Consider the following 72,089-nt stretch of genomic DNA (forward strand, 5'->3'; position numbering starts at 1 on the left):
CATGTGTCTACACAGTCATTCCGGATTCCTATGAATGAAATCAAGATATATAGACTGAATTATAGAGAATTATAAATATACACCAGACAGAATCTGCGGAGAGTATGAATTAAAAATTCTCTAACCTGTATGACAATATTGTTATATATATATATATATATATATATATATATATATATATATATATATATATATATATATATATATATATATATATATCTTGGCATCCGTCCGTCTACGAGAGACGATGGCATAGCTCCAAAGTACGCTTTTGCTTATCCTTCTTTTTAGCTCTCTTTTCAGCTTGCTTTATTCTTCTCTTTTCCTCTGCGTTTTGAACTCCCTGCCTGACAGCTAGACGCCAGCTGGAACGGTTGTTTGCACAGCTCTCCCAGTCGTTGACATTGATGTTTGCTGTCTTCATATCCTTCTTGCAAACATCTTTGTAGCGCAGATGTGGTCGTCCAGTTGGTCGTGCACCTTCTGCTAACTCCCCATATATATATATATATATATATATATATATATATATATATATATATATATATATATATATATATATATATATATATATATATATATATATATATATATATATATATAATCCTGAAAAGACGTTAGTACACTACTATTATTCGATCAAATCTTCTAGATATTTTTTACATTTGATTGAATCGTTTAAACAACATTGACAATCCAGCAATGTCATACATATTATTATATAAATTATACGCTTTTGGAGAATATGTCATTTAGCTTGATACCAGTTGTGTATATGTGCTTACGCTTATCTCAGTTGGTGGCATCTTATTTCTACTCTTTGTTTTCAACAAATATTGCAGCAGTTTCATAATTTATGTACAGATGCACACTAACAATTAAATACGTGTTACGTAGTTTGGAAAGTAGTTGGAAAAGAGGGAATAAACGATTGACCCATTTGTCGCTTAAACCTCTCTTTTCAACGTGGTGGAAAGTTTATAATCCGTACAAACTGCAATAGTTATTTTTTATTTTAGCAAATCATTATCTGAATGTACATTACATTGTTTACGGTTTAGTCTCTGGGAAGGTGAAATCGACGTGAACCTGGTTACTTTAAAGGGACCTGTGACTAACTAAAGTATAAATTCAGTAGAAATTAATCATTCACTCACTATGTCTTGCAGGTAATGAATACAACTAAGGTTATTTTATTTCTGCTCTGGAAAGGTCCTCAAGTCCCTACACATCAGATATTCATTATTTCATGTCACTATCTGCAATGGGAGATACATAACTTTGTAGATTATGTGCATATGAGGTACTGAAATGGTATTTAATGTCTAATGATGACAGTAAGCAACCTAAAAGATTAAGAGCTTGTTTTCTTAAAAACGTTTCAAACTAACACTTTAGAAATAATACGTTTTGAAAAGTGATTTTAACTCTTTCAGACAGAATACCAGCATTTTTCTTAGCAACTCTTATCTCTTGATGAATACTGAGTTCGACTATCCAGAAATGTAAAATCCTGAAAGCAAATATTTCGGTAAGCGTTTTATCTCGTATTTTCGAACTTGAAACTACATACTAAGCAACATAATTCGACAAGGAAAGGTTCGGAAAATATTTTCATCAAATTCGCCAATGCTGCTACTAGACGAAAAAGCAGTCAAGCAAACAAGGGTACAGATAAATGTCTTTTTTAAAAATCTGCTTCTGCATGTAAAGAATAATTATTTATGTTACTGTTTAGGAATCGACCGCTACAGCATACGAGTTAGTAACTGACTTTGAACTTGTCTGCACAAGAAAGTCCCTTACCATGCGTATTTTACCGTGCCTGTTAAAGCAATCATGACCTCAGTTTTCTTATACTCCACGAATCACAGCAGCAAATTAACATTCTAGAATCAATAATTCAGCCAAATGTTACTCCTTAGTCCAAACATTATGTCGAAAACGAATCGATGTCATTTGTTTCTGACTAATAAGACGAAATAGTACTTCACAACACTATAGAAGAACATGCAATGGGTCTATACGGCCTCCCACTGAACTAGTATAAAACGGATTTATAAAATCATGCTAACTATACTGATTGATCCAGTGTCAGCGATTAAATCGAAGACAGAAATCATGGGTCTTGTAGGTTATTTACCCTTTGCTTACTTCGTCTTCTTCACGGTAGGTAGAAAATACCTCTATTGTATTCTTGCAAATTTGTTTGCTACTGAAAGTAATAGAGCATTAACAAAGAAATTGAAAGCGTTTTCTTTTTAAAAAAGAAATGAATTAACTCAGTCACATTTGAAGTTTTCTTTATTTATCAAGATCGTTGAAGCAATATTGTGGACATATTGAAGCTTTTTTTCCTAATCATTTACTCACAGGTTGACGAAAATATAGCCTTCAAAACCTTATAAAGACAATGCGGAATCATTTTTCTGTTACTGAACAAAATATTAATACCAAGATGCGCGTGTAGCCGCAATGTTCAATAATACAATATATGTCTCTGTCTTGGTGGTCTCTCAGGCCGAGGAAGACAAGTTGTGCGATTTCATTGACGGTGGACGCGCATGTGGCTCCGGAGTCCAAATTCCGATACACACAGGCGGTTGCAGGTGGGGCATGGGACACCGGTGGTTGGGGGTGGCTGTGAAACAGCTCTGTGACGTATCTCACGAGCTGCAGCAAAACACTGGCCTCGATGGTAGAACTGGCTTTTCTGGTCAGGGCTCACCAGTGACTTCTCTCTGATGCAACGAGCTCGAGTTGGTAGGGTTGCATTTGTATAAATGAAATTACTCAACTACCCAAAGTGCATGCAATATTCAAAGCTAAAATTATGACCCGTAATATGCATAAGGTCATCTTAACATGAAATAAAATCATTGTTTCGTAAAAAAAAGTATGTGTCTTTCCTACGAAAATTGTAAACGCGATAGTTAAATCATTAGATTTACATATTCGTATTATATAATATTATCTACAACAGTCCGATAAAACAGTGAAAACAATTAATGTAATTCGCAAGATACTTCTACGCATGTTCTGAACATTTGGTGACAACTAAATAAGAAATGTTGGATTTATAGAGATTCAAATTTGTTGATGTCATGCATAAGTAATCGGTTTGGCTCCTCAACAAACATTTGAATCGACCCAGAACATCAAGTAGATTCAGTGAGATAAACAACAAAGTTGTTTCAGAAGATTGGACTGGGTTTCTGTTTTGGCGACTAGAAACTGATTCACCTTTAATTTGATGGTCGGCTGTGTTGAGGGCTTTGGCAATGATAATTGGAAAATGACGCAAGTAGAAGGCCACTAAATCATCGGAGTGATCATATAAGGCGGGCCATATTTCTAGTAGCATGGGACAACGTACACTTTTACACTTTTGGCCAGCGAATCATTGAAGTTTCTGGCATACGATAGTGCGATGGCAGGCTGCCCACCAGGCGGAGGTTTCATTGTGCTGAGATATGCTGAATCATGTTCCACTGCGTACTATTTTAGCTACTGGTTTTGCAATGGATTGGCTGACTATATATTATATACTGATTGAATATATTATGAATGTAGCCTTAAGAACGCAATACAAATGATAAAATGTTTTGGTTTTTATTTGTTGCAAATTTTTTCCATGCGGAAAAAAATCCATCAATATGAAATACCTTATATTCTCGGACCTCTATATTTGATCAGGGTGTTTTGCACAAATACTCATATTTTTGGTATTTCCAATGGACACAATGAGTGCTTGGACGTTATGCAAAATATGCTTTTATCTATAATTTTACAAAACGTATGAAAGCCACGCTATTCGGGAGACAAGGAAATTATTTTCAGAATAAAGCTACATCTTCGAATTCTATTTCAGGTCAGATGCAGCGAAGGTAAGATTTGATTTTGTTTCTTTCAGTTAAGTTTTACCAACAAAAACAAAGTGTTCACCACTGTCATGCAAATAATATAACTACTTCCATACAGTTTTAAGTAGTGAAATAGAATGACACAAAGGCAAAGAAATACATACATTCGTATGTTCCTTTTCATTCATAACAAATTGCTCTACTCGACAGATCCATCTTTGCGATTGCACAGGAAATCATTTTATTCAAACGTAAAACCATTGTATACAATGTAATCTGAAGTACAGTGAAAGCCTTTTATATCAAATGTTCCCTCGTCCATGTCCCACACCATTTGATGTAACGGAAACTGTATTATCCATCAGCAAAGAAATGTAAAGATGGAAGTCTTAGGAGAAAAAACCAATGTACATCAAAACAATTTGAAATCACTTACACGGTATTATGATTCTATCCTTGGCTAACAATTATTTATACACATTTTCAGTATGCTTAAGCAGGTAAAAGACGGTAGATTTGTAGATATATAAATATTCTCTACCTAACATCAATTAAATGTTCCATATTATGGACGGATCAGTACTATTACATGGCACTATTTCATTCATGGATAGGAAAAAGCCCATATCTTAGCCAAGACTTATCGCTGTTAGAATATCAGCAAAGGAAATATAATTGGTCTAAATAATAAAACTTAAAGGAACATTATCATGATACCATTGAAATAAAATGAAAGAATAGGTAAACTAATACTTCAATACAGCATAGGACTCGGCAATGACAAATTACTCGAATGTGATCAATATTTTAGAAATCGATCAGATGTATCGCGACGGTTTTTGAAGTCTTTCTAAAATGGACACAGATAATAAAATTTATTTGCTTTTATGTGCTTAAATAAATGATCCCATATGTAAAATAATGACAATAATGACAAGTGATCGATAGTTGATAATAAAAATATATACGTACAGCAGCAACATTCAACTCTATTTCGATCTCTGTGGACGTTTGGATGGTGGGAAGATATATAATGATATCATTTGCGTCATAATTCTAACTTACAGATAATCACATATGTGTACCTACAAACTCCACTTTCTCTATTGATTAAACAAGCAATATAATTACTGTAATATAATATTGTGATAGCAATAAACTATGTGAAATTTGACACGAGGTAACTACATTATCTCTGCCCTCTCCATGTATTTTACTTTATCAAAAGTGAATATTTAAATTTCTTGTCATGTAAAACCAACTGATACAGCCTTCACCACTTTTCTTTCTATTTTTTTTCCTTTCTTCGGAGTAAAGACAAATTTCGAAGGTTCAAAGGTATTAGCGTTAAAATGTTAGCTTTTTTAACATCAGCGGCCAACAGTTTGAGAGTTGCTTAGATGTGGAAGATATGACGTAATGCATTATTTTGGTAGGTAAAAGACATAATATGAAATGAGTACAATGTTTATTTTTGTGTTGAAGAAGCTTAGAAGATTTCAAGAAGTATACGTGTTTAGGTGATATATTTGGCTTGAAAGTTAAATATCATGACACTTGGAAATTGTCTATTAAATTTTTTTTGCTGTTAAGAAAACATATTGTTCCGATACTCGTGTCTTGAGTGAGATATGGTCTAGTTAAAAACATTCTTAAAATAAGAGGTGAACTAGTCTACATTTCTGATACTCTTTGAAACAGTATGTTAGTTTGATGTTACATGTTCAGTTATGGAAATATATTATTTCTTCATATTCCGATGCATGTAGCGAAGTTATTGCAGGGACATCAGTTTGATACTATCTAGGTATGACTACACTTTTAAATCTGAGAAACGTTTGTATCACAGATATATCATAAATTATATTTTGCAGAGCATGTACATTTGCGTAATCTATTCACTAAAGTGAGGTATTCGATTACTATGCAAGCATCCTGTGTGATATAGGTAAAATAAGACACCTTTCAGTAGAACATGACTACTACATGAATCCAGAGACATTTCACCAATTCAGTTTTGTGTTACTCTAAAGTTTCCAACTAAATATAAAAGATGAAATAATTGGCATAATACTCAACTAAAGATACACTCACGTGTACTAAAAATATCACTCTCTTTCTTAACCAAATCTTCACTTTCCCCTTTCTCTCTACATTGGACAACCGTTTTGATTCATTGAAACATATTTTATTTTCATTTGATTCGAGTCGACGAGGATCACGATAGTCATTTGGGAGTTGGAGGGACTGATTCTGTTGTGTGCGTGCGAAGGTGGGTGATGAGGTTAATCCTTGCATGGAATGTTCGTTTGCATAAGGGACGAGGGATGAGTGGGACATCTCCAGGTGGGTTCATGGCACGCGCTTTTCTGGCCTGCCTTTTCATCTCTACAGCTGCTGTCCTGCTAGATTAGCACAACCTGGAGCCTTTGTGCACGAAGGAGCACCAAGTGACTCGATCGGTTGATGTTTACTCCCAGGAATCAGGGTTTATGTTGGACGTTTTCAATGCCACTTTTAAATTGTCTTTGAAGCGTTTCTTCTGACCTCCATGGGATCGCTATCCTTGTTGTAGCTCGCCATAGAAGAGTCTCTTAGGTAGCCGGTGGTCTGGCATGCGTACAACATGTCTCGCCCCGCGTAGCTGGGACTGGATCAGGATGGTGTGGATGCTCGGGAGACCTGCTTGGGCGAGTACCTCAGTCTCTGGAACCTTGTCCTGCCACTTGAACTTGAGGATTTGCCTGAGACTTGTGGTGTGAAAGTCGTTAAGCGTCCTGGCGTGGAGTACTTCGCATGCGTAAAGTAGTGTGGATCTTTAGTTTGGTCTGGGTGATGATGCCTCTTCTATTCCAGACGTTGGCATTCAGTACGCCGAAAGTTGCGCTGGCTCTGACAATGCTGAAGTTCACCTCTTCATCAGTATTGACGCTATGTGACAGTGTTCTGCCAAGGTAGGTGACGCGGTTCACTACGTAGAATTTTTGGCCGTTAACGGTGATGCTGGGCTCAACATAAGGCTTTCCAGGGGCTGGCTGATGATGGAATTCACTGCTCTTGGTACTAATGGTGAGACCGAAGGTTGTGCAGGAGCTGAAGAACTTGTCAATGGTGCGTTGCAAGTCGGCTTCTGAGTCAGCGTTGAGGGCGTAGTCACGAGCAAATAAGAATTCGCTGATGGTGTCTGTCATAACCTAGGTTTTCGCTTGAAGCCTTCTGGGGTCGAACAATTTTCCATCTGTACGATACCTGATGCCGACTCCATTATGTCCGACTCTGAAAGCATTAGTTAGCATGGCGGAGAACAATATACTGAAAAGTGTCGGAGTCAGATTACAACCCTGCTTGACGCTATTAGTTACTAGGAATTGCTCAGATGTCTCTCCATTGTCCTGGACTCGTGCTTGCATGCCGTTGTTGAAATGCTGCACCATGGATATAAACTTACTCGGGCATTCGTACGTGGCCATTACCTTCCACAAACCTTCTCTGCTGACAGTATCAAAAGCCTTTGTCAAGTCGACGTAGATGGAGAAAAGTCGGCGTTTTGCTCTTGACATTTCTATTGTAGCTGCCTCGCAGCAAACACCATGTCAATGGTCTCACGTTCTTTCCGGAATCTACACTGGCTTTCTGGCAGGAGTCCCTGGTCAATGTGGGTATTGAGGTGGTTCAGTAGGATTCTGGCGAGTATCTTTCCTGCGATTGAGAGCAAGAATATACGCCGGTGGTTGTCTTAGACCTGCGCTTATACAGGTGGATTATGGAAGCGTCTTTCCTGAGGGATCGTCTCTTGCTGTCACATGAGTAAAAACAGTTGGTGAGCCTTTTTATCAAGGCTGTGACCCCTTAGTCACACGCACATCCTGCCTGTCCCTCTTCCTGTTAATGACGTAGTCGATGAGATGTCAGTACTTAGAGCGAGGATGTATCCATGACGTCCGGTTACGGGTAGGGAGGTGGAAGACTGTAATGGTGATCAACAGTTCGTGCCCGGTGCAAGTCGTGCATTAAAGTCGCCAAGAATGACGAGCTTATCTGCCATTGGAACGTCAGCAATAACGGAGTGAAGATTCTCTTAGAACTTGACCTTCACTTCATCCGGGTTTGGCATGGTTGGAGCATAGCAACATATGATGGTAAGGTGCTCTCTTCCAGACAAAAGGGGGAGTTTCATGGTCACGAGTCTCTCGTTTACTCCTTTGGGCGGTCCAGCCGATTTGCCAATCAGTGTTGCCGTCACTGCAAAGCCGACACCAACCTCACGGTGCTCTTCACTTCCTCGGTCGCTCCAAAAGTTAGTGTATCTAGAGCCCCTATCACAGATTTCGCCTCCTCCTGCAATCCGGGTCATGCTGAAGGCAGCAATGCCTACGTTGTATCTATTAGGGCGGTTCTCCTATGCGGTCTTTCCCCATCGTCTCTCTCCAGTAAGGTGCGTACATTCCATGCGTCAAGTGTGAGAGGAACAATCCGCGCTAAGCTCACTAAGGAGGTTTAGAGCAGGCATTGTTTAAGGCACCTTTTACAGCCCCTTCCTCATGCCAAGGAGGTGAGCAGTGCATTCCTGAAGAGGGCTGCTTAATCACTCAGGGGGTTACCGGACTCCACTTCTGCTCAGTGTCAGTGGTGAACGACCTTAATTGCCTGAGCCGCCTGCATACAGGTTTGCGGCTACGGCTGCCAGTGTACCCACACCTGCCGCTTCGTCTCTCGCCTGTCGTCATAGGACTTTAGTGGGCAATGTAATTGGATGTGTTTATGACAAGAGTGACTTGCGCGGTGACTTTGTTTTAAGTGAGGAAGAGTTGCGCAGTTCGTCGACCTCCCTCTATCGCCCAAAACCATCTGAGTGCAGCAGCATGACAAAGTCAAAACGGCTGGAGACGAAGTTGAGTGCAATAGATGACCAGGACGTTATACGTGTCGCGTCGAGCTCTTAGCACTCCACGGCGCTTTGTTGAGAATCGCCTTTCTGCCCGTTGACCAGCTGATGGTTCTTCCTCGCAGGCTGCCAAATCCAGTCTTCACATGCTAGGTAGACATATCCTAACTCACCGAGAATTTTGAACGGTCGGCTACCCTCAGCCGGGTTTAGTCGGCCGGTCGAGGCCGTTTATGGGGATGTGGCCGCTGCGCATGGCACAGCTTCTTGGAGCAGAGTGCCAAGTGGGGACCAAAGGTGGGCGAGCTTCCCCCGAAGGCTACGACTGCTTCCCCCAACCAGAGATGCTACCCCTCCCGGACAGTCCATACATCCAGCTAACTTACATAGGTTATCTACTAAAACCTACTTTTTAAGATATCATCAGTGAATGTCTTGAAATATCTTTTAATGAAAAGCACTTGAAACAGCTTCCTTTCTTTTCCAAACCAAATGTGTATTTAAAAGTTTAACACGTTGGTATTATTGTAAGATATAAATCTTGTAAAAACCAAATATGGAATATAATAATTAAGAACAGATGCGTGATTTAAAAAATATTTTAAAGACTTTTGAATTCATTAAAGATACGGACATATGCGTAAATCCATATCTAATAAAATTAAGAAGAAATTATATTCTTCTGTTAATCTAAATTGTGATCAGTACATCACATGTATTTATATTTATTAAACTCCTAAACGCCAATTGAAATTGTTAAATCAACGGCCTTTGTGAAAACTGCTGGTGAGTTCTATTCCCGCTGTTAATGTTTTAAGAAGACGAACAACTTGGTCAAAATCTAAGAGCCGATATTTCTAAAACGTATTGTCTTAAGAGTTTTCTTTTCAGGTGGGAAATACAGTCATCCTAATTAGAGAATGAGACAACTATCACTAGATCGTCTACATTTTTAATTGATGATTAAAACAATTATTTTGCACATATGGTTGCTTCCTCCACACAAAGTGGAGAAAGCACAAAATACCAAAATGTGTTTCTTCAAAAATATTTAGCGTGATTAGGGGTATTAAATCACATTTATGGTTACTAATTTATTTATGCATTTATGTAATTATTATTTATTAAGCCCTAAGTACGACGGTATGTCCTACCTTTGCGTGCGCAAACTGTGCTGACGGTCAACGAGCAGGATACAGGTTAGTATATTGACTAAGAAAATACTCTAAATTAAACCTGAAAAGATTTTGCAATAGGATCCAAAATTCGGACGAATCGATCTTAAGCACTTTGCCACCGATTTAAGAACCCTTCTGTTAAAAAGATCTACTGTATAATTCCTATGTTTCACCTATTCGAAACGCATTAAACAAAACGCAAGGGTTAATCAACAATGCAAAGTATTAGCTCGTCCTCAGAACGATATAACCCTTTTAATCTGAGTATTTGCTAATAACAAATTGTTAACCTATTAATTTATATAAATCAAAATAGCCTTTCTGAGACAGCGTTTGTATAACATAATTTTATTTCTACTGCTATTCGAATCAAAGCAAATGTAGATTTTCTAAAACTTTTTTCTTGGCCTATATTGTATTAGTAACACCGCTATAGCAAAATAGATTGAGTAATTACTCTCTATCGCTCTCTCTCAATCCATCTATCTCTAGTAAAACAGCCACAAACTGTGACGCAAGTCAGTAAAGTTGGCAAAATTACCGATATAAAAGAAATAAATTCGACCTTGCTGTACGTTATTTCACAACGTTTAAAATATTGTAAAATGAATCATTATCAGTCTGTTAGCTTCAGCTTTCCTCAATCTATCTATCTATCTATCCATCTATATATCTATCTATCTATCTATCTATCTATCTATATATATATATATATATATATATATATATATATATATATATATATATATATATATATATATATATATATATATATATATATATATATATATATATATATATATTGAAATTAAAGCTACGTACGATCCTTCGACGAATCAAGAATGGTATGCTATGAGTCATTAACGACCAAGTTGAAGCATGTGGTCCGACACAGGGACGAATCAGTTGAAACTGACAAATTTGTCGCTGTTGTTTCATTTAAGGATTTTTTTTTATTACTAAAATAAAAGATGGCTAGACCGCGTCCCATCTTACCATCTCAAATTCTGCAACTGTTATATGCAGGTATTACATATGTCATGCATATATTTAATGTAGGTTTCGTACTACTCGTTACAGCCACACTTGCAACAAATTACAATAGATTTTGGATTCTCACATTTTATTATAAAACCGTAATGCAAACAATGTCAGCATCTATGATACATATATCGTCTTTTTTACGCTTAACGCTATCTTTTTAAAATTATTTTGTTTATTAAGTATCACACGCAAGGAAGTGATTTGCGAATGAGTATATTTAAATACGATCCTTGTTGCCATTAGTCTATTTGTATTATTTGTTTGCTAGTGCGTTTTAAATTTAAGTGAAATTTATTTTGTGTAGGCTCGCATTGTACCATTTCCTTATTTCTATTCTTTCACTGAGTCTCAAAATAAGTGTTCTACACCGTTAAATCACGCGTGGATACTTATTTTGGTATGCCGCTTATCATGTGGAAAGTTAGCTATGATCTGTCTTGTCGGTGGATGACTTTTTTATAATGTTGGTTGGAGCTGAAACGTCATTCTATAAAACGTAAGCATGTATGTATGCATTAAGTGGATTATATTATTGTGTTTGCATTTATTCTTGATTATGAACGTGCTCTTCAGGTACGATTGGAGAGGTTGTCAGGAATGTTATTGTGAGCCGCATTCAACTGATACCAGGATTTCAGGTACTAAAAGAGCACTTATAGATGCACTCATCATCGTCTTTCTAGTATATTTTGTCAAAAATATATTTATCATACAAATTCCTTTTAGATCTGTTGAGATTGAATAAAATACCTTCAAGACCCATCCGGTGGCATGTTTCTAACGTCTCAGTACAAGCACATTATTCCAGATTTATAATAATGTAAAATATAAAAGTGATTTACGCTATATCTAACTTAATTATTCCTTTTCGAATACGACATACAACTGGACAAATTCGTAGGTAGATCAGCAAGATGCCATTCGTAATTCATATTTGATGCTCCCTAAACTGATAATGTAAGAGCTTTCAAAGATGCGCTGTATTTCTTAACGTACACAAGATCACCTTTAATACTATGAAACAAAAGCGGAATATTGCCGAAATGTAATCTGTAATCACTTGTGTGTATCAAATTTGTTTCTGACATCTTGATTCCGTAAAATTGGTGTAAATAATTCAACTTCACAGGACAGAGCCCTCAAACTATTGAATTAATTGGACAACGGAACTTAAATTTAACATACTGAGAGTGGAGGTGGGTCACAAATATTGGAACATATCGTAACAATCGGCACAAGTTCACAAGATATGTGAGAAAAGAAAAACGCTAGAATATCTCCAGGAGCATAATAACAAGTGATAAGAGCATAATGCAAGTGATATATGAGTTTTTCTTGCACAGTATCCGTTGATATCTTCATATGGATCAGTGTGAAGTGGCAAATTTTATGTCGATCTAACAAGAATACATTAGCTGAGACCAGACAACCATTAATTAGATTTATGGAGACAAGCGCGTATTATATCGCCATACTACCGTGTACGGTAATGTCCTTTAGAGGGAGAATTCTGTTCCTAATTAAACATTTGTTTATACAGCAGCCAGGCGGACAATTTAGGACGAGGAAAACTTCATTTTCATGGTAAAGTTGTCACAATTGAGAGAATGCAGAAACTCTGTTACTCAAACTACCAGGGTCAAGTTGACCCTGACTTTGGCGCCTCTGGAAAAAAAGGCGGCAGAGATATTTTATTCTGATTGGTACGTTAAATGAGAGGGCGTGTTCCAACACAAAATTTCATAGGTTTTAATATCGCCCGCATCGAATTTTAATCAGTCTAAGCTTTTCCTACAAGAGGAGATCCAAAGGTTATGACTCCGGAAATTTGCAAGAAATTTCCGTAAAACTGTTGTCCAAAAAGGGGACAATTGTCGAAAGGAACCGACGAACTAACCTACCGATTAGAGGGAGGAAACGTTGACGGCAAAGGTAGTGTGACAATTCCATGTAATTTGTTGATGCCATATATAATGCTTTGCTGAAGTTATTTATTTGTATCTGCATGAATCTTTTTTCTACATTCGTGTAATAATTTGCTTTATGAAGTATAACTGTGTTGAGTTTATGCATAGGAAGTTGTACATTAATCTTCTTTAGATAAGTTTGACGAATTGTTTGAATTTGTCGTCTTGTTTGCATAAGAATTATGTTCTAAGAATTTAATGCATTACATTAGTTAATATGATTTCAAGAATCCTTGTGAATTCGCCGAATTTAGAAGATTTCACGTATGATTAAGAATAAGTGTGTATTGACGGAAATGATCTAGTAATTGATTGACGTGATGTATCCTATTTATTCGCTGTGTATGTGGTAATGTGTAAGGTCAAGGCGTAACGAATTAGCCATTTGACTAACTAGGGTCATTATAGGACATGTGGAGTCGATTGATAGCCTTAGCGTCTGTTTAGCACTGATAGTGAAATCTGATAACGAGGGAGAATAATGAAGAATTAACCGTTTCATAAATAACGGGAAATTTAGGTTGTCTCTATTTATATTTATTTAAAAGGGAGAAAATAGCTCCAGAGACGTATGAACGAATGAGTGATGTTATTCTGAGACCTATACGGAGAAGCATAGAGAAGAGTGCAGTGAGACATATAATCCTGTGACGCAACCCTGCGACGTGTTAATCTCTGAAGAAGTATTTTGAGAGTGTCCTGAGACGGGTGGTAGAAAGTATCATCCCGAGATCCAAGGGGTCTGAACAGCGACAGAGGAAGCAAAAACAGACTGAGGACGAGCAGGTTATGAAATCATACAAGACGTTGACTTCGATTGTTCACTCGATCTTATGATGAACTAAATCTATCAGTAACAGATTGGCTATCTTATTTAGATCTATTTGCGTTTTCTTTGTATTTCGGTGAAAGTTAAATTTTTAAAAGCAGAGTACACACCTGATGTAATGAATTTTCACAGTGTTTGTATGTAATTGATTAAATTGTTTGTTTATATGTACGGGGGCTCGTGTTGGTTGTTCTATATACCTGCTCAGATCTCTATCTATTCCACCTATAAGTTTCACCACTTATATTTCTATTTACTCGAACCGGGCAATAACATCGAAGGCGGTCAACCCCTAGATAACGAAAACCAAATACGGAGGGACATTCACTCCCCCCGTGTAACAAATTTTGGGAGCTTTCGTCCGGGATATCAGAACATTTTCATTCGAGTAAAAGAGTCTGAGCAAATATTGAACAAAATCAGTATCTGTATAGTAATAATTCCATTATTACTATAAGAAATAAGGATCAGAGTGAATCGAGTCATTGTCTGCTATTTTGTTATATATATATATTGTGCATGCTAATTTCTTGCCATTTCTTTTCATATTGTGATGAGAATATTGTAAGAATTGAGACACATACCTTTGCTATCAGGTCGTATTCTAAATTTGTGGGGTAAAGTGGAAAATTTCCTTTGTATTCTCTTGTAAGAAGAGATATTTAGGCAAATCCCGCAGTAATAAATTACGCCTTTTTAGTGGTTAAGCGCTGCACTAATTTGGGGAGGCATTCCAGCTGCGTACTGGCCGTTTATTTATTGATTGATTGGTACAGGGACCGTCTGGTTTAACTGAGTCAGGCATACGATAAATACGTGAGGGGCTATTTTCAAATAGGGCAGTAAAACTTAAGTTATAGGTAAAAGACTTAATTCTTGTGTCACCTTACAAGTAGACCAGGATGGCGACAGACAGACAATTAGTTAGGGAATTTAAGTCAATAGGAAAAGAGGAATTAGGTTACGACGGAACTCAGTTAGCTGAATTTGTCGAACGAAGTGTTAGGGAACACAAGGAGCAATTAGCCGCGGAACGAGAGAAGGACAGACAAGCAGCTGAGCGTGAGCGAGAGCTCGAATTAGCCAGATTGCGGGCCGAGGAAAGGGAACGAGAGAAAGACAGACAAGCAGCTGAACGAGAGCTCGAACTAGCCAGATTGCAGGCCGAGGAGAAATCTAAAGAACGCGAACATATGTTAGCCATGGAGAGACTGAGGATCGAAGCCGAGTTCAGGAGGGGTGAAGATCTGAACGAACGTCCAGGGTCCACAAGTAGACGATCTGAAGACAGACGACCAATACAGATCACCATGCCCATGTTCAATGACAAGGACGAAATTGTTGACAACTTTTTGACACAGTTCGAAAAGTTGGCACTGGTTCATCAGCTACCCAGAGACCAGTGGGCTATCAATGTTTCAGCATTCTTACAGGGAGCCGCGAAAGACGTCTACCACAATATGACACCGGAGGAGATAGACGACTACGACGCTCTGAAGAAAGCGCTACTACGGCACTATAAGCTGTCGGCAGAAACGTTCCGGAAACTCTTTAGAGAATCGTCGAAAAAAGCTACCGAAACGCACGCGTAATTCCATAGCCGAGTACGCGTAATTTTTGATAAATGGATGAAAATGTCTGGCACCGCGCTAACGTATGAAGGCATACGCGAAGAAATTTTGAAAGAGCACGTCTTAAGTACGTACAGGAAAGATTTAATAGTATTTTTAGCGGAGCTTGAGTTCTCGACCTTGGATGACATAAGCGTGATGGTCGAGCGCTATGAGAGCGCGCACTCGCGTCCAACCACCTGGGGTGGCAGGGACCGACCTGGAATCGGCGAGCATAGAAAGACCACTGAGGTGGCACCCCAAAGACGGAATGGACAGAATGGTGGGAGGCCAGGGACCGGAAATCTCAGCCGAGAACATTTCCGTGGGTCGGGGAAGACTCAGGGGGTAGAGAAAGATGCCACGGGGAGGAAAGGTGACCCGGTGTGTTACGGCTGCAACAGACCAGGCCATGTCGTTAAGGATTGTAGGAAGTATCGTCCGACAACGATTAATTCGGTAACTCCGAATACTGTTAAGAGACAAGAAACAGTGGAGTTGACTAATACAGCAGTAGCTACGGTTAACGGTGAGAGGGCAACCGTTCTGTATGATACTGGCTGCAGTTATCCTGCCTTGGTGGATAGTAAGTATGTCAAGCCTGGGGATTATACAGGCGAGACGGTTGAAGTCCAGTTTGCTAACCGGACGAAGGATTCGCTTCCGGTCGTTAGCATTGATCTTGATTCGCCGTATGTAAAGGGACGAATTCAAGCAGCGTGTTTGTCGGGACTGTCTCATGATGTAATATTAGGGTGTAGGTATGTGTTGCCGCAACCTAACCCTATGGCGTGTACACCTGTATACGTCGGGTCTGTTGAGACGAGGGCTATGAAGCGAAGGTCAGGGTCAAAGCCGCTACGACCCACGACTTCGCCCATAGACAATTTGCTACCTGGCGAGTTGAGGAAACTTCAAGAGGAAGATTTGTCTCTCAACAAGGTACGCAGGTACGCAAAAGATGGGTCTGTATGGAGAATGCCAGACGGCGAGGTAAAGTTCGCGACGAAACGCGGTATTTTGTATCGGTACGCCAAGAAAGGGACCGATACGTTCAAGCAAGTTGTTGTGCCCAGAGCGAAGCGAGCAGAAGTGCTTAGGCTGGCACATGAGGGTCTACTTGGAAGCCACATGGGCGTGGCGAAGACCAGAGATAGGTTAGTGAGGGAGTTCTACTGGCCAGGTGTGTATGGGGATGTTCGGAGGTATTGTTTGTCGTGCGACAAGTGTCAGCGGGTGGCACCCAAGACCTCCCATCGCCCGGTGCCACTAGGAACCACCCCACTGATTGACGAACCTTTTTCGAGGGTGGCGATGGACTTGGTAGGTCCGATAAAGCCGGCGGCAGAAAGCGGTAATCGTTATATATTAAGGATAGTAGATTACGCCACTCGGTACCCAGAGGCAGTGGCCTTGAAGAATATTGACTCAGTCACGGTGGCTGAGGCCTTGTTAGGAGTTTGGTCTAGAGTTGGTGTCCCTGAGGAGATACTGACTGACCAGGGGACGCAGTTCGTGAGCCAGGTGATGGAAGAAGTAAATAGATTACTATCTATTAGACACCTGACGACTACCAGTGTAATGGTTTGGTGGAGCGTTTCAATGGGACATTGACACAGGCTCTGAAGAAGCTATGTGAAGGTCGACCTAGGGATTGGGATCGATACCTTCCCGCGATACTGTTTGCGTATCGAGAAGTGCCACAGGCAAGTTTAGGTTTTTCACCTTTTGAATTAGTATATGGAAGGACAGTCAGGGGACCCATGGCTGTGTTAAAACAATTATGGACGGATGAGAAAGCATCGGAGGAAGTGCGAACAACATACCAATATGTTGTTGATCTCCGCAACAAGCTGGAAGAGGTTTCGAAATTGGCTCAGGAGAATCTCTGTGACGCAAGGGGACGTCAAGCCAAATACTACAACAAAAGGACGAAGGAACGTCACTTCGAGGTGGGTGACAAGGTGTTGTTGCTACCGTTAGAACACAACAAACTTCAAGTCTCATGGAGGGGACCATTCGTGGTAACGGAGAGAAAAGGTGGACAGAACTACCGTATCCGGGTAGGAGACAAGGAGAAGTTGTACCACGTAAATCTCCTGAAACGTTACCGTGAAAGAGAAACACCCACAGAGTTCGTGGTAGCTACAGTTGTAACAGAAGAAGTCGACGACAACGGAGGAGAGGCGGAAGTACTCCCTAGTTGTCCTTTGACGAGGGAAGAAACCTATGTCGACGTTGTGTTTGACGGGACGTTAACGTCAGAGCGACGTAAGGAAGTGGAGTCGTTACTCCAAGATTATTCAAGCGTCTTGACAGAACGACCTGGCAAGACGGAGTTGGAGGAGTTCACCCTGAAATTACTGGATGAGAAACCAGTGAAGTTAAAGCCATATCCGCTACCCTATGCAAAATTAGAAACTGTCCGAAATGAAATTCAAGCTATGATAGACCTGAGAGTTATGATGACTGACTTAACTCGAGAAAAAGTTCCTACGAAAGTTGTATGGACAGACGCATGTGAACGAGCATTTCAGACGTTAAAGGACAGACTGACGTCAGACGCAGTAGTGAAATTGCCTGATGTGACCCGAGATTTTGTCTTACGTACTGACGCGTGTGATAGAGGTTTAGGGGCAGTGTTATTACAAGAGCATGACGGAAGCTTATTCCCAGTTGCTTACAGTAGCAGGAAATTGTCGACTGCAGAACGTAATTATTCGGTATCTGAGAAAGAATGCTTGGCAATTATCTTTGGGATAACTAAATTTCAACGTTACTTGTATGGACGAAAATTTATTTTGGAAACTGACCACCAACCACTAGCTTATTTAGCTCAAGTTAAGTTGACAAATGGACGACTAATGAGATGGTCATTATTTCTACAGCAGTACCAAGTCCAGGTACGATACATTAAAGGCAGCGAGAATGTAGGAGCTGAATGCTTAAGTAGACTAGGGACGTCTGAGGTGAAGGGTTCACCTGAGGTCGTATAACTGAATAAGATTAGATCTCCAAAAATTTGGAGATCAAAATCCCTGATTTTACTCTTCAAGGAGGGGCCTATGTGAAGTGGCAAATTTTATGTCGATCTAACAAGAATACATTAGCTGAGACCAGACAACCATTAATTAGATTTATGGAGACAAGCGCGTATTATATCGCCATACTACCGTGTACGGTAATGTCCTTTAGAGGGAGAATTCTGTTCCTAATTAAACATTTGTTTATACAGCAGCCAGGCGGACAATTTAGGACGAGGAAAACTTCATTTTCATGGTAAAGTTGTCACAATTGAGAGAATGCAGAAACTCTGTTACTCAAACTACCAGGGTCAAGTTGACCCTGACTTTGGCGCCTCTGGAAAAAAAGGCGGCAGAGATATTTTATTCTGATTGGTACGTTAAATGAGAGGGCGTGTTCCAACACAAAATTTCATAGGTTTTAATATCGCCCGCATCGAATTTTAATCAGTCTAAGCTTTTCCTACAAGAGGAGATCCAAAGGTTATGACTCCGGAAATTTGCAAGAAATTTCCGTAAAACTGTTGTCCAAAAAGGGGACAATTGTCGAAAGGAACCGACGAACTAACCTACCGATTAGAGGGAGGAAACGTTGACGGCAAAGGTAGTGTGACAATTCCATGTAATTTGTTGATGCCATATATAATGCTTTGCTGAAGTTATTTATTTGTATCTGCATGAATCTTTTTTCTACATTCGTGTAATAATTTGCTTTATGAAGTATAACTGTGTTGAGTTTATGCATAGGAAGTTGTACATTAATCTTCTTTAGATAAGTTTGACGAATTGTTTGAATTTTGTCGTCTTGTTTGCATAAGAATTATGTTCTAAGAATTTAATGCATTACATTAGTTAATATGATTTCAAGAATCCGTGTGAATTCGCCGAATTTAGAAGATTTCACGTATGATTAAGAATAAGTGTGTATTGACGGAAATGATCTAGTAATTGATTGACGTGATGTATCCTATTTATTCGCTGTGTATGTGGTAATGTGTAAGGTCAAGGCGTAACGAATTAGCCATTTGACTAACTAGGGTCATTATAGGACATGTGGAGTCGATTGATAGCCTTAGCGTCTGTTTAGCACTGATAGTGAAATCTGATAACGAGGGAGAATAATGAAGAATTAACCGTTTCATAAATAACGGGAAATTTAGGTTGTCTCTATTTATATTTATTTAAAAGGGAGAAAATAGCTCCAGAGACGTATGCACGAATGAGTGATGTTATTCTGAGACCTATACGGAGAAGCATAGAGAAGAGTGCAGTGAGACATAATCCTGTGACGCAACCCTGCGACGTGTTAATCTCTGAAGAAGTATTTTGAGAGTGTCCTGAGACGGGTGGTAGAAAGTATCATCCCGAGATCCAAGGGGTCTGAACAGCGACAGAGGAAGCAAAAACAGACTGAGGACGAGCAGGTTATGAAATCATACAAGACGATTACTTCGATTGTTCACTCGATCTTATGATGAACTAAATCTATCAGTAACAGATTGGCTATCTTATTTAGATCTATTTGCGTTTTCTTTGTATTTCGGTGAAAGTTAAATTTCTAAAAGCAGAGTACACTCCTGATGTAATGAATTTTCACAGTGTTTGTATGTAATTGATTAAATTGTTTGTTTATATGTACGGGGGCTCGTGTTGGTTGTTCTATATACCTGCTCAGATCTCTATCTATTCCACCTATAAGTTTCACCACTTATATTTCTATTTACTCGAACCGGGCAATAACATCGAAGACGGTCAACCCCTAGATAACGAAAACCAAATAAGGAGGGACATTCACTCCCCCCGTGTAACAATCAGTTAGAAACATTACCACAAAGGAAGTTGACTAGTTAAAATGTTGCTGCTTCGGTGGCGGTAGTGGTTAGAGCGTCCGCCTCAGATGCGGGAGGCCGCGTGTTCGAACTCCGGCCGAGTTTTACCAACGACATACAAATTGTAGTTAAGCTGCCTCGCTTGGCGCTCACCTTTAAGAGGTTAACGTTAGGACTGCTTGACCTGGTGTCAGGATAACATGACTGGGTGGGACATGCTGCTACATTAAATGTTGTGCTATTCCAAGGAATACAATTAAGCAAGACCATGAATGGAATATTGGAGGACAGATACGTGATTTTAAAAGGATTTTAAAGTTAAGACTTATTGTTAGAACCGTACTAGGAATTGCAGAGAAAGTTTCAAATGTCATGTGCTATTAGATTTTTTAAAGGGGAGAAACTGAATATATACATATGTAATACAATTAGAGAAAAACTTCACTCGTTATCGAAATATAAATTGTGCACAGAATATTTTAATTACTATATAAATTCATAACAGTTATGAAACTTCTAAAACAACAATGAAAAATGCGAATTCTAGAAATCGCCAAATTGCTGACAATTTCTAATCTATAAGTTGATGTTTTAAGAAACAACTGACAGAAAACTTGGTCCGAATTTAAGAGCAAAGATGTCTGAACCAGGCTATCTTAATAATTCACTTTCAAGAGAAACAGATAGTATCAGTATATAGATAATATAGAAAATTATCTACGGATCGTCTAAAGTTTTAAAAATCACGCACTGAAGATTAAACAAATTATTTTCACATAGGTCGGTTTTATCCACAATAAATGGAATACAAAATGCTCTAAGTTTTGCCTGGAAAATGTTTAGAGGACTTTAAAACAAAATAATTGATATATCTATTTATTTTATTTTTGTTTATTTAGCCTCAACGACGACCGTATGCCCTACTTTTGCGTGCCCCATGTGTACCTACGGTCAGCGCGGAGGTTACAGGTGAGTGTATTGACTAAGAAAATACACAAGTTAAATTTCTTACATTTTGAAAAGAAAAGCAATAAACACGCCATCAAGTAACAGATCTTAAACATATTGTGAGACAATAGTGTTTTTCTACTTTTTTCGAATTAAAACAAATCTAGATTTTGTAATTGTTTTATTTGCCTTGACTTATATTCCGTTACTGGCACCTTTATAACATAGATGGTTCAATAACACACTCTCTCTCTCTCTCTCTCTCGTCTCTCTCATTCTTTGTATACCTATCTCAAGAAAACAGCCACAAACGGATGCAATGTTATGAAGGCTGGCAAAATCATCTGTTATAATGCAAGAAAGAAGTTTCTTAATCGTGTAATTATCTTGCATCCTTTTCCAATATTACACAATGAATCTTTATTACTCCACCGGCTTCATACAGCATTGTTCTAAGGTCAAACCCAGTTCATCCATTCAAATGCTGAGGCAAATATACTATAGTAAAATCGATGGCCTTGCCCCCCTCCACTTCCAGCCCTTCTTGCATGAGGATCATTAAAGAACTACAACGCACCACAAAATCCGCTATTGCAACATGCAAGTATTTTAAAGTAACGTATGTTCAATAAAACTATAAAATGCTTACGATTTTCTAAATTTTAGTAACAAATGCATTGGTTCTTTGACACTCATTAAAAGCGATAGGGAGGCAAGGAATTACGAGATGTATGTGGAAAATGTGTCAACAAAACTGACATTCGGTTAGATTGACAATGTTATCAATAGTTTCTAGATAACTTCGATACCGTTAAACCCGCGGCTGTGTTTTATCTAAGAACTTGTAATTTAAAGCGTTAGTGTTATGCATGCAATAATTAGTTTCTGTTTGTTTATTACAATCAAACACATAGTTCGTAACGTAAAGGTAAATTTCGACTATTTCCTATATGCAGAAAAGAATAAACTTGATTCAATACACAGTTTGAAACGTACATTAGACCATATTTTATTTCATCATATGCAATAGGTGCTCTTAAGAATAGTCAGAGAAAATCAGGAGAAAAAAAAAACTTCGCTCTGAAAAAAAATATAATTGTGTCTCGACTAGCCAAAATTACTATTACACAAATGCTGGGTTTTGTTTCTTTTATAAGGAAAGGATATGCCCGTGATATGTACAGTAAAGAAAACAAAACACAATCAAAACTGTAAGAAACAATAATTAAACTGTTGGTTACTATTTCTCTGACATATTGAAATTATCTTATTTTATCACTAGTAAAGTACCTATTAATAATTATGTTTTAGTATGAATCATAGACGTAGGCAACACTAAGAATTATTTAACGAAACTTTGTATAAAAATATTAAATATCCCACCCATTTATGTAAGATGAGGGATAAATTAATCCACGTTAAAAATACACAATGATGTTGGGATCACACGTCTGTATCACAATTTATCCAACCTTTCATAAACAGTTTTATATATTTGCCTGTTGTTATAAAGAATCACTCTGTTGACTCAAAGAAGCATTTGTTGAAAAACAAACGTTTAATAGATTTGATTGACTGATTGGATTTACATCGCGTGCGCCCGGACGATCCTTGTTTCATATGTGACTCAGATAAAGAAAATAGTATGTTACATATTATTTGCAATATTATGTCGGAGGACAAAGATGCAATATTCTATATGCAGTAGATGGGTTCAATAAGAATCAGAAAACTGAATATTTAAAGTTAAGCACTAACCCCACATACGCAGATAAATTTATGCTACAAGATTCCTATATACTGTTTGCTTCTTTATACAAAAAGAATTTTAAAGAAACGGATGATCATTATATATTTATAAACAATTAGAATATCTACATGACGTCATTAAGTGATGTGCATTATCAGTGCAATCTAATTTGTATAACTCTATCAGATATATAAGTAAATGTCAATTAAAACAACAACTTAAGTCATGAAATAGAGACAAACAGCCATATATATAATTATATATTTCTGACTGATATTCAAAGGTGTCTCTTTACCAAGCGACTCCAACACTCGCATACTTGAAGTCACATGTTTTCCCTTTTGTCCAAGGAATTCTCATCAACAGTAGTTTCCTAGTGAAGTTTTAATAACACGCCAAGGCTATACAATAATTTTCCTCTAACTAATGAATGACAACAAAATACTCCAACTTCACACTTACGTCAGATCTTCACATTTGCATAGCAACCTCACAAGTTCACCTTGTTAGATTTCCGCAACGTAGTGCCAGTACCGGGAACTATTCTACTACTCTATCCCTGGGTAAGTTTTAATCACGGTTATAAACCTGACTTCATCTGTATCACTTCACCATATTTACAATCAGAGCAACAATAGAAGGCGTTTCCAGACAAAGGAATATAGATATTTCACACCAAGATACCGAATCAATCAACGCCTTTACATTTACACAGGAATTACTTGGCTACGTGCCCTTTTAATCTGGCTTTGGCCTCAACTCAAACTCTAATAAATCTATAAAATTAATACGTACATACAAATGGCGCATACCCTAGATTTACTACAATATATTGTATACAAGATGTCAATTTTTTCATTCAAATTCTGCATAATAATATATAATGTATGGCCCTTTTGTAGACAACTAATCTAAACGATTAATACAGTAACTTTGTTTAATATGTCTGCACGACTGCAAAATTGGATAAAGACTAATTATTTGTGCTCGAGTTTACGAAAGATAGATTTCTAGGGACATGTGTTATTAAAAGCACGGCTGAAAAAATGCAGTACATACTATTTAGTTATGCTTTCACAGGATACCTGTTCTTAAAATCCCGAGTAACTAAAGACACTTACAAAAATTCAAAACGTACACGACATAATGATAATTTTAAATTACAAAACATTCACTCTAACCGACTCATGAAACGTGACCTAAAGGTTTTGCGTGTATTTCATCCATGTCTCTTTCCCATTGCACTGTCTGATGTTATAGGGCGCAGAGAATTAATTAAAGGTCCCATATACATTTATGTTACTGTCTGGCAAATTACCATATTATTGTAGTAAGATCTGCAAAATACGCCTATATCCTATGAATGATATAACCAAGAAAAGAAACAATGAAAATAATCCTCTGCAAGTCTTGTTTTGGAGGAAAATGCCCTTGTAGATAAGAATTGATATAATCTCTCTATTTACATGCAATATAACCTGTTTTACAACTTCGATACAATTGAATAGTTTAAGGTTCGAATCAAGTATTGACTACAATCTACCGATACATCAGCTTGCTCCAAATTATAATGTTAGTTGCCATTATTTACTTTGAAATATATGGTATTTGATATGCTACCACACATAGGCTTGTTTCACAGCTAATCAAATAAATAGTAGCCTGTTAAAGAAAAATCAAATTATATTTATACAATAATAACTCATAGTCATAATTAGGTTTCCTTGAAACCGCCCGCAAAAACGCAGATGTCTCAAAAGTACCCTTTTATGGACATTGAGCGATTTATTTCAATATGTGTACCCACCGCATTGACAATGTGGGCTAATTACGAATGATAATGTTGGCAAAACACGCTTATATTCAATAAACGATCTATCCAAAATGAGACTTTTCAAAAATAAAAATGACATGCTAAGCGCGTCGTTTTTGAGAGAAATGTCATTGTAGTCGCCCACTATAAAACATGCTCTTAAATATTAATAGTTTTCATATTAATAGTGTAATAAATGCAAAACCATGTTCAACCGTTCGAGTGTAAGAGATGTACGTTATCTCAGTGTACAAATGTTATAGAAAGTGTTATTTTGATATTTTGTATCCAATACAATATAACACTGACTGCATATCGATTGATGTAATCATTGTATAACCTATAAAAATAACAAAAACTATATATATATATATATATATATATATATATATATATATATATATATATATATATATATATATATATATTTGGTTGCTTGACAATATTCTTGCAATTACCCTTATAACAAAATATACAATATATATTTCATTTCTTTTCAAGCAAAGGGGGTAAAAATAATTCCATAATTTAATGTGCTAGTTAACAGCAATACAACTGGTACTTTTATGCTTCTAATGCTGTATTAGTACTAACGTTACTACCCATGTTTCACTTCTTGTCGTTAGATTTAAGTCTCACAATTCTTTATATCGAAATAATTAAATTAATATTAGCACTTCTTTTAAATGTTTAATTTTTTGTTTTAAGTTTGGCGTTATGTTTCTCAGATCCGCTTTGTTTACGAAGTATAACACATAAATAGCTGATCTACGGATGAATATACAATTATGTAACCTTGGAATCATTTTTTCTCATCCTTGGTTTAGTTGTTCCTCTTTTTCATTCTGAATATAATTAAATATACTGTTTTGTATATTCTCAGCGTATGTTTTCATATCTTTAATTTCGTCAACTTAGACTGAAAATATTTTGTATTCTTTTTGTTTATTTTTTTCCTAAGGTATTTTATGGATCATGTTGCTTCTTTCCTCTTGCTGTATGATAGATTGAGTATGATCTTTATGGGTGGCGGGTGGGTGGAATGACTCTATACAGTCTTGGGATACCTTCTTACCCGATGTCATTTATTTGCTAAAATTGGACGAGGTGAAAGTGGTACAAACTAGTTTGATAGGTGGGTCATAATACTGTACCTCAAATGCAAGGACACTCGCCTGAAATCACCTGAACAGCGTAACATTCTTCACCAACATGTATGTATGTATGTATGTATGTATGTATGTATTTATGTATGTATGTATGTATGAAAAGACTATATTTTGTTATTGTCTATGTAAAATATTTTCGTATATGTCTTCTTTAGGTACGATTAAAGGGGTTGTCAGGAATGCTACTGTGATTGGATATCTACCACGACCACTGCTCCTGTGGTTACTACAGGTACTTAAATAACACACTGCCATATACTCGAAATCTTTTACTTTTTATCTTTAAAAAAAATAAATAGTATTAATGTTAATTAACCTCGGTCTTCTCGCAACTGAGTACAGTGTACAGTGTCATCATGCCTCATCCATCGGTTTGGCGATTTCTGACAAATATTTGACCACAATTCACGCACATTATTACAGTTTTACTTTTATTCAAAAATACTCGAAAAGTACATTTTGCATCAGTAAAAACAGCAATATGGAATAAAATAGTCAGTACGTTATAGACATATTAGAATATTTCTCTTGTCCCTGAATGGCTACTTATTCAGTAAATCATTGCATTTTATCCAACTTATACATTTCCTTTTATGACAGACAATTACGTCAAATAATTTAACACGCAATATGAAAATTAGGCCCAACATGTGTGTACATTATTTCGAAACATTAACCTTGTCAACCTATATTCAAAGAGGTGGACAGAAAGAATTTATCCGACAAAATTGACGATGTTTATTTCATCGAAATGTATAATTTTCGAAAACTTTATAAACTTTCCTGAATATCATCTGCAGCTTTAGCTTTAAAATATTTTGATTGACGTAACATATCTATACAACCGACAGGTATTTCTAGGAAATCAGTATATGAAATATTAACAATTAGGTCATAAACAATTACCAGATGTCATTGAAGAATACACTTTTCAATATCGTTCAGAAATTCTTCTTTTTAACGTCATTAATTAAACAAAAGACGCTGTAATTCAAGACGTGCGTACTATCATCAATTATTACGAGCATGCGTAATAATCTTACAACGCAAAATCTTCCGTCCGTAGAGACACAACAATACTACATGATAGAGTCTCGTTTACCAAACCTATCTTGGAAATATTTCGATGTCGTGCTACATTAATTTATTAAATATGATCTACGACGATTTTTGTTTCTTTAAATATATCTAGAAGCAAGCTTGGAACCTCATCCAGCAAACTACTGGAGTAAGTAAATGAATTGACTCTTGTCCTTTTCTTCCTTTTTCTTTCTTTCTGTTGATTATTAATGAACAGGATAAGAAAATCAACGCAACATTGACCACAATGTTGGCATCCAAAATGGTATACTTGTTGATGATATAGCCGTGTTGTAAGGATTTGGTCTCAACATATTATTTATCTGTTGTAAAGTGAATTGTCTGTAAGCATCTTAACTGACTTGCACGAAATACTTCTGACATTTCCATAGCGATATTCACATATTGTCCTAGATATGACCCCCGTCCAAATTTAGCGTCGGTTTGTGGGCACTGATGTAGATCGAACTAGGTTTGTTCTCAGTCTAGGAGTTGTATGGATTTCCAAATTACAGTATGGTCAGGGCAAAGTTTGGGGATGGGCCGTGAATCTCCAGACGAGCTTGAGCTTGATCGTGTATGTTCATTAAATCTTACTTTCAATGTATCGCTTTAATTTGGGACGTTACAATCTGCCGCAAATTTGGTTAAAGATTATACCCTCAACGTATCGTATTCAATGGGGCCGTTACAACCTGTCGCATATCTGGTCAAAGATTATACCTTCAATGTATCGCTTTCAATGAGGCCATTACACCCTGCTGCATATCTGGTCAAAGATTATACCTTCAATGTATCCCTTTCAATGGGGCTGTTACAATCAGCCGCATATCTGGTTAAAGATTATACCGTGAATGTATCGCTTTCAATGTGGCTGTTACAACCTGCCGAATATTTGGTTAAAGATTATACCTTCAATGTATCGCTTTCCATCAGGCTGTTACAACCAACCACCTATCTGGTTAAAGATTATACTTTCAATGTATCACTTTCAATGGTGGCCTTTACAACCTGATGCATATCGGGTTAAAGATTATACCCTTAATGTATCGCTTTCAATAGGGTCTTTTCAACCTGTCGCATATCTGGTTAAAGATTATACCCTCAATGTATCGTTTTCCATGGGTCGTTACAACCTGCTGCATATCTGGCTAAAGATTATACCTTTAATGTATTACTCTCAACGGGGCCGTTACAACCTACCGCATCTGGTTAAAAAGTATACCCTCAATGTATCGCTTTCAACGGGGCCGTTACACCCTGCCACATATCTGGTTAAAGATTATACCATTAATGCGAATGTGGTTACACAATGTTTATACAATCAAACATATCAGTCCATGCAAAAGGCGAAAAGTGGCATTTGTGCACATATTACAATTGTAAGCAAGGTTTACCTTTGAAAATAGCTTTTTGAACAAATAGCCTGCACGAACTCTCATTATTGCTATTAGAAGTAGTGGTATTAGTGGTGTCGGTAGTAGTTGCAGTAGTAGTAGTAGTAGTACGTTATCAAGAGTGGTTTATTTGCAATTTCATTCAGATAAAAATAAATACGCTAATATCTTGTTCTTTTTCAAAAATATATTCCACAGACGATTACTTTATCCTACTCACTTTAACCCATCCTATAAATCAAATCATCACTGACTTAAAATAACCACCGATATTAGTTTCTTTAGCGCACAATGACATAACAATAATTTCACTACTGATGAACAGGTTACAGATGACTGGTTCTCTTCTCGGTTAAATTTGTATACTTTCCGCTTGGAAACTGCTACTCACGCGTTAACAATACCATTATCCAGTTGGACAACTTGCAGGGTCGCCTAATGTATGAAGCCTGTGATGAACTGGAAATCAAACGAAGGCGTATATGGCTATTCCTTGTGACCCATGAACCGAGCGTTTACATTTATTTAGATTTAGCTTTAAAACTTGAGAGACACTTGCCCCTAATAAATAGGGATTTAACTCGTATCTTGTTACTTCAGAGATAGCTTCAATTAACAGGTCAATAGATGAAGATATCAAAATGAAACTGTCACACTGGCACTAAAACGACTTTCATTTCTACTGAGATAATACGACTAATTTTCCACACTTCAGGACAGAATGGCCATAGTTGATAGGTGAGTTCTTCGTAAAGAAGGTCAGGTTTCAATTTTCATGTTTGATTAACGAGAGATACAATAGAACGAACGAATATAGTTGTGTCTTGCTTATCCTGCTAGGGATCACATTAAACCAGTAGTAATCTCTTGTTTTACGAGAATACCTAAAGTGACTCAATCAACACAAAAAATTCCAATCGCAAGAATCTCTCTCTCTATATATATATCTATCTATCTATCTATCTATCTATCTATCTATCTATCTATCTATATATATATATATATATATATATATATATATATATATATATATATATATATATATATATATATATATATATATATATGGAGGCAAGTGAAGATGCAAAGCAATAAAACACAAACGGGCATTACAATTGCTGAAATACAGAGGTAGCATATAATATAATTGAAGGGGCTAAGCACTCAAAATGCGCAAGTTGTTGATGTCTCTTGTATAATTTGGAGGTATATCAAGGAGTAGCCTGTTGTCCATTCTCCGTAATGTAAAACAAGAAGCACAGAGTCTGGTTGACACCGCCAAGAACACATATGACCACATCCTCCACAGTGTGATTGTGAATGACATAAGATAGCGACGTACAGTTGCCGAAGAAGGTAACTCTTTTTCGTCTCTTCTTTTCTCAAGATAAAGTGTTGTTGATAAACTGCTGAAATATATTCCATACGGTTCGTTATATCGGTGAGTAGTTGTTGATCGAAGTGCTTTATTCTGCAAAAAATGCAAAAGATCGCTTCCATTAGCCATTAAAATAACTACCTGCCATCTCCCTCCAAACATTACGCTTACATCCTATGAACCATCTCGTTTGCTGTAAAAATAGTCCTTGTAAGTGCCCACTATAACAGTTCATCGCCGTAAGATCTTGCCATTAACGTTCAGTGGTAACCCTGATTCAACAGTAATAAAATTGAAATGGATTAAGATTTAAGCAGATTATTACCCGAAAAACTAACTTTCAGTCAATCAGTGATGTTCCTTGTTTGAAATACGGTATTTAATACACCACCAATCATAAAATGGTCTTGTAGCACATATTGCATAATAGATTTTCAAAATCAACAACAGTTTTCCATTGTAAACTACTTTAAAACCAGTGTTATACTGCAATTACCGCTTTAAATACATCTAGGCAGCTATTTCAGTAGGAAGTCTGCTAAACGTATAATTAGATAGCATTCTCCACAAAAAATGGACTGAGATTTTGGTTCTTGTGTGAGCTCGTTATAAAAATCTTTCGCTAAATTAAGTTGGACGCAAACATGTAGCAAAACCAGCATAAAGGGAGATAATATGGGATTATTACACGAGCTCCAATTCAATATAAAATGTTCAACATCTCTGCGTTCTCAAATAATTGCTCAATGTCATTGAATGTAGTTATTTTTATTTTATGAATATAGTGTGTGTACAGTGATTGCCAGATAGAAAGGAAGAAAAGCTTGGAACGCATTTCCCCTCAAAAGTTAGATTTTTCACGTATTTTAGAGAATAATCGATCACTTTATGTCTTAATGAAATCACAAGTTAAAGATTTTATTACTTATTAAATAAAGATGTTCCTCTATAATTTGCGTCACTGTACGAGAGAGATACACGCGTAATAAAATCAGTAAAACAGTTAGAAACTATATTAAAACTGTGGACCGATTTGACAATCTAACTGAAATGCTGAGTTGCAGAAGCAAGATATCAAACACAGCAAGTAATAATTTAATTTAAAGGTCGCGTTTCGTAAGAGTACATATAGCTGGTTTGATAAAATACTAGAAAATGTAATATTTTTATTCCAACTATAATATAAAAACTGTAAATGGTTTCACCCTAAACTTGTACAACTGCAGTCATCTAGTTTCTCAATTTAAAGTAAAGAATCCTTGAGCATGAAAGTATGTGCTCGAATTTATGACATAGATTTTAGTGGACATGCTTTTATAATAACGCTTATGATAAAAAACAAGTGTTGGTAAAATAAATTCTCACTAATAATCATGCAATCATCTAAACCGTACACAACGGACTATTAGTCCTAAAAATGCAAACAAACGGATTGATGTTATGTTAAATCATAACATATTACACAATATTGTGAACCACTTTACTCTTTCCGTCAATTGACGTCGTTATATAGCTGAGAGCAACGGAAACTCACGATTACTGTAAATGAAATGCGGGCGACATTAAAAATATCACTATATTCTACTGATTTTCGTTCATGAACCCATGACACGTTCTATTACTTTAGCAAGGTCTTCCATTAGCAATTACCGTTGGTTCCAATATTCTGTAGTAATTATTAGTCACATAGTTGTATGTATGCATAGAGTTTGAGGCAGATCACCACATATATGCCTTTATATTGTCGAGTAAACGAAGCGCTGTTAAGTTGCAAAGGCACAAAATAACCAAACTTTAGACCAAACAAAGAGAAATATAACTTTCCAAATAAAACTATGGACTCAATTTAAAATATAAAAGATGTCAAATTAAACGTATTTAAAGTAACAAAAATAATGTATGGTTCTTAAATATATATAAAATTATTGATATAAAAAAGATTCTTTAAAAACTCATAGACTGTTTGTGATGATATATCATCGAAAAGTTTCTCAATCCAGCTAACATTAAAAAATGAATTAAGCATCAAAAGGTCCAAGACGATGCGCTAGTCGCATGCTTATATCTTTCAGCGGTCAACATTTATGATTAAAACTGTTCGCCGGGACTATTGTTAGAAATGAGCTCACTGGCTCAAATTCAAGAGGAATATCGATTTGCTGTGATTTCTAATGTTGTATCCATCTGAAATTTTCTTGTCTTCTTTTTCAGAAGAAAGCGAAAAATAACTGGACAACAAGTCGATCATGTTTGCAATAAAAGATACTGTCTCAAAACAAGACAACATATCGAAATACCCCAATACTACCTAAAGCTGAAAAATATACAAACAAACAAGGAACCTATCGATTACTTCGTTTTCACTTTGTAGTCTTCATGAACAATAAATATCTGAAAATATTACTTTAATTTCTGTTCTTCTTCGAGGTTTTTTTTTCTTTTTTTTTTTTAATCCATCAAATACTCGAGTTTAATTATCCCATATAGTTAAAGTGATGTACTTTCTTCCCTTTGTCCAGGCTGACAGTGGGCCTGATTTCCATCGGATTTAAGGTTGTCCTATTATCCCAAGGGCTATTACAACCCCGGGCTAATTTCCTTCCCTTAATTTGTTGTTTGTTGGTTAGGAGTGACTTTGCCAGAGTCAATTATCCGTATGAAAGTTGATATAATGTTATTTTTGTTGTTGTTTTTGTATTATATCGGACGGCTTATTTAGGTCATATCGTTAGAGTTTCAATTCCTTCTTAATGATTCCCAAAAATAATAAGTGTCTATTGTAGTTTAGTTTTTATTTGAATGTATGTTTTTTTCTTGTTTTTTTGTTTTGTTTATATATATATATATATATATATATATATATATATATATATATATATATATATATATATATATATATATATATATATATATATATAAGGGGACGTCAATGAAATTCCCTTGTATTTTTTTGTTTTTTTTCCCCGTCACTCCCGTCCGATAGCATTAATGGGTCCACAGTCTTTAATCGTCTCTGTTATAAAGTTAGTAATCTGGTATAATATTTTTTTCCCGTAATTCCCGTCTAGATATAAGATTGTCTGTGTTTTGTATGTTTCTGTTTTCTTTATTTCTGCTATTATTTGCTGTCGTTGGTCCTTTTTCAATTCACAGTGTATTATTGTATGTTCTTTTGTAAAGGTCGTTTTCTTACACAGTGGGTATAGCGGCGGTACTCTGACCATATGCCGCCTCACTGCTACCTCTCCTGTCAACCATGCATCATGCATGTATTTGAAGCTGAGGCTTTGTATTTTTAGGGAACCTAGTTGGACCCAGTTTCCCCACGCCTTTTCCCAATTTACGTATGATTTTTCCTTCTCTACTTTTGATTTAGTTCTACAAGTGATGTCTTCTCTAATCCAATTGTTGGTTTCACCCCCCCCCCATCCAATTCCCATAGCTCTTTTTTTCTGTATTTGACTAAAAGGTTTTTGATATATCGAAATTTTCTGGGCGTTTCTAATAATTTGGCTAATTTGTTGTTATGGTATATCTCTTTTACTTGCTTCATGGAAAACCCAAACCAATAAATATATAGCCCCTCCAATGGCAGTTTTGGATCATCATTTAATTATTTGATCCTATTAATAATATTACTACATTTGATTATAAGTGGACTAGGTATGGCTAGGCCTCCTCTTTCCCTCGCTCTATATATTGTATCTTTATTTACATAGTTGGTTTTAAAATCCCAAATATAGTCACAATTCGTCTACCTATTTGTTGTAATCTTTCATTTTTAATATGAATTAAATTCATTATATAGTTAATATTAGGATACATATAGGTTTTAGCCACTTGGGCTCGTTCCATGAGGCATAACGGCGTTAGTGCAAAGATATTCATATTTTCATTGATTTTGATTTCCATTTGGTTATAGTTTTCCTTCTCTTCATTTTTCCTAGAAAAAATCCCTAAGGCTTTAACCTTCTCCTTAATCATTTGTGGTGATAAACCGTAGCGGTTCCCTTGCCAGTCCCCTATTCGTAAAATTTCAGTTTTGTCATGGTTTATTTTGGATCCCGATGCTTCACCAAATTCTTCAAATTCCTTCACAAGTTATTTAACGGTTCGACATTCTTTTTCCGGTATCCATGGAAAGTATTTTTATCCTGGCTTACACTTGTATTTTTTTAACTTTCCTTCTCCTGCAAGGCAATGTATTAAGTTGGAGCAGGAAAGAGTTAAAATGTTAATGATAATTGCATGAGCATTTGAAGTACCAAAACATTCTAAATTTTCCATCTATTACCTTTGATGATGTATAAATACTATCCAAGAACAAATCGATGATGAAGGTGAGGCTAACGTTTTAGAGTAATGCGTGAGTTCCGGCCTTGAGATTATAGCATGTCTCATTCGGGCCTTGTCGTCTTAACAAGTCTCATTAGGGCCCTGACATTATAACAATTCTCATTCGGACCATAAAAGTATATTCTCATTCAGTTACTGAAGCTGTATCAAGCCTGATATGGGTCATGAAGCTAACAAGTCTGTTGCGGGACATGATGCTATAACAGATCTCATTTGGGTCCTAATGTAATAAAAAAATACTTGATTCTAGAGATAATGTTACAATAAATCTGATCTTGGCCCTGTGGTTATAACAAGTATGATACCCTAACTCGTGTACTAAACATTTCATAGTGAACTTACTAATCACGTCATGAGTTCCCAGAAAGTTCTATTTTTTTATTCTGCTTGGGAGTGATTTTTTTTAATAGAAGTGACTCATTTTGTCAACCAACACCTGAGTCGATAAGGCAAGAACATCAGTCTTCAAACTCTGAGCAGATATCAGAACTATCAGATATCAGATATCAGGGTCAGATGTCAGAACTTTGAAATGAATATCAATTTATTGAATTTCTGGCGGTATACGTAAATTTGGTACTATTTGTGTATAGAACACGCTCTTCCATGAAATGAGTCAAGAAGCAAGTAATTACTTATGAACAACGTGACGTGGTAAGATTTTTCATCCTCCTGTTTATAGACAGATAAATAAAATGAGAATCTCAATACCAAATATAGTACAACTTTCTTTAAGAAAATATAGGAAATATGCACTGGTCACGTTTTTTTATGCTTAAATAGTTCGGGTAATAAGCCCCATCAAACTAAAACAAAACGGGAATTATCAATGAAAGAACTTTCGGAAACGCTTGATTTCGGACACGTATTGTTGCACCTAGGTACAGATAATGTTGATGTGTTCCTACAACATGTAAAGCGACGCATGATCCAAGGCAAGCATGTGTCGGATGTTTCCCATGTGTCATTGGAAATATATTTGGCTTCCATAGTGCGTTAAAAATGATGTTTAATAGCCATTCCTCACCTCACCCTCCTGACCCCAAACAAAATAAGTTAAGAGACTAAATATTCATATTTCATACAGCTTAACATATTAAGAATATGTTACTTTTGCTACTATTAAACGTTTGACAATAGTAATAAGTACAATAGGCGACTCGAAGGTGGGACGAGCGAAGGAGTGCAAAACAAGCGGAACGTTTTCTAAAGTAAGCTTTCTTTACAGTTAGATATTTTAATCCTGCCATGGAAACGCTTACATTTTAGTAGCTTCTCAAGGGAGCTTCACTCCAATCAATGTTCCCTTGTATATGTGTTTACTACCCCATAAGCAATACTCCTGGACACGCCCCTGTTGATTTCGTATTTTCATTTACGATTGTTGTTCACAAGATTTTTGAAGAAGTCTTAGAATAACCCTAAATTCGTTTTCGAGAAGAACTATAAGGCCCGAATACTGTAAACTGCTGAATACGGACTATAGACGGATCCGGTTTAGAATTAGAGAGAACATTCCCATAGTTATAGCCTACGCATTTATTAATGTGGTGCGTGCGCATAAATGTGTACGACTGTACCTCGAGTTGTAAACAGGACGCACATGCGGCAGGGACTCACTCGATAACACGCAAACAGGTTACGGGGATTAAGTCCTCCTCATCTTGTCTTAGAAAGAGTAGAAAGTCTAAATCCTAGTTAAGAGCCGTAGATCTAAGACCTGGATATATCTACATCGTCTAATATGTAATGCGAAACAAATAATAAGAACAAGGAGAGGATACGGAAAGGGTTGTTCTAACATGTATATCCCCTACCAGTGCAAACATGAGCGGGGATTCCATTGCACAGACCATTCTACTACTTGTTTAAACCCGCACTCCCAAACGATATTACTAGACACGAATCTGAAATTACGACCATTGTCTCTGCAGCATGTCGAAACAGGTAAATGCGCATGCTGTTATCATATGAAAACAGGTCATGTCATTTTTGTAATATGATAAATGAATTTCGTTTTGTATCAGACTGTCAACGTTATATAAGATATTGATGGAATTACACACCTAAATATTATTTCAGGACTTAGAATTTATAGATATACTTTGATATAATATCAGAAGAATATACGAAAGTTAAACAATTTTATTTTAAAGTCTTTTACACTTCGCATTCAAGTATTGAAGTAAGCGTAAGCTTTTAGTAAATGTACTGAACATTACGTGATCAATCATCCTCAGCCAACTATTGTACAAGACCGTAGTTACACATCTTTGTATTTGTTTCTTTAAGTGCCTATTTCGCTAATTATATACTACTTTAACGTTTTCTTTTTAAGTGGTATTGTTTTATGTACTATTTATTTCTGAACTTTTTTCTGTCTTCTATGTTTGTTGGTCGTAATCAATGATGATTCAAAATTTTATGACAATTCATATTTTAGCGCACATATCTAAAGTTTTGAATATAATTCGTAACCATGACGCATGCGTGTAAAATTATTGTTGCCTAATCGTAGGTTGCCACTTCTTTCAGCAAAGCTTGTTAAAGTATATATTGCCACACCCGTGTGATTCCATCCATACTACTATGCATATTGTCATGCCTCAAACAAATGCTCTACTTTAAATTATCGAAACTTAATTCCTCTAAGTGCGACCTGACCGACCCGGTCCATTGGGAAACAATCTCAAACTCGTAGACAGCCTTTATTATTAATATTATTAATGGTCGTAAACACCAACGTCAACACCTATTTATAGATCATACGCTAACTACACTCATATTATCTTAAAATAGCATTGTATACCCTTGAATACAAATTAACCAATACCTTGACTATAGATAATCAGTACAACATATATTCTTGAACAAAAACTACTCACAATATAGACACAATCCTGTACCAAGAGTTAGAAAAAATATATATATATATATATATATATATATATATATATATATATATATATATATATATATATATATATATATATATATATATATATATACATAACACAATAGAGAAGCAAAAATAGTAAAAATCAATCAAGCAAAAATGCTCTTATCTGATTTCTGTTAATTTGTTATCCAGTGGTACAAAACATTTGATATTGTAAACCACTAATGAAAAAATTGTTTAACAATAACACTTTTGGTGAGAAAAGCGGCACTGTTATTATCAGCAACAACTTTATCCATCACGTTTAAAGGGAAGAGGGCGATCGCGATAAAGGGTAGTCCAGCAGAGGTCATGAAGCTCCAAACAGCACATGGTCGAATCAGTTCCCATGTTACCGGCTTAGAGGCTGCACTTTCGTCAGATGTTTATCAATTTACATATAATGATAAATCGGAACACTTTCTCATAGGACTGAGTCATTGTTTCCTAAACATTAATCTTTTGGTGATGTCTATTTTAAATTTCAAACTATGAATCCGTGATAAGTCGTAACTTTGCCATATAATGTAAATATTGCACACAAAGCCTCCATAAACAATTGTTTCTATCAAACACTTAATTCGTTTAGCTAAAATATCAAACCAGTGTTTTATTTAAACATTAGTCTGCATTCGCAACGTTACAATCTGAACGGCAAACGCTAGTCACAGAAGTAGAGATGTAATACGTATGCATACCCACATTGTTATATAATATCATGCATAGTATTGCGCCTACATTTCGAAAGAGGGGGTACTTCTCAAGCAATACTTGATGACTAATATGGAGTTCACTCCCTTGTCTGATATTGCTGGTGTCATAAATAGACCCAGTTTATGAAACACCTAAGTGTGTTAAAAGGGCAAATTATTAAGTATAAATCAGACATGCGTTTTAAGGTAAAGTTTGTGACCACCGTGGATGGAAGAGCTTCCGAGTCAAATATGATTTTATTTTGCAGAAGGTAATGACGAATGTTTACGTTCGTCACAAAAAAGAAGCAGAAAACAGTTTTGAGAGGTACCTAAAAGAGAAACTTTAGGGCACACGGTACTAATTATATGGAACAATGGGAACCAGCTTTGAAATGGGTGAACATAACATACAATATATATGGATTTGGGTGGCCAGGATTGGTTGATAATGAAAGTTATCTTGTAGGAAATATATTCTTTTGAGAACTTATTCCAGTTGTAACTGAAACAAATAGAGAAATTGTTTTCTTGATGGAATTACAGTATTTTAACTGTCTTGAGCTTGAAACACTCATTGCACCTGATTCTTTTGTGAGGAATTGAAAACATATGTATCAAACACATGTAGGTCCAGAAAATGCCGGCGCTCATATCATTTTCTCTACATAGAGGCTGTCATCAGGATTTAATGTTTACTGATAAAAATAGTTTTGATCATGAGCTCTCAGAAATTTAAAGTTATTGAAGTTTTATTTTCATGTTTGCATTCGTTTACTATGGGAACTGAATTAATATCGTGAGTCCTTCAATCCCGAACGGAAGCGTAAACTCAACTTCGAATGCAACTTGACAATTAATCCAGTGTTAGAGGGAGACCAATCTTGATGGGCTATCAGCTAGTTGTGTTGGTATTGCAGTTAGGATTGAGGAATTTGGTAGATATCTGAAGTAGTACTCGAACTCCTAATGTGTTATTAACAGGTAATTTATCGAGGAAGAAAACAGTCTCATGTTCTGAACCTAAATCAATACCATATATACACCGTCATTCCTTCTGCAACTCAATTACCCAGTGAAAAATGAGAATAAAATGCTTAATATGGATGGATGTGTGATAGGGAAATTTCACAAATGGGAATGTCTAGTTCTTGCAAAGTCCCTATCTCATACTAATGCGTATGACGAATTCTTAAATTCTCTCTCTCTCTTTCTCATATTAACAACACCAATGAAACAATTATGTAAATATCTTGACTACATTTTGCTGTCATGACACAAATAACATTGTTGTAGGGAAGAAAGCATTAAATCCGGGCTGTATGGGAGATGTGGCTGCTGTGCTCCTCCAGAGTTTTTGCGACAACGGTGGAAATATGTGTTGTTTTGTAGTCATGGCATCGATAAATACATCGGGAACTAAACGAGGATGGGTGGTTAAAAATGCGCCACAAATGCCTGGCAACACTTTCAATGCATAAAAATATCCAGTAACACAAGCAGAGTCAGACACATGCACCTGGACAGCGGATAAATTTGCATAGACAGAAAAGGATGGTCCGATTGATGGTTTCTGCTCGTTTTCTCTGATCCAACATGTATTACCTCGTCAAAGGTCGGGTTCAACCCTGTAATTCCATGTTTCTTCAAATGTGACAGGCTACATAATGTAGTCACTTTTCATATTTAGCGATTTCAACCAAAGCCTTTTTTGAACAGCACTCAGCAACAAAAACTGGATCCATCTTGCACAACCATTTCTCAGCTTCATAAATGATTTATCAGTATATTTAAAACAGCTGATGAACACATGCATGTTATAATAGAAACATCTTCGAGGGCATATCGAGCATCTTTGTCAGTTGCCCCCTTCAAAGCTAGCTCTTTCCGGTCACAAATCGCAGAGAGTGTTTCCATCTTCCATTAATTCGCGACCATCTTTACAACAATGGAACCACCTTCGAACCATAGGATATGACAATGAATTACAGCAGATAACACTTGTATGGAAAACTTTAAATACTCTCTCTATCTATCTCTCCTTAAGAATGTGCCTGCACTTTGTTTAAAACATTAATAATACAACATGAAACAGAAAAAGGCATCTCAGTTAACCTAATCTTTACCATCACCATCATGAAGTAACTAGGGACTGTGTCGAATATCTGAACTTGGACCAAGATTTAAATTTGTAGTGATAGTAACAATTGTTTTGGAACATATAATTCTGTCATATAAAACCTAGTTTAAGTTTACAAGAATACTGTCCAACAATGTCAAAATAAAAAACACTTATATTTTAATTTCGACTCACACCTAATCTCTCAACCATAGTGCTTATTATCTACATTATCAACATCAGTTGACTATCATCAACGAGTGTGACAGACGGGTAATGAATTCAATAAATTCAGCATAACGGAGCAAATATATGAGCCTTGTTCTGTCATTATCTTGTTTACATGAACCAGGGTCCCAATCACCACAGTGTACTTGATCGCCTGTTGTCAGTGTAACTCCACTTAATAAAATATATTGCTAGCCTTTACTTGTCGAAAAGTATAAAGTAAACTACTAGCCCCAATGTTTAAGTCACGATAAAACTCTTACAGTCAAAGACAAGAAAATACGCTTCACGTATTGTCAGAAATGTACTTTGTTGTCGGAGAGGCCAGACGCAGACATTTCTGTGCAAATTATAATTTGCTTAGGAACTGTATCTTCCTTAGGATTTTATAATTTACCAATTCGTCTATCGAAGTTTTTAAAAAATATATATTGTTTTTTCATACTGCATATATATGCCATTGCGCCTTTTATATATATATATATATATATATATATATATATATATATATATATATATATATATATATATATATATATATATATATATATACACATCTTGTCGGTGCGTCGTTTGTCTGTATATTCTTTGCTTCAGTATTCTAGTCCACACAAAACGTTATTTTGTATCAGCCTTTTGGTTTTCAAATCTGGAAACATCAAATGTCATTCCTAGAAATACGGCAAATTTGTCCATCGCCTAATCAAAAAGTAATATGATATTGCTTGGAATGTAGAAGGTTTTATTTTCAAATTATCATTGTTGCTTGGTGATCAGCACATTTTGCCACTACTACACAACCAATGACAACCAATATATGTTATGATACAAAATATATCGTTGTATAAACACCATATTTGCATAGCAATGTTGCCTTACAAGTTATTCTCAATTACCAAAAAGTGTTTAAAATCTCATATGAGCCCTTGTCTGATCATAGTTCCATTTTCATAGACAAAGCATCAAACATATATCAATTATCTTTGTGTTTAATACAATCACTATAATAGTATATAGGTAACGTTTCATCAACTGTGCTTGTGCAGTTTGAACAGTCTGGGTAACAATCTTCACATATTTTGAGGGTTGAAATGGTTGGCATCTGTTTGTGGATACACCTACTAAGAAAGCAAACCAAGCTTTACTTCCATATAAATAAGGATAATAGTGTACACAATTTCATTTGACATCGTTACGTTTGTTTTTTAAAACACTGCATATCTAGTACTTACAATAAACCCTAACTTGTTTAATAGAATTAGCGAGATGCATCCTTAAACATTTTTTTAAAATAATTGTAAACTTACTTGACGACGAAAACCGTTAATAACATATTTTAGAGGAGTTATACCAGTTGATTATCTATCCGCCATACTTTGGTTTCTTCAATGGTTTGTTTGATTTCAACCCAATTATGCATGTATTTCTTTCTTATGACATATAATTAGTTTTCACATCTTTTACAGGAGTTAAGAACCCGACTGTTATGTACTTCAGGCTTTCATTACATTAATTACTACACTGCGTAATGTTGGATTTCAAACACCATATTGTTAAGCACAATGAACATATTGTTTGGTGCCTAAATTAACCTTAATTAGAGATTCTGCTTTCTTCAATTTTATATTAAGAAGTGTCTATGACACCTAACAAGTTAAAGTTATTATTCATTACTTGTCAAATGAAATGTTGGTGATAGAAGATGTCTGGATCCTGAGGTTAAATGTGGGTCCTGTCGGACTGTACACTGACACTAGCTTCAATTAATATAACGAAATAATATAAAATTTGCAGAATATAATTATAACAGTTCTAAACAAAGACCAAATAAACAATTTCAAATTCAACACAAAAACGTTAACCGTAAAGAGGAAAAGACGAAGGTTATCTTAATAGGAGAAAGTTTCTCTTCAAATCGGGAAATATTCTTCATTGCAAGTTGGAAAATCATAGAGTGATATCTTTAAAAATATTTTATAAAAGACTTTCAGAGAAAAAGAACAATCTTGTCAAAGAGGTCAAGTTCAGACTCTAAAGAAGGAACGCTTCAGTGGAATAAAAATATATATTAGCCAGTTTGCTTGCCTATGACTCCGAACCAAAAGAGGTCAATACAAATCTCATTAATCAATGCAACAAAAACAAAGGTATTGCCAGTCAATTTGGTTTCCTATTTTTCATTCCATTATTCACGGAGAAAGGTAATGTAATGAAGAACTATAACAAAGATTAACAGGTACAATTTCAGTGAAACGTGCAGCAGAAAAAAATATGGGCACATATACCACTTTATTCTGAAAGACAATCCCCATCGCATAATTCGTAACTGTAATATATCTAAGTAAAAGTACCATTTTAGTGTTGAAGTTAAAATTTGTTACCTTAATACGTGTTAGCTCATTGCCAAACAATGAACTAAGGGAGATAACCAATTCAAAGAAATTACTATATTGACAAAGAAAGTTGTAAATAAGAAATAAATACATTTAGAAAGGAACTTCGCAAGATAAAATATGGCAAACGAAAGCTTTTACTCGACAAAGATAATAATATATTCATAATTTTCGTAGCAGGTCTGGTTTTATATTCGCTGTTATTTTTCACTTTTTAGCTCTTGGCTTGTCAGTCGGTAAAGACAAGCCACCTCTGAATTTGGTTATGGTAAACTGTATGTTAGAATGATCAGCTCATTAGAAAACTGATACTCTTTGATAAGAATTGTCGAGACTATATATTGAAGAAATCGATTATTCAGTAGAGAGAAAATAGTGAAAGTCGAAAAAAGGAACATAACCGGAAACCCATTGTACACTGCTGCCATCCATCAGCAAGTAATGAATATGCATTAAACGAACATAATTGTATTTATCTCAGTTGATATGTGTAGTATTGATATGATCTTGGACATATATTTCGGTTAGTTTACTGTTTTATTGATTTCCGTTTTTAACAGACATATATGTAACATTCATGCATGAAATTTTGTGGCAGGCGTGTGATATATTACTTTTGATGTCAGATTTACGGTAGAGTAATGACGGTTGAAAGCAAGTAGGTGTCTAAATGTCTTCTTCATACATGGTCTGCAAGGTGCTATATCCGTCACTATTTGCACGATTGTTCCATTGGTGATACTCTCCAACGAAAACGTGTCTATGAATGATTTCTTCGAAGTGAGTCTGCTACTGCAGAGTTTAATTTCTGCAGACTTATTGTGTAATGTTCTTTCTTATTGCCCTAGTGATGCTGATATCAGCAGCAAAGGGGGGATGCTAATGAACACTTTTCAGTTAAATGGGAGTGAGCAAAGTTCCTTGAACACAAATTAGGCCTTCTTGAAAAATGTATATGCTGCTGATGCATGATATCAGTCTAATAATAGTTCGCCTTTGACATTGGCTATTTCAACCCGAATGGCAACACATTCCATATGATTTATCCACAACATTATTTTTGGACTCGCAATCACTCACAAGTGACCTCAGCAATTGTAGAGGTTTAGAGAATGATAGGAAATAGCAAGAAAAGCTGCAAAGAAAAATATTAAGAAGGGAAAAACTCAGTTCAAGAAGGAATGTGGACGAACTCCCTTGTTTCCTAAAAGAATTTACCATAAAACACAATTCTTGATGAAAACAATTCTCTTATGGGCAAGGACCAGTTTGGATATCTGGATGTGGTTCGTTCTTGTGCTTGCATCAGTATGACTGGTTCAATTAATCCTAATCTTTTATCCCAGAAAGTAAAACCTGCAAAGGAAACACAGGTGACATTGGTACTCTTATAGTAATCAGTTAAAATACGACGGTTTCATAGGAAAATGTATTATGGGAAAAAGGTTGTTGTTTGTTTTAAATCTCAGTTTAGTTTTCTTGACCTGTTCAACGTTGATGATTATCTACATAAAAGAGAAGCTTGCATCTACTTTTAATTAGGAACGCAATATCACTTTAATATATACCCACTACATTTGTACATTTTTGCAGTTAATTGGCTGCTATAAGGTGATATATTTTCATGATTTCTACTGCTACCGCATGATAAGAAAATAACATTTTCATTAGTTTCTTACAAGCAAAGTAGAGAAATGAGGTCATGTCATGTACGACATGAGATATTTCTTTATTTATAAAGCTATAAGTACCTAATTAGAGCATTGTTACATATACTTCGCTGAAACATTTTCAATTTATAATTGTCATTAAACCCATTCAGAGACCTGATTACAAATGTGCAATGATTTGAAGATTTTGGAATTGTACGATAACGTGATTTGCAATTAAGAAACACAACCAATGTTCGTGTTCCCAAAGTCATCAGTAAGAAAAACATGCATGGTTGTTTTTATATCTCTAGCGCAAACATCCATATTTTCATAACACTTTCATCTTGAATATTGGGCGGAACAACCGCAAAGATATACACTATAACTTATTGTGTAGGACAAGGAAAATATTATGGTTACTGAGTGTCTCCTGATCACTTTTAAGTAGGCTTATCAATAAGACATATCACAGGTATACACTTTGTGTTTTCAACCAAACTGCAGTGTTTATAACTAAATTGGAAATACTAAGTTCATGGGGAATAGCTTAGACAAAAACTGTGGTGGTTGAAAACTGACCTTGCATATACAATCTCCAAGATATAGTGTATTTTCCATGATTGAACTTATAAACTGAAATTAAAAGCCGTTGCTATTGCATTTAGTCTACTGGCATTTAATAATTCTTTCACTGCTGAATAACTTTTCATTTCTGTATGGAAATCTACCTTTGTAAACAATCCTTAAACGATGTTACAGATGTATGACACACATATGATAATTTCAAGACAGAACTCTTTCAATGCATATACTGGTCATAATGTTTACTTCTCTTTAGAAAGTGAATGGGTTATGTGGCCACGATGTGTGATACAATTTATAATTGATATTATTATGAAGAAAGTAATGCACATTGTAGAGGAATGTTATAGTGTGATATCATATTTATCTCATAATAGGGAAAGTTTGTCTTAATCATAAGGGATTAATATGCTTTGGATAAGAGGGCGACATAAGGAATTATGCATATGTGAGAGAATATGCTTTCCCAACCTAAGGGATTATTGTTGCGAATACTTTTAATAAATGTATTTTATCGTATATGTTTCATGAGGGTAGGGAAAACAGATACACGAAAAGCTTTGTATGTAGTCATGTAGGAAGAATGAATAGCAAATGATCAATATATTCAAACATGTATAAAAAATATAAAATTTTACATGAATAATATTACATTAAACAAATGCACCAATAATAACAGCAAACACAAAAAGCAAACGTGCCAATGATATCACATATGTAACTACAAGAAAGCAATTGCTAGTACTTTAGCTCTAGAGTATGTTCGTGGCAAATAAACCGGCTATGTGTTTAATGAATACATTATAAATATGAACATGTACCTTTACAGATATATATAATTTGTATGTATGGATGGATGAAGGATGGGTTGATGGATGGGTCGATGGATGCAGATAAATAATTGCAATCTGAAATCAATTTGTGCTACTACTAATTCTAGTAGTACTATCTTCTACTTATTATTTGACTGTAGTATTAGTAGTTGTTATAATAATAGTAGCCGTAGTAGTAACTGTGTTATTTTTATTCTTAGTACCGTAGTTGTTCCTGCTATGTGGCTACGCTTAGACTACACAGCAACTCTAGTTTATTATATGGCAGTTTTCGGCACGAGTCGAATGATCATACTTTGATGCATAGATATTTCTTAAAGGTTTTGTTTCCTTAGCTCATATATTTAGAAGTGCTTATGAAATCGAACAAAAAAGTTCACTTCATTATCATTACTTGTCAAAATGGAGGAATTGATAGGAGAGGTATGGAACCTCAGGCCAGACCATAAACTGATACTGGCTTCTACTGATGCGAAGAAATAATATAAAAATGCAGAATTTAATTTTAAGAGTCCTAAGCAAATATAAAGTTTACAGTTAAAACTCATGGAATGAACAGTTCCAATACTATGTAATAATGACAACAGAAAGAGAAAAAAGAACAAAGATTTTCTTAAGCGGAGACATTTTCACTTCAAACCAGGAAATATTCCTCATAATGAGGGTGTAACAAATGAGAATGTGTAGAGAGTGATGCAGCAAAAATAATATTAATGACTTTCAAAGGAAACGAACAATCCTGTCAGATAAAAACCCAGTCAAGACCCTAATACTGACATAAAGGAAGCTTCTGTGCAATACATTGATGTATTCGCTTGTCTGCATGATGGTGATTCCAAAATAAAAGACATAAATATAAATTCATCATTACTCAAAGCAACAAAATCAAACGCACTAGCAATCCATTTGGTTTCCTATATCCGACACCACAATTAACGGGGCAAGGTAGTTTAAACAAACACTATATCAAAGATTAATAGGAAACATTTCATTGAAACATGTAACAGAGAAAATATGGGCCAGCCTACCATTTTATTCTGAAGGGAATGTATTTTCGCATAGTTCGTAATTGCAATTTAATTTTAAAAAAGTACGATTATAGTGTTAAATCTATGATTTGTTTCTTGATATGTGGTAGTTCATTCGCAAACAATGGACATAGGGAGGTAACCTATTCAGTAAACCTAATACCTTGACACTAAGTATTGTAAAAATGAACTTAATACATTGAGAAAGCAACCTTGTAGTATGCAATATGGTAAATATATCATTCTATGAGACAGAGACAAAATAGAGTAACACATTCATTGATTTCATGTCAGGTCTTGTAGAAAGAATATACACAGGCTGGTACAAATCAAGGGAATTGACGTTACTTTTAATGCGGTGTTCACCAAAATAACAGATGAAATATTGCATGTGGAATGGGAGTCTTGAATGGAAGTTGTAAACTGAAACCGATTGTGGTCAGGTATGACGATATAGGGAGAAATGCAAAATATGTGTCTACTGGTGAATGGTTTCTATGTATGAGGAGACACCCGGTGGGAAAATTACTATGATAAATATAGATAGTCTTTATTCATTCCAATAGCCCAAGTGGACTGCCAGGATATACTTTTTTAAAAACTGAATTGATTATCGGAATGTACAATTCACAACATGACATCATGATCTATAATATGCAATATAACAAAGGAAGCTAGAAAGAAAGGAAATTACATATGGACTTGAATCCAAATCAATGCTAATTAACAAAGCAGGTTAGTTTACAAAGTATCGTCATTGGAAGAAAGAGATATCTACAATATTAAAAAATAATATGAAGAGTAAATGTAAATTCATAGTCATATTCAAGTAGTGATCAGTCAAAATATCAAATGACAGCTATGTAAATGTCGTTATTTCTATAATTTAAAGCTTTATAAATACAAGTGACCTAATTATTCAAAACTCTGGTATTCTGGGTATACATACATTCTATTTATCTAAACATATTTGGTCTTTTTCTGAACTATTTTTCTATATATTCGGCTCTTACATTTTTATACAATATGAGCTCAATGATATTCATCTTTAAGGAGGTTACAAACAGAACAACGTTTATCGTCAACTGGTCCATACCGTCTCGTCCATCAACCAGCCTCTACCTCTAATCTGTGAGCGGATATTTTAAAGTTAACCATTGCATTTCTATAATATTGCAAATAATAGATGCAATCAAGGTGACGTTTTCGCCCAGGGCCGGCTACAGACCCGGCCAGACTATCTGGCGCCATAGGCAAGGTTAGATTCTGGCGCTCCCCCCCCCCCCCCGCCAGGAAAATAGCAATTTCCAAATTTATAAACAATAACTAAAAATTAAAAATGCTCTATCCTGAAATCAGCGCCGGCCCTGTTTTCGCCACAATGTGCAATATTTAAATAACATAATACTCGAATAACGTCTTAAAACAATCAATACAACTTTGGATAAAATTCTCCGATAGCCTTTAATTTAAACAACTGCAAAAATATGTATTTTTTCCCGACCGTTTGATGGACCCAAACTTGAAGGAATCCAATCAAACCTTAATTAAATATGCTCAGATAACATTATTGGGTAGAGCTTCTTAATCCTACAACATAATTTGGTATATCTATTTATATATTTATCATTTTTTTATACTTCTAATAACTTGAACCAGTACCTCACAATGTAATAAAATATCTTTACTATCATTGTAGTGCGTCATAATTCCCCATAAATACAATCATTTTGTTTTCTTCCCTTCACTCCTGTATATGCTTTTGCCAAAAAATGTAATTGCACTCTTTCACTGTATTTAGCAGGAAATATTCCCTAAACTTGGTAAAAGTACTTTACGATTTTATGAGTCTACCAAAAAGATTCATGAGATGGTTTCATTTTAAGGATGTAAATTTATATAGGTATTTATTACACGTAAAGATAGCACCCTTTTGGCCTGCCCTGCCAACGTTGTATGTGCCTCGTTAAATGAACCACCAGACGGGATAAAAAAAAACTATTTGCAATTTCGAATTGTTTGTTGGATAAACTATATTCCTTATTTACAGGTAATTTACCACCTTTTCAAAAATCATAACCTTTGTTTTTGTGATGTTAACCACAATATTCCGCTTCGCATAATGATATTACAAATAATTTAACCCGGCATGAAGGCTATCGGGTGAACTCGGATATTCAGATCGGTCTTTGACGAATATCTAATGGAAATGTTTGCATAAAATATGCTTGCTTATATTTCTGCACAATGAAATGTAGCATGCAGAATGCATCACATTTTGCTGCACATATCATAGAGTCTACTAACAAAAAATAAAAGATCTGACTCAAAAGAAACAAAGTAAATTTGTTGCGATGCAACGCAGTGGGCCTTAGTGACATTCAGCAGGATTTTATAAACATCACCGCAATATATTCAAATGTTGGGTAAATGCCATTCCATCCTGCGACATAGTACGTTTATATTAAGGTAGAAAACACTGTAACACACGAAAAGAATGTGCTTAATGTGGTGACCAAAGGAAATTCTGCAATTATGGTTAATTTTATGCATCGTTGGAAAAGGTCTATTACTGCATATAGCACAAATATAACTGCACAAGGGAATGTTAGTAATAAAAATGTTAGTGTATAAAAACTGAATCAGTAATCTGACATGGACGCCAAATCCGATGGTGATCGAGATAGCAGTAGCTACTGGATGGCTGTATAGCTTCATAAGGCTGATGTGACGAACACTGTCCCAAATAATTCTATACTTCTCAAGAGAACGAACTTGACTGTGCCTCTAGTTCAAATACAACTGTTTAAGGGATTATTGTTGATAATATATCAATTTCGCTAAACATTTTAAGGCATGCGGCACAAAAAAGCTGATTTTTTAAAATTTGTCATACTGCAGTATATTGCAGGAGCAATGACCTGGTGGTGTCTATAATGGAATTATGAAAAGTTTCTGGTTGCCTCATACGCACCCCAAAAGGAGACTAAAATTAGTATTTCACTGATAAAATATTTTCCAAGACAAATAAAGCATACACACATAATATGGTACCTTTGATTAGACTCAGTGATAAATATCAGGAGAGAAGGAATTATGCCAAAGGCAGATTTGTATGTAATATTAATAAAGCAGAAAAATTGAACAAGATAATTAAATATTTATATAAGAAACAGTATATTGAACAGATGGGTTTGTAGCATTTTGTACAAAATCGCTGGCATTTACAGTAATCTCTCTCGTCCCCAATAACCCCCTCTCTCTCTCTAATGATATAATGGGGTTCCAAAAATCAACTTTCACATACATTTTCTTAAGATATTTCTTAGATCAAGTGGTTGATTTTTTTCATCAATCTAGAGACTAAGTCAGGTGGATAATTTAATTGTATCATCATAAAAATTTGAGTTCACTTAAATAGGAAATAGTACAATCAACACATCTCACATTAAACTTCCCATAGCCAGATTTGTCAGGGTTCCAAATCCATCTTGTACAACTGTGCTCGTTCTCCATAATTCTTTGCTGTTTACTACTCTCTTATCTAAATCATTCCATAAGTTATCCATTTATACTGATTCGTCTTTTATCTAACAAAGATAATGTTTGTATGCCGATATGGGCGGGATGGTCAAGGATACACACACTACCCTATCGGGAACACACTAGTATATTTTTCTTTCAAAAGTGCGAATTAGATTGGTATGCAAGCCTCAAATATGTTTTTTTTTAAATAATGATTTTCAACCCAATCCGTCCATTGTTTCAGCCTGCAAGCAGCAAATTTTTGAAATTGTTAAACCTCCGACCCTCAATAACATATACTTTTTTACAATGCAGTATACTGATGTCGCTACCCAGCTCTAACAACGCTATTATAACGTTATGCGTATTGCGCATGCGCTTAGTGTTTTTTCCACAAAGTATCCGGTTATCGTGTGTCATTTTATGTTCGTTTGATCCGAGTGTTTACATTGTGAGTATGGTCTTATTCCGTTTAAGTATATTGACAAGAACTCATTTTCATTGAATGTAACAAGTGGATTAAGGCAATATTACGATGGGCTTCAGTCGACATGATCTCCAGTTCCAATTTGTAACACACTGCATTGAAATGAGCTCACCTCCTACAACCTGTGCACAACCAAACACATTCTCATTAAACATTTACATAATAGTACAAGTGTTAAGGATCGGTAGCAACATAGCCAATGCTGCATCGTACAAAAGTATACTTGGTTGAATGCTGAAGACTTTCACAATTTCAATAATTGGAGGCTTGTAGGCTAAAACAGAGATGGATCGGACTATTTATTTGAAACAAATTTTGTACAACCTTGAAATGAACTTTTATTGCGGCATTTTTAAAGCCTCGTTTTGTTAAACACTCCGCTCCTGTTTAAAATCTCGTGAGACATAACTCTGTACCGAGAGTTCATATGATAATTTGTTGGTATGAAATTAAATACAGAATACCAAAAAGCAATATATTGTATTAAACTATTATAAATAGATAAAACTTGTGAATTTTTTTTTATTGGAAATACATTTAACCGAGTTATTTGCAAATGGGTGCATCTCGAAACCTTTAGTGCTCTTCTTTTTTTCTCACCATTATACAGGTTCTTTGGCTTTGAAATAGTTACGGATCCGATACCTCAGTGGTCTGTACAACACGAAACATCAGCTCTATGAAAATCACACTGCTGTATAAATGTAAATATTAGTACTATAAAATACATTTTAAACAAAATCTTTTCAATCGACAAATTTGAAAAGTTATATCTGATCTCTGCAGTTAATAATGTATACGTCTTTATATTAATGTGATCACCTTTGCTCTGAAGAATACAGTGTCGAGCAGGACATTTGCTGATATGTGTCACTTTGTAGCACATGCATTAGGTAAAGACAGGTCAACATTGATTTTGGTTTCTGCAATCGGTAAATGTTTAGGATAGAATGATCAACTTTTTCGACAAGTGACACTCTATGATAAGAACTGTCGATAGCATATATTGATGAAATCGAGTTTTCAGTACAAAGAAAAGCTTGTAAAACAGATGAAGCCTATCAGGAAACTATATGCATATTCATTATTTACGTATCCCAGAAGATCCAAAGGACAAAAGCATGTATATGGTACACAACACTTTAGGCTATACCTCAATTGATAGATTTAGCATAACTATGATGTCTGACATAGTCTTTGTGTAATTTACAGACGTGAAAGGTTGATACATTTGTTATTGTGGTAGAGGTGTGGTATTCGAAAATCTTTGTAAACTTTACGGTGGGGTCATGCCAGAAGAAAGCTAGCCGCTGTATTATGCTTTAGTTCTTATACAAGATACATGGTCATCAAGATGCCATATCCGTTACAAGATAGTTCCATTGGTGACATTTGTCATTCATAACAAAATGTTTTATATGTGAATTCTTTAATGTGGGTCTGCTCCTGTGTAGTTAAATTATTTCGAAAATGTCTCACATGTTATATATATATATATATATATATATATATATATATATATATATATATATATATATATATATATATATATATATATATATGTGTGTGTGTGTGTGTATGTGTGTGTGTGTGTGACGAAATATGAGTAACTTTTATCAGAACAGAAGTACAACATTAGTCATCGACAGAAAAATCAAGAAAATACATTTTGATTCCAATTACCATCTCATCATTTGTTAATCCCAGACTAAGCTAATTTGACCTCAGGTGGAGTGTTATAACTTACAGGTCCAAAAGTATTTACCGCCCCTGTACTTTGAGCAGGGATTAATAAGGGGTAATAAAGATTGTGTGAGTTATTCTGATACATAATAATTACTTAGATGCATACAATGAAAGAGACAGTAATACATGTGTGGTTGGCAGCAGCAATACATATATTGTGGGTTTTTTCAAGCATTTCACTCAATATAATTTCTGTCAATAGCTTTGTACAAATGTTGAGACACAATCTTGCACAATATTATAAAGATATTTATTTTGTAAACAAAATCTAAGATCTAATTTCTAACTTACGAAAAAGTACTAATGTGCGTTACAAATACTAAATTGTTTATTTTGTGTACTATGACAGCTTTTGGAAATATTAACTGAATGCTAAGAAGAGATTTTATAGTTCCAAACAGCGAATGAGCGTAAGATACGCCAATAGTTGTTAACGATAAACCTTCTGTATTGTAGAGCCAATTATATTTTGAAAAATGGTGTCTAAAGTGTACTAAGCAAGGAAAAGTCACTGGACATTTACATAAATAATGTGCTGTAGACGAAAAAAGAACCTGACCCAGATAAAACGTTCCTAACATTGTATTATTGCTCTAGTTATGCTGATATTAGCAGCAAAGAATGGGGGTAATTACCACTGTCTCCTTAGCTGGGAGAGATCAAAGTTAAGTGTACAAAGGAAAGATCATGATTGAAAATCATATTATCTAATAAGAACGTACAATACAAAGTTTGATGACAGAAAGTCTCTTGTGCTCTTGAATAGGGTCGAATATCTAGGTGTTGTTCGTAGTGGTGCTTGTACCAATATGACTGATTATATTGCTTTTTATCCCATAACTCGGAATGAAGACCTAAAGAAAGAAAAAGAAGTGATAATTGTACTCTTTTAGTACTCAGTGAAAGCACAGTTATGTCATAGGAAACTTGTATTGGTTGGAAATTTAATTGTTTGTTCTTAAATATCAGGTCAGTTTTCTTTACCTACTGAATGGTCATTATTGACTGTATCGACCGTTGCGTCTACTCTCATTTACTTACACTTGAACACTTGAACAAGTATTAAGCAAATTTTTGAAATTTGACAGGGTTTTGTTTACAGAAAAACATTATATTTTCGTTATAAGTAAAACATGATAGGAAAATAACATTTTCTTTAGTTTTTAGCATGAAACGAGATTGAATAAGAGTGTATCATGCACAATATGAAATCTTTACTCCTTCCAAACATTCAAATACCTAACTAGAGCATTACTTCTTGTGTTTAAACATGTTCATATTTTATCATTTCTCTATCTCATTCTGAAAATTGCTTAACACTGTGTATATTCATTTGAGGATTGTTGATTCTGTGAGAACAAGATTTATATTTCACAGAAACAAAAAATAACCTTTCTCCATGGTTATCAAAAAGAATTCCAAACACTTTGTATTTTCCGTTTTATCAGACATCCATTTTGCAAATAATACTGATATATGAAGAATTGAAAAGATCTGTAGCAAAATAAATAAATCTTAATTACTGTGTCGTTCTTGAATGTCTTCTCATCACTTTTAAGATTGGCTTATCTCTTAAAAATATCACATGAATATGTTTTGTGTTCTCAATCCATGCAGTGGAAATAAAAAGTAAGGAAATAATATGTAAATGGGAATGGTTTAGCTATAAATTTGTAGATGAAACATTGACCTTGCATATATAACCTCGGAACATACATTTTACTTTCCATGCTTAAAACATACACGATTATACGTTTTAGCTCGTCTTTACATGGTGAATGCGTAATGTAGCCAAGACGGGTGCTACATGTTTGGTTACTATTAATAGTGGGTATTATTATGCAGAATTGAGACTCATGCTGCATTATAATATTTTATTTCTCTCAGAAGGAGGTAGTGGGGATGGAACTACATTGTATTGTTTATCATAACGAATTGCTAATATTTGGACATATATTTCAACGGAGCTATAGTTAAAGATTATGTAACTTTGGATGAAGGTGTACTACCTAGCACGATATTATCATCAGAGATAGTTTCTATAAATTTAACACATATTTTTCATGAGGGGAGTCAAAATAAACAAGTACAGAGCTTTGTATGTAGTCATGTGAGAGAGTTGTATATCAGATGATCCATCCATTTAAACAAATATTAAAGATATCATTTTGCTCAAAGGACAAACAGATGTATTAATAATAACAGCATACACAATCATTTAATATATTTTCTGATACCTTCAGTCATTCATATGTCTTCCAAGGCTCATTTGCTCAGGAGTAAGTGTTTGCTAAATACACGTGCTCTCTAGTTTATGAATACACTTTAAATATGTATATGTACATTAAAATGTACACAGTATGAATATATGTATGTATGTATGTATGTATTAATGAAAAATGTAGGAAAATCAGTTAAAGTGTGTTTTCTTTTCAACTGAATTTACTATATTCCACCCGTGTTAATATATATATATATATATATATATATATATATATATATATATATATATATATATATATATATATGTGTGTGTGTGTGTGTGTGTGTGTGTGTGTGTGCGCGCGTCTCTGTGTGTGTGTGTGTGACCTACGAGGAACAATATACAAAGAGAATAATATACTGTAATTAGGTTAACGGAAAACAAATATAAACATGTATAAAGACATCTTATCTGCTGATTTAATGCACCAAACATAAATATAGCAACACTGCAACAAGACATACTGTAGTGAGTATGACGAGATCTAATCAGCTAGAGATACGTTCCTTCAAATTGAAATCTCATGCCGATAAAGGTGTCCATATTAAATATCAAGTCGATCTTTTTAAAACGTCTATTGACAAGTTTGACAGCGAGTCTCTCTTCGGTTAGTAGACTATTTTTAGATGCTACGAAATCAGTTAGGAAACGAACCTTGCCTTCAAAACTCATTTTCACACCGGTACATTTGAAATTTACAACACTGTCGACAAGTCTTATATTAGATCGACTTCATGTACCGTAATGTAACTCGTTATATCCTTCCCTCCCAACCGTATTAGAATTTAGAAGTCACGGTTGTTGGAGATGTTATATTCCTATTTGGCATATTTAAACTGATTGACGCAGAATACCTGATTATCCGGTATATTTTAAACGTCGCTGTCGTCAATTCGGACCTTCATGCGATTTTAAGCTCAGACAAACATAATCAGACTTAGAAATACATGGAGCTGCTGTTTGTGCCGAGTCCGCAACTGATTTTGGTTTGACTTACTTTTATGGCTAAATCGCTAAAAATAACAGCCAGTAGGAGGTGTCTTGTTATATGAAACACGATGTGCAAATACGTGATCGGAAATTCAGGTAAATGATAGTTTCCAAACGTTCAAGAAGTCGAAAGAATGCACCGATTTAATATTAGAAACGTTTTGTTAATGATCAATATCTACCTACAAGTGTTGTGTCTTTAATGGCCACAAAGTGTTTGACCTTACATTGATTTTTTTCTGAAGTGTTAGCTAGGTGCGAATCGCAAGTTGATGTAAATGGCGGCCGCGTGAGGCCTTCCGCGTTGTTTCAGCACTTAGTGCTTCTGAATAAGATTGTTCTGCTTATATATGCGATGTGGAATGAAATGCTAAAACAGGATTATTCTCAGAAGGGCCCATTCATCTAATTACTCACGTTTCAGTTTCATCACATTTTTAGCTCTAATTTAGTGTGTCTCAACGTAGTTATCCTCAAGATGAAATAATTCAAAACTGGTTGCTAGGTGTTCGATTCATGTGTAAGATTAATATATTTGTAATACATTAAATATAATAGAGAATAATGTTAGAAGGAAAATAGCATTTTCTTTCTTAAAATGTTACATAACAATGTTTAGGAGAGACATTACATTGGCTAAAGCAAATAAAAATGAATGGGGTTCAACACTAAGAGGTGCAGAGACCACAAATTAATACAACATACTGCAGTATTAGGGGACACACAAAGAAACGTTTAACCAATAAATGTTGTACCATAAGACCGAGCAATCAAGACGAAAAACAGGGAGACAAGAACCACTGCAATATGAGGCGAGAAACGACTGCATACAGAAAGTATGCAATCTGGTCACGAAATTACCATATTTGTTCTCCAGTACGTTTAAAAAACATTTTTGGGAGTAGAATCAATGCCTTGCTTCCACAAACCAACAGCCCATCCGATCCATTTTGAGATTCAAGTGGCTGCTGTCTAAATCTTATTTTGTTTCTAATGAAAAATCTCGTATAAACCAGTTTTACTTCAGTTAATATATTGCGTGAGGCATATTTAATTTAATTATCTGTCCTTATCTTAATTAATTTCTTTCCTGAAGCTCACTTCCCTGAACAAATTCTGAGCTAATATTAAAGGTGAAATAATTGATATCATTTTAATGTATACACTATGGAAAATCTACTTGTCGAATTTTAAAATATATTCCATCTATCAACAGCTAAATTAGCCTTATGTGCCAATCTTGTTTAGGATGATTCTACAAACAAGCAAAATGTGGGTAGAGCACCACAAATTTGTAGACAAAATAGATACTTGCAGTAACAATAATGTTGAACAAATTAGAAGTAAAATTCATAAAAAGTACATATTTCGATATATATTAATAAAATGATGGTATGATGATGCGTATCAGCTTTAAATATCATTTAAATAAATTTAACATTGGTTACTTAATCACTACAAATGCCGAGTTATTTTATAAAAATAATCTCGTAGCATGCCTGCGTGTACCCTGTAAAACTTGTTCTTATTGTTGGTACTGATGATCCTTTATATACATTTCTTAATGAATCTCATTTATATTGTGTCACAGTTATTTAGCGATCATTATATTAACACAAAAGCATGTTTATACAGGGCAGGATCATATCATTGACATGACAATTGGTACAATTTAATGCGAAATATTGTCTAAGAAATATTCGCAATCAAAAGGTACACAACGCAAGGATAGTGCATATTCAAAACAAGCTTAAAATAGAAGATTAGAAACGATACATCATCAGAAATGTGCATACTAATTACGAGCTATAACCCTATACAATATTCTCTGAAGACATACCTTGTTATTGAATGTAGACTCCAACACCAAAATTTAATGAACTAAAGCTGATATTTGTTAACTTGACGACGGTACATATGTCATCAGAGGCTGACAGTCGGTACATGGTACAATATATAAGACGAATGAAAAAAGAGCAGTAAGATGTGTATCAAAATTATCTAGACAAAAGATATCTATCAAACGTGTTCCATACGTGAAGTACTTTAAATGGGTTTGTATCGTGCTATAGACCTTTATTCATATATTTACTTAACATCACATCCAACAATACCTCAAAATCGGACCCAAAGGTCAACCTTCATCAAAGCATAACATGTGTGTCATATACAGTGCAGGTCATAAGGACCTTAGCTGGGAACGATGGTGTTGCACTTACCAAGATGTATCACAAAATTGCTTGCCACTAATTGAGAACTAGTACTAGTAGACATAATACTACAAAACTTAACCAGTGTCACTATGTTTGAAATTAGGTCGATATGACCTTAGTTTGGCATGATGGAGTTCCACTGGTGTTTGCAATGTTAGTGTTATATTCCCCATCTTTTCTTTAATAGTTCTTTTGTCCTGTTTATTCTTAAGCATGCGCTTGTTGTAAAGCATACCTAAACAAGAAGGAAGACAATCTGTACAGAATATAGTTAACTTTTGCATCAACAATGTGTCTGTTTTGCCCAAATTTTCCAGAAGATCTTGCTCTTTTAGTACCTATTTTTAAACGGGTATAAAGAAATATGGCTATTTTCTGGTATGCGTATCTGGTAATATTGTGAAAGTTAATTTGCCTCTTTATGAATATATCTACCTAAAACATTTTATATTTCAGAACATTTTTGATTGCACAGTCATCCAAATAATTTGCACAATGTCGGTAAGTAGAGAGAGAGAGAGAGAGAGAGAAGAGTACTGACTTACAACTGCAGAAAATCTACCTAAATGATAAATGCAAAAATACTATATACGGCCAAAACAACTACACACATTTTCTTTTCGTTTTCGTTTTCTTTTTGTTTCTTCTTTTCCTATTTTTTCTTTTTACTGCCAGTATGCTCTTCATACATAATCACAATTCTTGTTATATTCTTACAAAACGTATGAAAATATGATTCTTAATCTCAGGTAAGAAAAGGTGTCTTTGTACATGTCTTTGCAAATCGTCTAGAAGAAAACGTGAGCATGAGAGGCGTGAATTACAGTGTTTTTTGCGTCCTATTAATTCCACTTCCCTTCCTGAGTTTGATACTGTATGTGTATAATGCATCAGGATCCTTTTAACCCAGCCTTGATTCAAATTTTGCCCGGACTTTACGACTCTCTGGTTAATGGAAACAACTCGTGTGTTTATGACACATACTGTTGCATAAACTATACTTGATATACACATACTAGTCATATCAGACTGAATAATAAATAAACGTAATATATATATATATATATATATATATATATATATATATATATATATATATATATATATATATATATATATATATATATATATATAGTTATGCATATTTGATTTCGTCGTTTCTCACTTAATATATATTTATTTCAATTTAATTGTTTGCAAGTTTAAAGAAAACATTCATTACATGATAATGTAAAGTAAATTTATTCACTAGAGATGATACTTTTTCAGAAAATAGTTTGACTTTGACTGTTAGTTTATAAAAACCAGGTGTTGATCTAAATCCTGGCCTTGTTTCAGAATTTGTAGCAACCTTCTTAAGCAAGTTCTTTTTCATTTTAAAATGATTGGTTGTTTTCAAGGTCATGATAGGATTTTGTATTTAAGATGTAAACAATTTTTCGTTTAAAATGATTGGTCCTCGTCAGGGTCACACTGGTTAAACGTGATACTTGCTTCTATAACCTTCCAGAAGATGATCATATGGCCCCTTGTTTACGTTTAAGAAAGGACATATAACCAGCATTTTGGAGAATTAATCTCAGCAGAAGCTGGGCTGTTAAACTGTTAGCTGTATGATGTGCTGCTTGGAGTTATTTCAAATACTTGTATTCTAAAGGATTAATTGTTATTTTCCTGGAAAATACGTGCGCTCATGTAATATTGTGGAACAAGCAGTTTTTTTATAAATATGTATTCAGCGATAAGAAACCGGAGTGATACTTATTGTTTTTACAACGAACGGTAGACTTCAACCCTACAGATTGCAGCATACTTAATCGTCTTCCATCTTGGATTCTTTCTCGGGATTCGAACGTGAAATAAGTTAAAAAAAAACGTTGTTCTTAGGACTACCAAAATTTATTCTTGGATTATTCTTGGAGTAATTTTGGATTTGATTATATAAAACCGTAAGTTCAGACTTTTTCATTTATACAGAAATCTTTCAGGTAAATAAATTATTTTATGTTTTCAAAGCTTGTAGTTTTCACTCTTTTTTGGTGTTACTGTTTATTCGAGCATAAGAATATATATATATATATATATATATATATATATATATATATATATATATATATATATATATATATATATATATATATATATATATATATATATATATATTCTTTAAAAGAAATAAAACTGTAGACTTCTTTTTAGTTTGTTAGAGTATAAATAGGATATATATTTACCTACAATCGATAAGATTTTCGATTTTCCTGGAGTCCTCAGAGACACTGTTCAGATCCCTTTAAGAATATTTTTATCCCACTATAACATATCTCACGATTCAGTGTCAGTTCGGGTGTTGTTTTGTGGTAAGAACGATGCATCTAGTGGTTAACATTGTATATCCAGATTCGGCATAATAATTTAAATACCTTTGTTTACTAGATACGCAGATGTATTCTTTTTTCTCCATTTTCATCAGTATCAAAGACGCACCTAATCACTTTCGTTTAATAGTCAATCCAATTGTGGCTCATATTTTCGGTCTATTCGTAGAGATGAAACTTTGTTGTAGAAGCCAAATTGTTTGTCATCTCGTGATTCTATTGTAAGAGTCTCTACACTATCCTTGACGAAAAAGAGTCTAAATAAACTCAGTATAACAAACGCATTAAAATGATTAACATGAGCTGAATACACATTCGATTAGAACCACATTGGAATGGAATTTCCCGATGCCACAATGGAATGATGTTCGTCAGCTTCAGTACACAACCGTAGTTATATCTAGTACTTGCCTTAAAGAGAAAAAGATCTTTTGATGATAAAACTATACAGGTAAAGAGATACAGTCAAAATGACTGGACACATTACAACTTTACTGACTCATAATATGCGTCATAAATAGTAAAAGGTAAGTATTGATGTATATATATAATCAGAGACAGATCGCATTGTTTGCTTAATCTTGATAGGTTGTACCTTGGAGTTGCACTTAAATGTACATAACATTGATTAAATGTAAAGGTCGATAGATAGCAAGCGTATCGTCTCATCGTTTGTCTTCGAAATGAGGTCAGGACAAAGTACACACACTAAGATATGTTAAAGCAGACAATATACAATGTGAATCATACATAGATAATTTTTTTAAATATTTCGGTGAAAAAGATCGTTATTTGTTAATCCATAATAAAATGAATTGCATTCCTTCTTTACTTCTTTGATATTATTGTATATTTGTATCGATACATCAGTAAAATATTCGGTGAACAAAGGTACAAGATACAAAGCGATGATAGAATTGAAAAATGCAGTCTCCTAACCTCAAAATCTACACCTTTGTATATTATAATGTTCCTGGTAAGACGGAAATCACGAATGAATAAGATTCAAAGGTCTATGATATACTTTAATAATTTTTATGCCAATAACCAAATGAACTAAAATATAGATTTTATTCATATTTTAAAGAACTGGTAGCCATGTTATTAAAACCCAACAAAATAGTTTACAAATAAATTAGGATAGATATGTATCAAATTCAGTTGTTCACCATTATATGTCAACGCAGTGTATATATATATATATATATATATATATATATATATATATATATATATATATATATATATATATATAATATCCAATCGCATCACATATCAGCTGCATGTACGTCTTCCATAATATAATATAATATAATAATATAATATAATATAATATAATACAATGCAATACAATACAATACAATACAATATAATACCATGTCATACATATATCATATCAGAATATATAACACATCGTATCATGCTCCATGATATGTCTTATCGTTGAGTTGATCAACCTTTAACTCATTTTGAAGAATGGAAACATTAGTATATTTTGAGTTGGATATTTGTTACGATATATCATAAATAAGCTATTTAGAACCAAACAAAGTGATTATCAGTGCTATCGGATCAAATTTATATTGGCAGTTTATATATTTAATCAACAAAAGGACTAAAAATATATTCTCATGATAGCGTGTGAAGCTGTGACATATCTTTGCTGTTTCATGAATATTACTGTTTTGATTGTTTTGTAAATGGTGCCACAGTGAACCATTTAATTTATATTACGCCTTTATGGAGCTTATCACTTTAAAAATTAACTAGAGCTTACGGGAATACAAAATTAATTCACGTATTCACACGTATGTCTTTTGCAAATATATGAACAACTGTCTGGAGACATTTATCGCAAACCAAATGGTTCCAACTTCAATTATTTCATGCTACGATGATCAGTTTTATCCAGTTTGATCCTAAGCTAGGGGAGACCATTCAAGCTGGAATATTGTGTTGATACTAATGACAAATATAATACTTGCGTCCCGTTATGATCACAAAGATATATATATATATATATATATATATATATATATATATATATATATATATATATATATATAATACAAATCATATGGCGAAAAACAATCCTTTCAAGTGTACTGGATCACGCGTGTCAGGGATTGATGAAGATAAATGCAAGAAACTGACAACGAACAGTGCGAAACTAGTATTTACCTACCTGAGCGCTTTCGACTCTCTAATTAGTCTTTTTCAAAGGCAAATACAAAACATAGACAAGGCAAATGAATAAAACAGAAAACGGTTATGTTTGGGAAATTTTACGTGGCTGTTCCTACAGGAATTCAACGTTTTAACGTTATTATGTTTCAACTAGTGTATTTCAGCATGTTGCTGATGCTGGAAAATATTTGTATTAACCTACAAATTGATGAGCCATAACGACACTTTTATTTAATTTGCGCAAATTGTATATAAGAAAATAATTGTTATAGTAGTCATAGCCTATTAAGCAAATTTAGAGAATTATTTCAAAGAGGGTGTGAAGGATGCAAAAGAAAATTGTATTTGTGCATGGTTGTCTTTTTCTAGTCTTCCTGGTTTAAACCGCTTAGTTTTAATGTTCTAAGATGGCGTATACAGTAAGATTCCTTTTCTTTCCTGGTTTTGGAGCTCCAGTTGGGGTTGTGAGCAATAGCAATAAGTGGCATATTACTTAAAGTGTGGCCATGTGGAGGAGAATTGTTCTGCAACCAGGTTTCTGTACAGCTTCTTTCTGTCGTCTTATCAGATCTATGAAGGTTGATCCTTTTGTGTAGATTTTCAGTTTCTCCGCCATACTGAAGGCTACATGTCTTCAATGTGATGAGATAAATGAATGGTCTGTTTTGCACGTTTTGTTTGGACCATGTATGTTTAATTTTTCTCTAGCCACTGTGCGATAAATTCCATACAGACATCTAATCCAAACCTTACGAAAAACACCAGTATCTCCTCCCAAGCAGATGTCATCTGAAACACTGCATTGGGAACATCCCATATAGCCAGGCACTGAGGATACGCAGAATTTACTCCGACGATGAAACATTCCTACAAAGGTCTGAAGAGTTATCTAAACATTGAATTTACCGAGGCTCCGACAAAGGCTTGATTACGGAGGCAACCCAAATGGCTAAACAAAAAAAAAAACAAAAAAAAAAAAAACGCGATGACCCACTAAAATATGGAATCAAGGAAAAGGCTGCATAGGATACCATTGATCATGACGTAACGTATAGACAATCCCAAAGTAGGTAAAATCATCGGGAAACACTGGCCCATCTTGGAATAGTCGGACGCAGTAAAGGTAATCCTCTCTAACAAACTTGTAGTCGCCTACCGGAGACCTAAATGACGTTAAGGACATCCTAGTCAGGGCGAAGCTAACGCCAATCACTAATCAAGACCACCCTTGTCAATCTGACCCCTGTGGCGATGAAAGGTGCAACACCGGTCAACATATGGTAGAGACAATGACATTTTCTAGCACAGTGACTAGAGAAAAATTAAACAAGTTGAATAGCCTATGACTGCTGTAACAATGAAATAGCCGAGATATAATTTGCGCTCAACTAAATTGACATAAAACAACAGATGTCATTATGGCTCATCAATTTCTAGGTCAATACAATTAGTTCACAGGATCTGCAACAAGCTACAATACACTAGTTGAAAGATAATAAAGTTAAAGGGTTGAATTCCTTCAGGAACAACCATGTAATGATCCACAAACATAACAGTTTTTCTGTTTTATTTGTTCGTCTTGTTTATGTTTTGTATTTGCCATTGCCAGTATATATGGTTGAAATCTCCATAGAGTACGAAATTAAAAATTATTTAGACCTTCTGATAGTAATATTTATATTAAATATTAATTATACCTACTATTCTCAAGCATTCTCCTATAGAATCGGGGAATATCACTTTCCGTTCTGTCTGGGTACTTTCCGTTCTGTCTGGTGTGTATTTATAATTCTCTCTCTTTCTCTCTCTCTCTCTCTCTGTCTCTCTCTCTCTCTCTCTCTCTCTCTTTCTGTATATATATATATATATATATATATATATATATTATATATATATATATATATATATATATACGCTACTGAAAATTGTCCTTCGCAAAACATTGACAGGCATAATACAATATATTTTAGAGCTGATTGCAAATTCGGGAAAACTATGAGTGTGTGAAAATCTTTCAACAATGTGCGGTACAGCCCGTTATGTTGCAATTTACTTTCGACTTGTGTGAGGGATTTAAAACCAAAAAATATTTTAGTTTTATTATTTTTTACTGAACCTGACAGTCATATCTATCAACAAGAAATAATAATAATAATAATAATAATAATAATAATAATAATACGATTATTAATGCATATAAAAAACAGATCGCATATGACAGAGAAAGATTATAAAATTAATAAAGGACACCGTTAGGGTAGAATCGTTCGAAACCCTTGTATGTAAAAAGATGGGCTTTTATTTGAAGTTAGTATATTAGGTAGCAGTATTTAACTGCAGCAGTACGAAGAGAGAGATTTTTGTACCATGCAGACATTTAGGCAAACTGATTAGAATCAGATCTATGCTGTCCTAGATAAAGTTTTGACGACGACCGCTTAAGGATCATGTACTGGTGACCTTTGAATTAGCCAATGGAATCGCAGCTTTTAAACATCTGTAAGTAAATCGAATCGTTCGGTACACATTCATACTCTTCATTCACTCTGGTCAGTTTATAACACGCGAAGAAATAAGACTGCATCTGATTGGGTGATAAATTATCGATTATTGAAATAACATGGGTTACCAGAACATGACCCCTAAGCGGTTGCTGGCAGATCTGCATGTAAGACAGGGGCCTGTGTTTAATCACAATCTGTTCAGATCAAACATGGTTCTTTACAGATATTTAATTTTAACCTTATGTACATGATTTAGTGTTTCGTATTTTAAGGCATAATTCAAAGCTTCTGGTAAATGGGAAAAGGTAAACTGCCAGTGATTTTCTTATTCAAAAATTAAATGTTTTCTCGTTAAGTATAATGGTTCAGTACTCGAGTATAAAATGCGTAACAGACTAGGTTCATAATGTCGGGTGGTTGTTGAAACTTTGTATCATGGGTATTATAAATACTGTATTTGAATCCTATCTAATGTGTACACATACCCCATCACGACGAACTATTAGCTTCTTCTAGTCTGGTTGGTGAAAGTTCACATTCAAGGGCTTCATCATGACGGAACTACTAGCTTCTTCTAGTCTGGTTGGTGAAAGTTCACATTCAAGGGCTTCATCATGACGGAATTATTTCCTCTAACAGTTAACAAATTTCATTTAGTTGTGTTCTCTATGAACAAGAGAGAGAGAGAGAGAGAGAGAGAGAGAGAGAGAGAGAGAGAGAGAGAGAGAACAGATGAAGCAAAAATATTTCCGATAAAACTTCTGTACTAGGATTAATTCATTTAGAAAACGGGGCTTATTATATTAATCGTATGTCGCTATCATTCATTCGTGGAAGTTTATCACGAATCTAGAGAGCACAGAAGAGATGGCTTCGTGATCAAACATAGCCTAATTTTCAGCTTGTGTGTGTGTGTGTGTTTGCTTTTTTTGTGGCTTTTTAACGTAGCTTTTAACAGTTTTTCAGCCGTATCGCTACGATGTCTGCAGTCTGGCAAGTTATAGTGATGTTTAACACTGGGACTTTATACCATAGACATATGGCATGATTTCCTACCCATTCACATTATCCTGATAACACGCTGACCAGTCCTAACACTACCTCTTAATGCTGAGTGCCAAGCGAGATAGCTATCTGTACCATTGTTACAAGGCTTTGATATGACTTGGCCGGGGATCGAATCCACGACCCCCGCATCCGAGGCCGAGGGTCTAACCACTAGGCCACCGGAGCGGTACGCCTAATATTGAAGCCATGCATATAAATGCGCAATGAACATATCATAATTCTATATACCAAGGGTATTGGTATATCAATTGCCTTACTTTCAAACCATACTGTTTGAAATGTATGTGATATATATATATATATATATATATATATATATATATATATATATATATATATATATATATATATATATATATATATATATATGACATTCTTATTACCCTTCTTCTTTTTGTAGAACTGCTGTATGTGTCAAGTACATGTTGGCAGGAGAGTGGCATTCATTCGTGAAATAATGGATAACGAAGATAATCCTTCACTTGATTTGCAAATCCTTCAAATGATAAAACAGGACATACATCTCATGAAGCATCTGATCCCGGATTATATGTTACCAAATATTGCCTTTACCTATCACGGGGTGCGTATCCTTCTCATTGTTAATTATTGTTTTTGTTGAAAAAACGTTTTACATATCTTTCGGATACAACATAAAGGAGATTTTTAAACAAAAGAAAAATGCAAATAGTTTTTGCATATGTAAGTTATATATTCAATTAGTTATTTCAGTATCACAGATGAAATTTCGACAAGGAATAACAAAATAATATATTTGTGAAAAACAAAGAAAACTAGTGACAGCTTTACTATATCTACATAGAAGCTTGGCTACATTTAGCTGCTTATCCTTACAGGTGGAGGGTCTCTTGTCCAGATACCGAGGGATGCTAATATCAGTTGTGAATTTTCTGCTTTTGTATGGATGGCCAGAGGAATACATTCACCAAGCTTTTGATCTTGATATTGAAGAATTCGGCAGACGACCAATTGAACACCAGACATTATCATTTATAGAAAGCAAGCTTATGTTTTTATTGCCAGTATTTCCTGAAATTCCGACCTGGTGATTATTTTTTTAAACTACAGAATTCATTGTATCTCTGTAGTATACACGCTAGTTTTCTTTACTCAAATTGAACATTGATGTCTAAGCTCTAAGGAAAACTTCTTTTCATACATTACATTCATGACAACACGGATGTAGCTGCCTTTAAGTTAGTTCTTATAGCTTGTACTGACAATATTCTGTAGAAGCTTGTATTGTGAGTTCAAGAAATTATAATAGTCTTATATGAAAATGTAACCACACTGATCCGGTAGCACAAGTGCACAAAGCCTGCTACATATTGGAAGAAGCATTGCTAAAAAAATTCCATAATTACATAAGTGCAAGTAAAATATCAAATCTTGCCTAACCATTTTGTTATGCATTAAGGTTTCAAATGCCCAATTCGCTCCAACAATTCTACTTGAAAATAACATTTTTTTGAAAGTGTTAAGGAAAAATATCCAGAACGCACAATAATATCACACAAGGATAATCAATAATTACGTGCTCAAAAGTAAATATTACACTCTTGAATGCCTATAACATTCTGCAGTTGAATTTTAAATTTGTAATATGTTGTTTCATTTCATTGCCGAATGTTGCTAAGGGAGGACTGGTAAATGAAATATCTGCGTTGCATATATCCGAATATCAAAACTTTTCTTCATTTCAGAATTAACTAGAATGTACACCGTAGCATTTATTGTGGCAAAATACATATTCCTTATATTTTAACAGATCTGGTAGTATGATATATCTGTCTGTTTGTGTGTGTGTGTGTGTGTGTGTGTGTGTGTGTGTGTGTGTGATTGAACCAATTGAAGAACCCACGCAATAAGAGATTATTATGAGCATCATGGAGAGATTGACGTGTATTTACACAGACAATATCAATAACAAACCTAAAATTGTTAACAAAGACGAAGATTTAATTTTATTGGACGATGACGACAACGAAGAAGTCGTCAAAAGCAAATTTGTTTTGGGGATGATTTTATAATGGCCGATTACAGTGAAACAAATACAGTTGTAGATAAAAAAGAATTATGGAACACCAGCAGCTGAATAATTTGATGTAAAATATCACATTCCCCCAAAAAACAAAATTTAATTTTACAGTTGCTGAAAATCAATTATGATGGCAAATGATACGGCCCTTCTTTAAACATTAAATCAATAATCTTATCGCTAGGAGGACAAAAAGTCAAATTCGGTTTTGTGTTCGTCAAGATCTTTAATTTAATGTGTGATAGCGGAACTATCACAGAAGAAGGAAATTTGTATTTGATATCATTATGCAGGCCGGTAAAATGCAAGTACGAACAAATTTACACAGACGTAGTTTCCATAAATATTATTTTGTAAACCTTCGAGTTGTTACCAGCTATTAATTTGTCGCTGTAACCGTACCACATGACTAACATTTTTCCCTTACATTTTAAAAACTGTTTCAATAATAAATGCATCTTGATCAGTCTTTTGCAGCTCCTGTTCGTGGAGGCTACTAACTATTAGTTCACCTACTAGATCATTTAAAGCTTAGGTTACAGGAATTGTCATGAAAACATTATCAATAACAATTATTTTTCTGTCCATTTGGGAGTAAATCCTTTTTCAAATGCTTGTTTCTGTTTTACAAATTCTAACTTGATTGCCAGCGTTAAAATTATGTCTGCGGGACACATTTTCATTTACTGAAATCGGATTGTTAATTGCGTCATTTGGTGACATCTTCCTTTCACCAGATGCAAGGGGCTTATAGTTTGTGCTGTTGTAATCAGATATAATTTGCGGAAGATCGTCAATACATTTGTATTTTATATTGTTCAACATTTATAATTTCCTTTTTCGTTTAAGGAGCAGATAAATCTTTCAACAACAACACCTTTTCGTTCATTTCCCGTGACAAATATTTTAATGTTATTCTGTTTCAGAAACTGTTTTGTTTTTTATTAAAAACCTCCGCACCATGGTCAGTTTAAATTTTATTTGGTATTCGCTCTGTCGTTGATATTATCGGATACAGCTCATCAGTTATTCATGTTCCTGTTTTATCTGTAGCCAGTATGCTGAATGCGCATTTGCTAGAACATCAATGACGTTAAACAAATGTTTTTTATCGTTGTATTTTGACCGGCTAGGCATATCTACTAGACCTTCTGCCCATATATCATCAACGGTATTTGCAACAACCTTTCGTCGAGGAAAACTTTGTTTAGGCCGATTAATTTCATTTGCAAGTTTATATGCTGCGGATTCATCATACAATCGAGTCGAGGGTTTCCAAGTCCGAATTTGTATATTGTTTCAATTAATCCTTGCACAAGCTGTCTGTTAATACGCTTTCATATCATGTAATTCGTTTAATATCATCTTATCACAACCAGGTTTATCCTGCTCATTATCAGCACGTTGTGCGTCCCGGTAACATATATCATGACGCATCGCAATAGCATCAACTTGATTATAAGGTTCCTGTCTTCGCAGTAGATTATCATTTTTATATAGTTGTAGATCAAGTGGATTATAGGGACAAGTATATTCGTCTCCTGGCAATGTCCATCCTCTTTTTGGCTTTGGTAATTTGCAAATTAATTTGTCAATGTCACTTCCGCTGCCAATTATTTCCCGGTGATTACAGGGTTGGCAGTATGTTACAATTTTATCTTGTTTGATAAAAAGATCTTTGTCGCATTCATCACAGTTGCATGACGCACTTCCTGCTTGCTTCTTTGTTTTTTATTTGATATGCAGCACAAAAATCGTGTCGCTATAAACAATTATGTGGCAGAAAAAATATGACTACAGTTTTTTACAACACACCGCTACCGTTGACAAGGTTAAATAAATATCGCCTGAAGTTGTTTGGGGAATTATCTCAATATTTTTGCCCAGCGACGGGGTCGCCGCTACTGAATCGGTGATGGTTTTAGTTTGTTTCAAAAACATTTTTCTTTTTCTGCCAAAAACGCTATTTAACGGTATTATATTATTATTATTATTATGATTATTTTTTTTGGGGGGGGGCTGTTCGCTCAGACCAATTTGTGAATCGGTTTTAGTTTTACATTTGAGACAGTACGTTGTCATGTTATTTGTGTTTGTCACACAAAATTTATTGCCAGAGCGTCATAGTCAACACTTAGACGTTTATGAAATTGTAGAATCAATTTGAGAAATTTTAAATATTTTGACATTTGCCTCACGAACATAATGCAAAATTATCCGCAAGCAGATGTCCCTACTGGCTGTATTTGATTTGTGAATAATTTATCATTTTATATTTTTGAAAAGCTGGCGTAAAACAGATGGATTTTTATTGCGTCACCTGGAGGAAGTTTGAACGAATCAAAATATTTGTTGATTCAAACGCCAACCATATGTGTTCCCAATCCATCATTAAAATCTTGTATGTTTATTATGCCCGCGCCGCCCGCTGATACATTATCGAGATCGTGTTTATAGTATTCACCATGAAGATATTTTATTGATTTTAACCTGTCGAGAATGTCATAATTGCTTAATGCAACGCTCTTCTTTGAGCTTAACGTCTCGTTCCTGGCTGCATTAAACCCCCACCTTGACGACTTTGTCGTTGATCACGACGTCCGACTCTTCTACCGATTCCTAATACATTTAATAGGAGACTTTCCGCTATTTCGGCTACAAGAGGACATAGAAATCCGCTTTGTTGCATTTATAGTGGCCGTTTTGTTTTGTTTTTACTTGACATTGGCTTTCTTCGTTGTGTCATTTTTTGTCTGTTATCGTCACACAAAAATAATCAAATGTCTGATATTTAATTAAACGATTAGTTTAATACCGTCGCCCTCCACCTTTTTTATAGTTGTACCTAATATTGCTTCTTATGCAGCTTCAATTCTTAATGTTCCATGTACTGGTAAAAGGTTTGGAAATACTGTCTTGGTTATAGTTGCAAGTGCTGGTCCAGAGGCAAAGCCGCCAAAGAATCTACCATATTTGGCCATTGCTATTACTTGTGATGCTCAACGATTAAGAACAAACGGTTTTCCTTTGTTGATTTTAGTTATTTGTTGTTGTGTTAACAGTAATTTTATTTGTGTTCCAGCGCCGACGGAGACGGAGTCTCTCGCGTTGGCACCTGTGGCGCTGATATTAATTTTAAGACGAACTGCATGTCGTTTGGCAAGTACAGTTGCAAGTTTGTCAATTTATCTTTGATTCAAGTATGGTTTTTTTGTAATATATTTTGTCGATGATTTTGTCATTTCCATTGTTATTTACTTTTTTTTTAGACTAAATTTGTTAACCTTCGCGACGACAAAATTGTTCAACGTCAGACAAGACTTGCATAGTCATTTTGCTCTTAGTTGGATCAATTATAACAAATCTGTCACTGACAACTAGCGCATAAACATTGTGCGGATTAGCTGGAACAGCTTCAAGTGTCCAAGTAACTTCAATATCTGCAGTTGATGCAATAGCTCGTTCGGTATGTTTACTAACGTCAAAGTAAAAGATCGGATATAACGTTATAAACTCTTCTTTTGATATTTGTGATCCGATGTCAGCGCCTTGATATTTTTGCATTGCTTCCACCAAGTACATATACGGTTTTGATATATTTCTGGCAGCGTCAGCGGCAAAGTTGCATTCGATTGCTCGTTCGGAATATTGTTTAGAGTTTATTCTGACAAAGATAGTTCTGATATCAGCGTTATAAATACTACATTGTTTTGGAATAGACTACCACACTGTGTGTGTCTTTAAACAAGTGTATTAACAATTATTCGCTAGACGCAGTTGTAATACGCCAAGTGTAATCTATCGTTTTCAGAATTGCGGTCTGGTATGTTTTGTTTTGTTGCAAGTATACCTTTATGCGTATGATGTGAGCATTGTCTCAAGCTCGATTGATTTGTTTATTGATGACACAATTCTTGGCATCTGCAGCGCAAGTTTTGAAAGTACAAGCTGTGCGTCTGCACCACCAACTCTAATCAAACAATCTGGTTGTTCTGCCCGATCACGAATAAGTGTATCTTTTATTCCACGAAAAACTTTGTAGTAGTCGCGTCAGAATCCGAACATTGTGTTCAGCGGCAGCATATTTG

The 72,089-nt window shown here is 34.9% G+C and overlaps 1 protein-coding gene across 2 annotated transcripts; it reads left to right on the forward strand.

Annotated features, from left to right (window-relative positions):
* Positions 1-2,092: 2,092 nt before the first annotated feature.
* On the forward strand, positions 2,093-29,627 carry LOC149774961 (uncharacterized). 2 transcript variants are annotated; one of them, XM_089944610.1, is made up of 8 exons: positions 2,093-2,169; positions 3,872-3,887; positions 9,878-9,947; positions 11,544-11,608; positions 21,128-21,197; positions 26,064-26,140; positions 27,101-27,136; positions 29,592-29,627. In XM_089944610.1, exons 1-6 carry the CDS (start codon positions 2,122-2,124, stop codon positions 26,071-26,073), a joined length of 279 nt encoding a protein of 92 aa, XP_089800736.1. In that variant the 5' UTR covers positions 2,093-2,121; the 3' UTR covers positions 26,074-26,140; positions 27,101-27,136; positions 29,592-29,627. The 2 variants fall into 2 exon arrangements, with proteins under 2 accessions (XP_089800736.1, XP_089800735.1); XM_089944609.1 differs by lacking the exons at positions 2,093-2,169; positions 3,872-3,887; positions 9,878-9,947; ... (1 more) ...; positions 27,101-27,136; positions 29,592-29,627 and adding an exon at positions 17,140-19,823 and having other exon boundaries at positions 26,064-26,126.
* Positions 29,628-72,089: the final 42,462 nt, after the last annotated feature.

The sequence above is a fragment of the Sinohyriopsis cumingii genome, unplaced genomic scaffold, assembly GCF_028554795.1.
Source record: "Sinohyriopsis cumingii isolate HCF-2022 unplaced genomic scaffold, ASM2855479v2 utg000066l, whole genome shotgun sequence".
In the NCBI taxonomy this organism is placed as follows: Eukaryota; Metazoa; Mollusca; class Bivalvia; order Unionida; family Unionidae; genus Sinohyriopsis; species Sinohyriopsis cumingii.

Coding starts and splice junctions, on each gene's coding strand:
- LOC149774961 (XM_089944609.1), top strand. CDS start 17,140: ATGGCTGTGTTAAAACAATTATGGACGGATGAGAAAGCATCGGAGGAA.